Here is a 72,089-nt window from a genome sequence, read left to right as displayed (position 1 = left end):
CGAATCAGATACAAAAACATATCAAAAAAATTGTGCACCATGATCAAGTAGGATTCATCCCTGGCATGCAAGGCTGGTTCAATATACGGAAATCAATAAATGTTATTCACCACATCAATAGACTTAAAAATAAGAACCATATGATCATCTCAATAGATGCAGAAAAAGCATTTGACAAAGTATAGCATCCCTTTATGTTCAAAACTCTAGAAAAACTAGGGATAACAGGAACATACCTCAACATTGTAAAAGCAATCTATGCTAAGCCTCAGGCTAGCATCATTCTGAATGGAGAAAAATTGAAGGCATTCCCTCTAAAATCTGGAACAAGACAGGGATGCCCTCTCTCACCACTTCTGTTCAACATAGTTCTTGAAACACTGGCCAGAGAAATTAGACAGATGAAAGAAATTAAAGGCATAAAAATAGGAAAAGAAGAACTTAAATTATCACTATTTGCAGATGATATGATCCTATACCTAGCAGACCCAAAAAGGTCTACAAAGAAACTATTAGAGCTAATAAATGAATTCAGCAAAGTGGCAGGATATAAAATCAACACGCATAAATTAAAGGCATTCCTGTATATCAGCAACAAATCCTCTGAAATGGAAAAGAGGACAACCACTCCATTCACAATATCCTCAAAAAAATAAATAAATAAAATACTTGGGAATCAACCTAACAAAAGAGGTGAAAGACTTATACAATGAAAACTAGAGAACCCTAAAGAGAGAAATTGAAGAAGATCTTAGAAGATGGAAAAATATACCCTGTTCATGGATAGGCAGAACTAACATCATCAAAATGGTGATATTACCAAAAGTTCTCTATAGGTTTAATGCAATGCCAATCAAAATCCCAATGGCATTTCTTGTAGAAATAGAGAAAGCAATCATGCAATTCATATGGAAAAACAAAAGACCCAGAATAGCAAAAACAATGCTAAGCAGGAAGTGTGAATCAGGTGGTATAGCGATACCAGACTTCAAACTATACTACAGAGCAATAGTAACAAAAACAGGATGGTACTCGTACCAAAACATGCGGGTGGACCAATGGTACAGAATTGAGGACACAGAAACCAACCCACAAAACTACAACTTTCTTATATTTGATAAAGGGGCTAAAAGCATGCAATGGAGGAAGGATAGCATCTTCAACAAATGGTGCTGGGAAAACTGGAAATCCATATGCAACAAAATGAAACCGAATCCCTTTCTCTCGCCATGCAGAAAAATTAACTCAAAATAGATCAAGGAGCTTGATATCAAATCAGAGACTCTGCATCTGATAGAAGAAAAAGTTGGCTACGACCTACATACTGTGGGGTCGGGCTCCAAATTCCTCAATAGGATACCCATAGCACAAGAGTTAATATCTAGAATCAACAAATGGGACTTACTCAAACTAAAAAGTTTTTTCTCAGGAAAGAAACAATAAGAGAGGTAAATAGGGAGCCTACATCATGGGAACAAATCTTTACTCCTCACACTTCAGATAGAGCCCTAATATCCAGAGTATACAAAGAACTCAAAAAATTAGACAATAAGATAACAAATAACCCAGTCAACAAATGGGCCAAGGACCTGAACAGACACTTCTCAGAGGAGGACATACAATTAATCAACAAGTACATGTAAAAATGATCACCATCTCTAGCAGTCAGAGAAATGCAAATCAAAACCACCCTAAGATACCATTTCACTCCAGTAAGATTGGCAGCCATTATGAAGTCAAACAACAACAAGTGCTGGCGAGGATGTGGGGAAAAGGGTACACTTGTACATTGTTGGTGGGACTGCAAATTGGTGCAGCCAATTTGGAAAGCAGTATGGAGATTTCTTGGAAAGCTGGGAATGGAACCACCATTTGACCCAGCTATTCCCCTTCTGGGTCTATTCCCTAAAGACCTAAAAAGAGCATGCTACAGGGACACTGCTACATCGATGTTCATTGCAGCACAATTCACAATAGCAAGACTGTGGAAGCAATCTAGATGCCCTTCAATAGACGAATGGATAAAAAAAAAATGTGGCATTTATACACAATGGAGTATTACTCTGCATTAAAAAATGACAAAATCATAGAATTTGGAGGGAAATGGATGGCATTAGAGCAGATTATGCTAAGTGAAGCTAGCCAATCCCTAAAAAACAAATGCCAAATGTCTTCTTTGATATAAGGAGAGTAACTAAGAACAGAGTAGGGAAGAAGAGCCTGAGAAGAAGACTAACATTAAACAGGGATGAGAAGTGGGAGGAAAAGGGAGAGAGAAGGGAAATTGCATGGAAATGGAAGGAGACCCTCAGGGTTATACAAAATTACATACAAGAGGAAGTGAGGGGAAAGGGTAAAATAATGCAAGGGGGAGAAATGAATTACAGTAGAGGGGGTAGAGAGAAAAGAGGGGAGGGGAGGGGACGGGAGGGGAGGGGAGGGGAGGGGGGATAGTAGAGGATAGGAAAGGCAGAAGAATACAACAGACATGAGTATGGCAATATGTAAATCAATGGAAGTGTAACTGATGTGATTCTGCACGGGGTAAAAATGGGAGTTCATAACCCACTTGAATAAAAGTGTGAATTATGATATATCAAGAATTATGTAATGTTTTGAAGAACCAACAATAAAAAAAAAGAAAAAAAAGAAAAAATGATCCTAAATAAAACAAAAAGCAAATATGAACAAAGTGGCAGCAGGCTCTATTTGTTGGTCACTTTCTCTGCACCAGCCATCAGGTGAGAACTACACAGTATGTTCTCATTTACTCTTTGACTCATGCCTGTGAGAGAGGTTTTATAAATGCATCCTGTCGATTCAGCTCCAAAATTGCTTTGGTCCCAATTTGTATGTCTGTTATGGCCCACATGCTTCATCTCTTTGTTTTGTCCCCCAACTCTACAAAGCTGCCTCCTCATTATCTTGTTGGAAATTAAACACTTTGGAAAGTAGGGTCTTACCTTTTCTCTTCCTGATCTTTAATTCTAGGGGAAGGATTTAAATTTAGGATTGTTACTCCATTGTAGAAAATTTCTTTACTTTTTATTTCACTCTGTACTGTTTAGACCTGGGTTATATTAGGCACTGATGAACAACAACAGGTTAAGTGTATATCAAGTTATTGGCTCAAAAACAAAGTTTGTTAAGTGAAATGTAAGTGCAATTTTTGAGCACTTAAATAAAAACTTCAATCAGCACTTACCAGGACCATATAATATTAAAATGAACTCAAAAATTTATACATTAAGAGCAAAAATTTATTTTTGAAAAGGGTGAAGATGGTTCTTTATTGACATTTAATCCATATTATAATTTGAATTCTGAGAATCATTAAGAATTTGTGATGGTAAATTTTATATGTTAACTCATCTGGGCTATGATGCCCAGATATTTGGCCAACTTTTATTCTGGGTGTATCTGTGCTGGTGTTATGTGGTGAGATTTACTTTTGAATTAGGGGACTTTTAGTTAAAGATTGCATTCTGTATTGGAGCAAGACCTTGTCAACTGAATGCAACTTAATGCAACAAGAAGCCCACCTCTCCCAGACAAGAGGGAACTGTCCAGTGAACTACCTTTGGATTTCATCTACAACATTGATTCTTCCTGGCTCCACAGCACACTGCCTTGGGACTCAAACTAGGACACTTTCCTGGATCTCTAGCTCCTCCCAGCCACCCCTGCCCAATCCCGTGAGCCAATAGCTGACAGGCAAGTGCAGGGAAGAAGCAGAGGCCCTGCAGGGGGTGAGTGTGCTACTGGCTGCCAGTCCCTGGTCAAAGTCCAGGAAAGGCTTCTACCTTTACAGGAAAGAAGGGATGGTTGGTGTTGGCAGAGCCCCAGGAACCTTGCGCTGTGAGGAATTCTGAGCGCTTGGGTCATAATTGACCCCAGCAATGCTGGAGAACGTTCGGAGCAGAGAAGTGGATGGTGATGGATGCGGTTTTCTGAGCTGGTCCAATGGATCACTGAAGTGGCAGTTATGTGGTCTTGGTTTGGAGGCCTGGGCTCAGGCTTAGGCCACTTCTTGGGTCAGTTGGGGAGCAGCTTGGCTTCCCTCACTGGCATTATCTCCAGCTTCACCAGGGAAATGCTTCTGGATGACTTAGGAGACCTAGAAGCAGCTTTTCCTCATTGTTGGAGAAAGAAAATCGAAGCTACTGATTTCACACTAAGATGTGAAAATGAAAGACTGAAAAAGTATTGTACTGTTCTGGAAGAAAAGCATGAAGCATCAGAGCTGCAAATAAAGCATCAGTCTGTAAGTTACCAAGATCAACTGCAACAGAAAGAGGTAGAGATCAGCCATCTTAAAGCAAGACAGATTGTACTGCAAGATCAAGTGTTCCAACTACAGGCAGCTGCTCAATCTGTACCTTCAGGAGCTTGTGGTGTACCAACAACAACTCACCTGCTCCATTCGGTTCCTGGACCAGTAGTCATTTTTCAGCCTTTCCTGATGATGACATGGACTTTAGTGACATAATTTTATCACAACAAGAATCAAACAGATTGTCAATTGAAGTTGCAAGGCATGAATCTGAAGTTGGCCACTCAAAGCAGATTGTTGGAGGCTCAGGGAACAAATCATTCTGACACAAGTGAAACCTGCAAAGTACAAAATACTATCAAGATTCTTCAACCAAACCAAAGTCCAGACATAGATGATCACCAGCATAAAATGTCAGTTTTGGAGCAGAGTTCTACTGTGGCAGAAAAGGAAAAAAATCCTTTCACAGAGTTCAGCAGTGGAAGAAGTGTTCAGGCTACAACAAGCCCTGGCTAATGCAGAGAAGGAAATCATGAGACTAAATGGTTTAAACAAGGATAACCGTCTTGCTGAAGACAATCTGAAGCTTAAAATGCGTGTTGAAGCTTTAGAAAAAGAGAAGTCATCATTGAGTCAAGAAAAAGAGGAACTTCAGATGTCACTGTCAAAATTGAGCTGTGACTATCAAGTCATGAAAAACAGAGCTTCAACAGACATGAATTTGGATGTACAATTACAAGACTTAAAACTTCACTTGAAGGCAAAGGAGGAAGAACTGAATCAGACTATCAATGAAAAGAAAATGCTGATAGCTGAGTTAGCAGAACTGGATCATCAGAATCAGGAAACAACAAAGAATATGATTTTGATACAAGACGAGCTATCCAAACAACAAAATGAAGGAGACCTTGTCATCAAGAAGTTGGAACAAGATCTAGATGATGAAAAAAAGAGAGTTCATCAACTTGAGGATGAGCAAATGAATATATCCCAAGAGTTGCATGTGCAGAAGGAGAAGTTAACTGAGAATGCACAGAGCCTCAGGGATTTGCATTTAACTAAGCAGAAGCTTGAAGGTAAAGTAGAAGCTTTAGTAGGTCAGCTAAATCAGTCACAAAAAAATAGTTTAAACATCCAGCAGGAAAACCTTGGGCTTAATGAACACATTAGACAAATTGAAGATGAGCTGTCTGGATTTAAGAGTAAGATCCAAAGTTCTTTGAATGAAGACTCTAACAGTCATTGTAAGGATGACTTGTTTAAAGAATGGGAAGCTGAAGTTAGCAATTTAAGGCAAAATGTTTCTGAAGTAGAACAGCTCAATGAAAATTTAAAGAAAGTTGCTGTTGATCTCAAAACGGAAAATGAAATGTTGATTTTAGCACGTGAAGATGTAAGGCGTAAGTTGGAAGAATCTGTTGCTGCTAACAATCAAATCTCTCAAGAAAAAGACACTATCACAGAGACCCTAAAAAGATACAAAGAAGAGATTGAAGCCAAACTGCACCAGGCAGAAAAAAGACTGTTGGAAGAAGCAAATAATCACAAGCAGACTATTCAGAAACTCTCCAATGCACATAATTTGAATACCTCTGCCTTAAAGCTGAAACATGAATGTGTAGTGCAACTCAATCAAAAGAAGGACTTTTAAATAGCAGGACTCAAAAAGAATATTGAGCAAATGACTGCTGTTCAAAAAGAAACTGAGGAAATTTTGGCATCTCATATAGAAGAACAGAAGCAATTGCTACAAGTTATAAATGAGAAACAAGTTTTTATTGAAAAACTCAAAGAAAAAAGTTCAGAACTCCAAAAGGATTTAGATAAGTGTTCTCAGGCCTTAGGAGAAAATTAAACTTTAAGGCAAACCATTGAAGGAAAGGACAGAAGTCTTGGCTCCATGAAAGCAGAAAACAACCATCTGCAAGAAGAACTGGAAAGACTCAGGGAACAGCACAATCAAGCTGTACCTGTGGCTGAGCCTAAAACCCTTGTTGCTATCACAGAACTAGAATTGGAGGTATGTCAAGTGAATATAGTAAAAAAAATCATCTGGAAGATGAAATTAAACACTATCAAAAGATAATTACAAATAAAAACAAGCGTAAAATGCGACTACTTCAATCTTTACAGGAGCAGAAAAAAGAAATGGATGAATTTAAATACCAATATGAGCAGATGAATGCTGCACATAGCCAGTTAATTTTAGAAAAAGAGGAGGAGATTAAGAACTTGCAGAAAACTATTGACCAAATAAAAGCCCAGTTGCCTGGAAAAAGATGCGATGCTTCAACAGAGAAATCTGATATTTTTCCAGAGACCAAAGTTGAAAGCCTTAATGTAGAAAGTGGCAGTGAAAAACATGACCTGTGGAAAGTAAAGGAGTTGTTGAAGCAAGCAGTAAGAGAGCTGAAGGAGAGAATACTGATTTTAGAAGTGGACACTTGTACACTCAAAAAGAAAATGAAAACATAAGAGAAACATGCAAAGAAAAGGAAAGGGAGTATCAATCATTGCAAGAGACAAACTTGAAGTTATCAGAGATGCTGCGAGAAAAAGAATTGGAATGTCAGTCAATGAAAGAGAAAGCTCTTGCCTTTGAGCAGCTGTTGGAAGCAAAAGAAGAGGGAGAAGCGGGGGAATTCAGCCAGCTTTCCAATACAGTTGAGTCAATGCAGGAGAAGACAGCTACGTTTCAGCAAGAACGAAACCAAGTCATCCTAGCACTAAAACAAGAGCAGATGGAAAACAGTGCCCTCCAGGAGGAGGTTCAACGCTTACAGGACCAAGAATTACTCCTAAACCGGGAGCTAGAAAGGCTACGCAGCCATCTCTTGGAATCAGAAGAGTCTTACACCCAGGAAATTTTGGCTGCAGAAGACAAAGAGATTCAACTGAGACACAAAGTCACACTCTTGGAGGAGAAGCTAGTTGCATCTTCTAAGGCAAGTCACCAAGCCAGTGTGCACACAGAGTCAGTGCAGGAACAGTTGAGTCTGGTCTCTCAACAGAGGGATGAGAATGCACTGCAGCTTTCGCTCTCCCAAGAACGAGTCAGGCAGTGTGCCCTGTCATCAAGTAACATGAAAAGGGTTCTAGAGCACTTCCAAGAAGAAGAGAAAGCTCTGCATTCTGCTGAATTAGCCAAAGGAAAACAGTCAATAGCTGAATGGAAGAACAAGGCCGAAAAGCTAGAAGGAGAAGTATCATCACTGCAGGAACATTTGGATCAAGTGAATGCTCTGTTGGATTCTGCTTCCAGACTGAGAGAAGACTTAGATCTCAAGGAAGAACAGATGGAAGAACTGAAAAAACAAAAGGAGCCCCGAAAAGAAATGTTGGACCATGCACAACAGAAATTGTCGACTTTGGTCAACAGCGCAGAAGGAAAAGTGGACAAAGTCCTCATGCAAAACCTTTTTATTGGTCATTTCCAGATACCAAAAGGCAAACGTCGTGAAGTGTTACAGTTGATGGGGAGCATCCTGGACATTCCAAAAGAGGAAATGGAGCAGTTGTTGAATGAAGATTATGGTGGTGTTACCAAGTGGATGAGTAGTTGGCTAGGAGGGACATCAAAAAGTGTCCCCAACATAACTTTGAGACCAAATCAATAACCTCAACAACCTGTGCTTAACAGTTCTTTTTCAGAACTCTTTCTCAAATTTCTGGAAATGGAATCTCATCCCTCTGTCCCACCACCAAAGCTTTCTCCCATTTCTCCATGGACTGTCTAGACTCACCAGGAAGGAAAGAGCAAGGTGTAAATGTACCAGGAAATATTAAAGATGCACCCGAATTCAGAGCTGGCAGAAGCACCAACAGGAATCCACATTCTGCAGCTGTGCCTCTTAGTAACCTAGAAGAAGTTGGACTTGATGGACCTGGGCATCCTCTTTTTAAACCCATCGCAGATTTCATGCCCACCTTTACACCATTGCCAGTGTTCCCAGACATTAGTGCCAGAGTTGTACTCCAGGATCTTCTAAATATTTAGCATTTTAAAGAAGCTATAAGACTTTTTGATGTTTTACATCATGGCCTTTTGGAAAAGAACTCTGTATTTGTAGACAAAAAGAGAAAGAAAATAAGCTGGTATATATAGGTATATAGCTAATAGGTAATTTGTTGTTGTTCTTGTTGTGTTTTTTTGCTATAGTACTTTTTAATAAATCTGTTTTGTTTGCTGTAGCACTTTGTGCTTAAAAATTTTGTTCCAATGTAGCAGTTAGTCATCACCAGTCATCAATTCTGTTGTACATTTGTGACAACTGTACAGAGCAGTATTAGTAAACAATTAGCTCCAAACTCTTTTTTTTAAAAAATGATTATATTTGTTAAATTTAATGTCATTAAGATTAAAATGATATATTTAAATAACAAGAAAGAAGAAAAATCCAACCTAGATGAAGAAGATCTCAGATTTAGAGTATATGAGATACAACTGTGATGTTGCAAAAAGTTGTGAAATCTTTAGTTTTATCCAAGAAAACGCTGTACAACTACCAGAAGAATATTTCATTGGGGAGGGCCTGAACAGGAAGCTTAGTGGATAAATTCTAAGATGCTTTGAATCCAAATTCTATGACCCCTATCCATTTTGCTGATTTCCATTTCTCTACGAAAGTCACTTCACATTAATTCAGTTTTTTAGATGTTAAATATGTCCAGAAGGAAGAGTATTTTTATTAGTCAACCCCGAAGTGGAATCACAAGATCCATTGCCAATGGAAAAGTTAATTAGTAAGAATGTATCATTAAATACCTGGACTGTTTATGTACATGCTTTTGGGGGCTCTACAATAATTCTTATCAACACATTTTTTAAAACACTTGATCAAAAAAAGTTGGGGAGAGAAATAAGCTAACATCAATTTTTGAAAGATGAAAAGCTTTCAAACAAAGAGTAGTTACAACCTTTTGATAAATTAAGGTAAAAGATGAATCAGAAGTTTTTAGCTTAAGTAGGTGAAATCAGAGAAGAAAAAAACAGATTGCATAGCACATAATTCTCTGACACCTGTCATTTCTAAAACCATTCAGAACATTATTATTAAAATTAAGTTAAATACAATTTAATAGATTTTTAAATATAAATGATATTATCATTTAATATAAATTAATCTAATTTAAATTTATTTTATTAATTAATATTATTTAAATTTATTTTATTAATATTGTTTGATTTTAATTTGTTTTATTAATTGATATTGTTTATTAAAGTATGATTCATATTAAAAATACATTAAATTTTATTTAACTAATACAATTCAATAAAGTCAATTTAAATAACATTTAATATCGATCAAATTATTTAATATAAACTACATAATTTAATATAAATGTTTTAAAATTAATTTTAATAAAAATGCTCTTAGTGGTTTTAGAAATTACAGGTGGCAGAGAAGTATTAGCTATATAATCTACATTTGTCTCCTCTCTGATTTTACCTAACTTAAGCTAGAAACTTTTGGTTTATCTTTTCTCTTAATTTACAAAGATAACAAAGGGAAATACAAAACACCCAGTAGCTACACATATCAGCTTTTCCTTTCTTTCATGTAAACATTTACATTATTTTACCAAAACTAAGATGCCATCAGTTGTTAGGCATGAACAAAATCACTGAGACAACAACTGGAAGATGCATCCCAATCTCAGATTGGCTAAGTATTCAAAACATATAAATGTCTGAGAACTGATAAGCTCTGATAGTAAAGTTCCCAACCTATGGAAAGTTTCCAAATGCTATGGAAAATGATGACATTTCTCTTTTTGCATTTTTAAGTTGATAACCTTCTAAGTACTAAGGTACATTATCAGAAACTTTATGTAACTCAAGTCTTGAAATTTCTTATTTTTCCTGTACTGTAGACCAAGGGACTCACAATTCCTTGAGCTCTATTAGCACTTTAGTGACAGGAAAAAATTCAATGATGCATAGTTGTTTATTTGCATTCAATGTCTATCAATTTTATATACTTTGGGGAAGGGTCACAAACCATAGAACTTTGCCTTCTGCTTTATTTCAAAGCTTCCAGCATGAGTTGCAACAATTCTAAGAAACTCTGGGAATATTCTAGGATTCAAAATGTGCACTTACTTTTTTTTGAAACCATCCCTAAGACATGAGTCATTAGGTGAATTTCTAGTTCTATTTAAATTTACTGAATTATTATTAAGTGATAACATATTAAGCCAAAATGAAAAATGAAAGTCCATGCTTCACATCAGAGCAAGGAAGAAATAAGAAGGTATGATGTGTGGTAAAAATGCATGAACATGAAATATTATGCAGCCTTCTTAAGTCTAAATTTCTTTCTTTTTTATTTATTTTTTGGAGGTTACATTCCTGCATGATATTCATGGGATAACTTTTGGGAGGATACAATCAGAAATTCAGCATTAAAATCTGCCTTCCTGCAACATCACATGGCTTACTCCTATCAAATCATATATTTTGCTTTGGTTTGCCAAATTGCTTGGGATCTTCTTACAATAGGCTTCATATGGTTGGGAAAAGCAGAGTTCAGATTTGTCATGAGAGATTTTTATATGATCTTCTCATTCCTTTGTGAGCCTTTGGGTTTCAATGCTGGGAAAAACACTTCTTATATTTCAGAATTGAAGAGTTCTTGGAAAGAGCAACCTCACTGCATTCTTGAGAAAAATGTTATATAGGTACTCTGAAAATTACAAAGATTTATATAGATTCAAGATTTTTTTAAGATAAGGGGTTTAATGGAGAAAACACCAAGAGAGCCTTAGAAGATTTCATATGCCCCGCATTCTTATAAAAACCTTCTATATTGTAAACAAGATAAAGCCAAACAGAAGAATTCCTAAGGAAATATTGTGCTTTCAGTTTCCTTGTCTCATAAATTTTATTAAAGTTTCATTAAAGACCCTGAATTTGCTAGCCTTTTTATTAAATATTTATTGGAGATATGCTATTAATGTCTATCACTGGATTTTATTTGGTCTCACATTAAAATGTGTATACTTTTTATGAGCACAGATGAAATATTATTTGAGAAAATTTATTGCAAACCTTTAGCAATTTATGGACATGAAGAGAGTATCAAATGATATAAAAAGTGGAGTTTTCTTTCATGTTTATCATAAATCCTTGTTTCTTCAATTGCTGGGGAGGAACATTAGGATGATTTGCTCAGAGTAAGAAATACTAGACCGGACAGAAGGGACAGGAGCAGCTTTGCTGGTAAGCTTGTCCATTTGAAAAACTTTTATTTAGGACAGGCAAAATATACCAAGTCCAAAATCCATTGAGCTGATCAAACTCTGCAACAGTTAACCAAAGTAGCTTCATCTTCTCTGCCCCCAATTTTGGAGCAATGCTCTGTAGGTGATACCTTGAACGATCCTTGGCATTGAAGAACTGCCATCCAACAATTTATTTCCTTTTTTCTTGTCCTTCTCAGGAATCATAATAAGTGATTTCCAGAGGCATTGAGAGGTTGGGTAAGGGAAGGTAGTGGGAAATCTAATTGACCCAAATTAGTTTATGTGAATGTACCAATGTGTAACAATGAAGGCCAATATTATGTACAGTTATGATGCACCAAAAATGATCTTAAGAAAGAAAGAAAAAGAATAATATGATTTCCATAACCTCAAAATAATCTGATCTTCAGGAAAAGCATTTTGAAAATGGTTTATGCCTACCTATCAGACTTTTTTCCTGTTCATCAAGGATTTGTCTTATGAGGACATGTATTTCTTTAAAAAGAAAAATCTTGTAAACCAAGCAGTGTGTGGTGACACATGCCTTTAATTCCAGGGGTTCCAGGACAGCTTCAGCAATCTAGAGAGACCCTGTCACAAAATAAAATAGATAGAACTAGGGATGTGGCTCAGTGGTTAAGCATCCCTGGGTTAAATTCCCATACCTAAGCAAATATCCAAAAAATCATGTAAACAATCTTTTTTTTTTTTAACCTATGCAATTGAGATTGATCACAAAGTCATTACTTCAAGTCACCAGTGGCACAAATTCATAATAAATTTGAAGTTGAGTTTTAAATACCAATGTATCATGCCCAAAATGACTGTCCTAACAAAGAATGTGTGGACTTTCATCTGTGTATTGCAGAAATTTATATATCTTCAGGTGTATAAAGAATTTCAGTAACCTCATGTGTCAGTTTTTCTACAATCTAATTTCAAAAGTGCTAATCACTTGCTGTAATATATGGGCTAAAAAAACATTTCTAACTCCATTTTCAACTTGTTATAACTTCCTAAAGATGCTGAGACTATGTAATTTTATTTATCCAACCTATTAACTACTTAAAAAAAAACAATTCTGAAGGGATTTCAATTAGGGAACTGGTTGGAAATAGTGCTGTATCCTTGGTATCCTAGCAGAGCAAGACAAAGAGGTTCAATTGTTGCTTTAAAAGATCTAAGTTGGATTCAGGCATAGGAAGCCCTTTGATTTACTTCACTGGCAGCCATGCTGAGTTTCCAAGTCATTCATAAGTATACAGAACAAAATCAGATCAAGATGAATAAGCAAATGAGGGTATGGAATCCTGGAGTGCCCATCCACCTGAGGATGTATGTGGGAGCCACAGAGAGTTCCTCTCATTGACAAGCTGAGGGAGTGCTTCATTGAATTCTTGGGTCCATCTGTGTTGACACACCTTGTGGGCTTCAGGCAAGGACAATGATAGAGTTGACAACTGAAAAACTAGTCAGGTGACTTTAACTAATGGGACTCAAGAACCAACTGGTAAGCTTTATGGCACTTTCACAGTTACTAGTCAAATATTGACCCATTCTATCTCATTTTTGGAGCCCTGGGCAACTTGCAGACAACAATATTTGAACATATATTCGCCACTGACATTTTAAGATGTACTGCAAAATGCCAAAGCAACAGGACTTCAAACCAATATTTCTATCTATTTCACAGTGCCAATCTCAGCTCTTAGCTAGGGCTGCTTATATAAGGACATGAGCTAATAGTCTTTGGAGGTAATGTGTGTGTGTGCATGAGGATTAAGAGTAGTGGTGGTGGAGAGATGTGGAATGTCCATTCAGTAGGTTAAATTCCTTTAAGATTTTTGAGTGATTACATGTACTTTACCTGGCAATAACCAGTAACCAGTAAGAAAGGGATGATATTCTCTTTCCCATTGAAAGGAAATCTGGGTCACTACGTTAAGAAATACATTTTTGTATTTTATGTAAGGCTTAGGGCAAAATGCAGCTATTATTTACTATAAAGAGTGGGCCAGTGCTGAGCACAGGGAGCTTATGAAGCTGGAGGTGGCACTTACAGTGAGCAAGGCTGAGCCACACTAAGGAAGGCTGAACCACAGTAGTCTTTTGACTACATGTAGAGTATTGTTACTCTACTTGGCAACAAGTAGAGTATTGTCACATGGCAACACATTTCCTCTCCTTTCATATTCTGGATTAAAGCTTCTAAAGGAATTTGATGGTTTGGGTACAGAATTAATACCAAAATCATCTTGAATATGCCCCATACAGGCCACTTCATCCTCAGGACTATGGACTCTGGAGCGTTGTTCTCATGGAGTTTATTAAGGGGCATATAATATCATGAAAAGAAAGACTAAGAAACAGCTCCAAGAACAATACAGCACTTTAAGATCCATGTAAAGCATACAATAAACTTGAAGCTGGAAGGAAAAGTATTTGTTGAAATAGTTTTGCTCAAATGTATACTTCTGGACATAGGAATAGCCAAGGAATGAAGAAGATAAATGTAACAACATAAAAATTGCTTTATTATATAGAAAAGGGCCTTAATAAGTTTTAAAAAGATTCTTACAGGGACACTTTTTATATCTTATCTCATTAAGGTATTTTATATATATATATATATATATATATATATATATAGAGAGAGAGAGAGAGAGAGAGAGAGAAGTATGAAAATATTTTTAGAGGAAATGATCATATGCAAAAATGTTTAACAAATTGGGAGTTCTATCAGAATTCTGAGGATGTTGAATTTTTTTTAGCTTTTGTGAATGACTAAAAGGATAATTTTGACAAATGAGGTGATCCATTAAGCCTTATAAGGAAAAATCATAAAGTAATTAGATTTCTTTTATACAGTTGTTAGTTTATTCTCTAAACTTGTGACCTAATCCAAGTATCTCTATGGAAAAATATCTCACTGTTTATTTCAAAAATTTCCCCAATCTTTCCTGGATAGTGCTTTCAAGGATCTTTAGCAGTAAAAATAGTAGTTAAAATGTATATCCTCTGCATCAAACTGAGAATAATTTATGGTTAGATATCCCAGATTTCAAGTCAAGTTACTTCCAGACACATCTGTGCAACAAATGAAAATGCAAAGCATTTCATGGTATAGTGTTTCACTTGATTGGGAATAAATTGAAAATGTATTCCTTACTGTTTATTTTTCTGTTCATATTTAAATATGTGATATAGAATATGAAAGGAAGTTCTAATTTGGTAGTGTCTTGATTATAACCAACTTGTGGAAAGCAAAGATTTATATTTCTAAAAATAGGTAGCTTTTACTACTTCAGCTAGTTTATACAATATTTTGAATGTTTATATTAAAAATAAATATTCCTTCTACCTAAGCATATTTGTTTCCTGAGTGAACATACTATGTTCTGTGTATTAATTGGCCTTATAGTTGAGTACAGAGATTGCAAAATTTTTTCTTCATATCATTATATTTACCATTACAAAAGTAGAAAACATTGCTGAGAAAGCTCAATTTAGTGAGTCTTGAAACCCACAAGAACAGAACAATGGTAACATAAAATAAAGAAAAATTGCTTTGAGGAAAGAAAGGGAAAATAGTGGATTGCCTGTTTTAAAACTTAATTCAAGATGGGAAGAAATCAATGAAGGTTTTTTGTTGTTTTGAAAAATATAGAATCACAGACAATGTTAAAGGAAGTATAGAACAGTAGTATGTATCTTCCACTTGGTTTTCCCCAATGGTTCTTTCTTATACAACTGTAGTGCAATATCAAAACCTATCAAAAATATCTATTCAGTTGTGTGTATGTGTTTGTTTGTGTGTGTGTGTGTAGTTTACATAGGGTAATCATAGCATTTAATATATGTACACAATGGTGTTTCAATATATAAATACAATGCATAGTGTTCACATCTTTGGCATATCTGTCACAGAAGACATGTCATTTTTTGTTTTGGGAACATTAAAAATTCTCCTTATTAACTATTTTGAAATATTAATTATTGTCTTCCATAGTTATCCTACATGTTATAAAAAGTTAGGAGTTATTCTAACACAGAAAGTGTTAAAGGAAGTATAGAACAGTAGTACTTTCCTTCCACTCTGGTTTCCCCAATGGTTTCTTCTTATACAGCTGTAGTGCAATATCAAAATCAGGAAGACCAACCAATGTTAGAACAATGTGTTGTAGTTCTATGACATTGTATCATCTGTGTAGTGACCAATACAAACCAGATAGAGAAATATTCCATTACCACTAAAATTTCCCTTTCCACTTTTCTTTTCAGTTGTGTGTATGTGTGTGTGAGTGTGTGTGCATGTATGTGTGCTTATAGTTTACATATGGAAATCATAGCATTTAATATATTTATAGAATAGCATTTCAATATATAAATACGATGTATATTGATCACATCATTGGCTTCTCACAGAAGACATGTCATTTCTTTGTTTTGGGAACACTCAAAATTTCATTATTAGCTATTTTGAAATATTAATTATTGTCAGCCATAGTTATCCTACATGTTGTAAAAAAATTAGAAGTCATTCCATCCATCTGCACTCCTGCACCTATTAATTATCCTCTCTCTACCCACCCACATACACCTCTCCCAGGCTCTGTTACCACTATTCTTTCATCTACTTCTTTAAGATCACCTTTGGTTTCCACATGTAAGTGTGAACGGGCAGTATTTGTCTTTCTGTGCCTGACTTGTTTTGCTTAATATAATGTCCTCCAGTTCTCTTCCCTCTTGCTACCCTTTTACAACATCACTGCCAACACCACCCCCATCACTATCTATTTCCTCTGGACCCACTAATTTTTTCTCCCTCTCGGTAATTTTGTCATATCAATAATGTTTCATAAATGGAATCATGCAATACATGACTTTTGGAGATTGGCCTTTTATCATGCAGCATGATGCCCCTGAGATTCACCTAATTTGCTGCATTGGTGGACATTTCATTCCTTTTTATTGGAATAAACATCCACCAGAGTCAGAGCTGAGCCCTGTGATAAGGGTAGGTTTACTTGTTTAAGAAGCTATTGACTGATTTCAGAGTGGCTGTACCATTCTCAAGATTCACCAGCAAGGTGTGAGAGATCCAGTTTCTCTGTGTCCTCATCTGTATCTGGTATTACCACTTTGGTTACCTTTGGTTAATCTATTAAGTGTGATGATGCCTCAAGATGGTCTCAGATTGCATCTCCCTAATGCTAATGAATCTTTTCAGGTACTTATTGTCATCTTTATATTGTCTTCAAAAAGACTATATGTCTTCTTATTTTAACTATATTCATAGGTAACAAGTGGTATTGCCAAACACCAAGTGATTTCTTCAAGTAGTAAGAGCATTTTTAAATTAAATATTAGTTTTCCTACAGAGGACCCTTTAGCAAGATACTCATAGGAAGTGTATAGAATAAAATTACAATGCATATACCATTCTATAGTTAAAGATTATGAGTAAAGTTTAAGAAACACTTTCAAATAGCCAAAGGTACAAATAATATAAACTTCTCAGACAAAATGAAACAAAAGAATACACCATTTTTTCAAATAATTTAAAACAGTAAGTAAGATTATAATTGTAATAGAATACAATGGAAATCCTTATAATATTTTTTTCTGGGAGAATCTGTATAGAATAATATCATGTAAGGAATATGGTTATAATAATCAGAAAGTGGCTGGGGATATAGCTCAGCTGGTAGAGTGCTTGACTAGCATGCACAAGACCCTGGGTTCAATGCCCAGCACCACCAATAATGATAATAATAATCATCAGAAAGTAAGAAAAGATAACTAAGCACATGTTTTTATATATAATTAATTGTTCTAGTGGCTTTTCTTTATTCTCCTTTCACTTTTTGTTCATAACACAAAACTACTGACTGAAAAATACAATGTAAGTAAACTTAGTTCAGGGGAATCAAATGTTGACCCGAAAGCAATCAAAATTGTGTTCTGAAATCTCCTGATAATTCTCCTGAATGACTGATTTTACTTACCTGAAATTAATTTATCCAACCAATATTCTCTAAGTACTCATGTGTCTTTACTGAGCTAGCACTGTATAAGATTCTTGGGATCCATGACACATAAAATATATTTGATATGCGAAGAGACTTAAAATATAGTAGACAGAGACAAAATTGTAAGAAGCTTAATGTTTCCTTGAAAATATTAAAGAAAAGAAATGATCTTTGTGGTTCAGGAGGGTTAACTCTCTGAACCATTCTAAATATTTTCTTGATGATAATTCAAATTCATGAATGGAAAGCAGAAATTAAGAGAAAGGTGAAGAGATAGTAGTTGAAAGCAATGGTCTATACATAACAGTTACTAACTACATTTTGTTCATTTTGCCCTATCATTTTCTCCAAATGAGGCTATGTGCTTTTGGCTAATGAAAATGGTTTTACTTGTTGTGTATTGTATGTATGCATTTGCATGTCTTTGTTACTTAGTAACTAACCATATTTATAGTTACTAGATTAGAGTGTGACATGAATGGCACATTCGAATTCAGAAAGGCATTATCTAATGTCTTTCTTAGGTCCCAGGGAAGAAAAAAAATGCCTGTGTAAAATAATAATGCTCCTAAAAAACCTAGAGGGATTTTTCAGGGAAGGAATGAAAAGAATTTTTCTGCATTTCACTCAGGACTAAATACAAGAACATGAAGAAAAGATGTGACTTGGATAGAGGATTTCATAAGTGTTTCAAATTTGAAAGGGGCAAATGAAGTGTGTTAAAAATATAGTTCCCTGAAAAACATCTAAAATAGAATTTTTCTTTTGAAGAGTCAGGAAAATGAACTGGATTTTTTTTTCTCAAGGTCAGTTTAACCTCAGAAATCCATGTGTTCTCCTCTGCAAAAACAAGCTGCCCTCTTTTCCTAACCCCATCCTGATCAGGTGAGGTAACTGGCAATTCTATGTGATGCTTCTCTAACCATAATAATACCATAATAAACAGTGCCATCTACTGACTAACTTACACTATCTGCTATATCTCAGAAGCAAATATCGATGTGATAGCAAATTCTACGTTGATATTTCTTACACGTTGACCGCAGTTCTGTGTCATGCTTACTCAAAGCCATAGGGAATATAGATATCATATGTTTTGATCTTCTTGATTTTTTAACAGATGAAGCAATTGAGAACGGAAAAGGTGGATCAATGTGCCCCAAATTTTGACATAGTATTTTTCAGTGAGTACCATTGTGAACTGAACCCTGGGAATGGAAGGAATTTAACACTTAGGAGATTGAAATCAATCTTCAAAGTTATCCAACCATTGGGGAAAAAGTTTGACAGAGATGATTAATGAAAAAAGTATGAAATTCATGTAGCACAGCAAGTTGGAAAACGGCTAACCGAAAGTTTGGGGGAAAGAAAATGCTCATAACAGGCTTAAGAAAAAAGAATGAAAGAGGAAACAATAAGTTAATGCGATTTTGCTCTTTCCTATTTAGCAACAGAGGATTACAACTATTTATCATTGCTATGGAAGCCAGCTTTGTCCCCACAAAAGCAAGAGTTATAAAATGAATTTATTCTGCTTTATGAGGCATCGTGTCAATACCAGTTTACAGCATGAAAACTGAAACAAGTATAACCATATTGTATAATCATCAAATTAATGCAATCAGGCTGAGCAAAGTAGTCTACTCATCAATATGTTCCTATATTTTAATTATCAAAAATTTTAAAAAATTAAGCCACGTTCACTTTCTATTTGTATCCAAGACATGACTTATTTGTCTGAATAGTAGACAATATCTAAATATTACATTCAAGTAGGTTCATAGTTGTATCATTATAGCATTTTAGTAACTGGGCCTTTTTTCTGTAAGTAGATTAACAAATATTTGTGGAATGGAATATTGGTAAAAGGCTACTGTACCTTCTCATTTAAAATAATAAATTGTTAAGCTGTTTATTCTAATAGGCCCAGGATTTTTATTTTGTTGTTGTTGCTGTGGTTGTTTTTAGGCCTTTGCAACTTTATGTAACATATATTGTCATATTAGAAAACATACACCAAACTGAGGAATTCGGGGTTAACTAAGAACAAAATGAATCATGTTAGAGAAATATTTCCAAGCACAATATTCAATTTTATCATATTTCCCATCTTTTCAATTTAGAAGAAATTAAAAACACTGAAAACCCAGGTTTAACCATAATTTGAGACCATGCAAGCATATAGGGTTTCAGAAGGCCACATTCTCTGCTTCCCATATCCCCAGTACCTTCCACTGAGTCAAACTAGAGTCTTCTGAAGAACCAGAATCCACCAGAACTAGGATGCCAATTGTAATAACAACAAAAGCACTGGGGAAACATGCTTCCATAAGGGTTACAGTGCCTTGCAGGAGGTACATGGCATTGAAAGTGGTTTTGAAACTAAAGACAGGAACTCAAGCTGAGGGCACACTGCAAGTTGTCACACAGATGTCCTCTTGGCACAGGATCATGACAGAGCTTAGAAATGTTGACTGCCACACTGGAGCAAATCCCCAACCCACAGGGCCATTCAACAGAACACACAGATACTTGTTCTCTATGCATGTATATTGGGGTTTGAATAGAATTTCAAAATAATTCACACTCAGCCTCTTCTGTTTCCAGGATCTAATTTGATGACTCCCTCTTTTTCCATTGTTTTGATCAGAAGATTTGGAAAGCATGTGTGAGTGTATATGTAAGTATAGAAGAGAAGAAGAAAGAGGAAATGAGACAGAAGCCTGTACACTTCTATAGATACAATTGTACAACTAATGAGGAATATTCATTGATTCATTGTGAGAAGGTATACAAACTTCAGCCTAATAATTTACTGTTTTCATTTTAAGCATAGACAGGTAGTAAGGGAATTTGAAGTGCAAAATGCTTTATAGACAAAGAGGAGCACCACGGCTTTGTTTACACATATGGTTTTCTATATAAGTCCATTTTTAAACTCAACTGAGAGATTCCTAATATATGAACAGAAAAGTGTTTCCACTACTGAAACCTAAAGTTGTTTTCTTTTAATTATGAATGAAAATCCTGATCCTTTAGTGAAATTCTTATTGAAGAGTGTACCTATGTCATTGTATGGAGAATAATAATACCACCTGTCCATTTCTGTAGGTCACGATTGCTTCAGTTTAAAATAACATTAAGGTAGAAAGAAAAATCTTATTTCCCCTATTTTATTCTATTATCCCTAAAAGGCGAATTCAAGGTCAAATCTATTGAGAAGTCTAGTTTAAATTCATATGTGTGAAAATTGTCTGATAATGAAAGAGAGGAATCTAAATATACTTCCTGTCCCTTATGAAATAACTCCTTTACTAAACAAATTCTCTATTATTGTCCAGGGTTATTCCTCAAGTTAGAAAATGCCCTTCATGAAATAATTCAAAGTGAAGTTCAAATATGTGCATCAATTATTTTTTGTGGGCCATATAATGAGACCTACCCAATTAGCAGATCTACCCAATTAGCTATGTAGACAACAGAATTCTAAAAACCATATTCTGTACTTGCTTCATATATTTTCTCATATTTTGAAGGAAATCTTAAAAGTTATTTAACATCACCAACAAGAACCTGCATGTAACTATGATCATAAACGAGGCCTGTGAATCTTTGATTCATTTTAATTCACATGGATTTGGGGCGGGGGGACCTATCCTGCCTACCAGCACGCTCTCCTAATTAATCACCTTTCTAACCTGTCCTTATCCTTCAGGACAAGAACAGTCCCTGATATAGCTACATAGCCACTCCAGTTGCTTAAAGTCCAATCCATGGTCCACCTGCCTCTGAACAGATCTCCACAAGGATAGGCAGATATTAATCAGCAGCTTCCTCAATCCTGCCAAGTAGAGCTTGGAAGTAAGTCAATTTTCAATCCATAGAATCCAGTGACCCGATCAAAATTGTGCTCCAACATGCCATGCCCATGTTACCCTTCATGAGGACACACCTGTGTTTCCAAGTACATCTGGGATAAAGAAAAAGCAGAGGCTAAGGAAACCCATGCAGGGGATATGGATGTGATGCCTTTCAGGATGGGACATCAGCTTAAGTTTTTATCTCCCTAATTCCTTAATTTTCCCACCTTAAAGAGTTGGGCTTGAAGACCTGCCCGAGTTCTGACATTTCCCCTTTTCAGAGGCTCTGCTTCATATATTTCTCATTACAACAGAAGGTCTTTTATAAATAGGATGGAAATATTATTTCATATCTTTCCAGACACCTTTTGAGAGTAAATGGGAAAGGTTTTAATAATGACATCAAGACAATAGGCATAAATCAGGACTGAAGGAGAAAATGAGGATATATGGACACATCAGTTATAAGCCTCTAGGATTTTAGGAAAGAAAAGAAGATAATAGTTGGGTCAAATGATCCTTGATAAACACTTTCCCAAGATCCCAGCCCCTTTTCTTTTTGATTTTTTCTTGTCTTTCACTTTAAATGCTCCTTGACAAAGGGATCATCTGCTTGATACACCTCTCAGTTTTGCAATCAATCCATCTAACATTGACCACAAGTACATTAACACACACTGTCTCACAAACAGGAGGAAGACCCAGTAGGGATGAATAAGAAATCGAGTAATAGTGCTGTTTTTTCAAAAACATGGGTGTATAAAATATCTGTATTCAGAAATATATTTACCTAAAGTTTATTTGCAAATAACTTATCAAAATCTGGCAGTATTCCTTGTGTTCACTCTGGTAAAATGTCTTATGCAAACTCAAGAACGGTTATCATATCATTTATTCAGAGAACCAGCATTATCATCACACAGTTTATTATAATTTTTTTTATTTTGTCATGAGTGTATTTCAAATATTAATTTTCAACTTCACAAAGTTTCCCATTCTAATTTTCTAAAAGAAGTTTTGGAAATATATGTGTATTTTCCTCTGTGATTTTTTTCTTCCCTTTAGTTTCTAATCCTTAGTTGCTGCATATCCTTTGTAGATATTTTGAACTTCTTTAATAAGCACTTTTACTATTTTTAGAAGCTATGTTAAGAAAAGAAATGCAAATCAAAACCACCATGATATGCCACTTCACACCCATTAAGATGGCCAAAATAAAAAAGATAATGAGTGTTGACCAGGATGTGGAGAAATCAGACCTGTCCCACACTGCTGCTTGCTGGTGGAAATAGAAAATGAGGCAGCAACTTTGGAAGATTATCTGGCAGTTTTTCAAATAGCTAAATATAGAGTTACTTTATGGTTTTCTAACTCTACTCCTAGGCATATAACCAAGAGAAATTAATTAAAAATGACACTTTAATTTATAAAAAAACATTCATAGCAGCATTATTTGTAAAAGACAAAAAAAACCCAAACAAATATTCATCAACCAATGAATGGATAAATCAAATGTGCTATATACATACAGAGGCATGTTATTCATAAAAAAAAGAAAGACTGGCATACATTATCACCTAGATGAACCTTGAGAACATTATGCTAAATTAAAGAAACCCGTCACCAAATACACACACACACACACACACACACACACACACACACACACACAAACACATTATTCCACTTATAATGACCAAATCAATGAGGACAGAAAGCAAAATCATGGCTGTTTAACCATAAGGTTTGGGGAAAGTTAGGGAGTTAGGAGAGGTCAGCTAAGGAGTACAGGTTATCTTTTGGGTTAATGAAATTGTTCTAAAATTTATTGTGCTGATGGGCTGATGGACGCTCAGTTCTGTGAATACACTAAAAGTTAGTGAGATATAATCTTTAAAGGAGTGGATTATATGCCAACTAAGTTGTATCTCAATGAAGCTGAAAGGTTGGTAGAATTTTTTTTCTTGCACAACAATAGATCAAAGACACATTCACATTTAAGAGATGGGTTCACACAAAAACAAAAACATAGAAATGCATAAGCAATGTAAGAAATTACTAGTTAAATCCTTCCATGAAACATAACTAACTCAGTGAAAGTTGATTTCTAAAAGACCTACACAGAAAGAAGGGTTCAAGTCCTTGGACATTAAAATCTCTTAGTTGTTTAGTGCTATACAGACAATTTTTCAGAGATACAGAGATGGATTATTACAACTGAGAAGATCCTACTGGATAAGATCTCTCCAATAAGCCAATAGGCATGAATAGTAGTTGGAAAAAAAAAACTGGTAAAGAGTATTCATTTGGAATTCAGAGCAGCTTGGCCTTGAATCATCTGTAATTTAATAGCCATGTGACCCAAAGCAATGTACTCCACCTCTCTAAGCATCACTCTCCACATTTCTAAAATTGTATGCACTGTATAAGTTGCTGTAGGATAAACAGAAATGCTCTCAGTATCCAACAATTTATAAATATTGTATACAAATTCTTTTATAAATATCCCAACTTTCTGGTTTTATTACTTCCTTTTTTCCTTCTACTTTTTAAAAATTAGATACAGTTGAAGCTTGAGGTTATCTCTTCACTAATAATAAATTTTAGGCAAACATAAGGAAAAAAGCACAATTTAATAATAAATTTTAGGCAAACATAAGTAACACTAAAGTTTACTCTCCTCTTATGAGAGTAAACTTTAGTGTTAAATTGCCTTATGACGCTATGAATGAGGTTGAAAATCTAAAAAGTACTTGTTAAGTTGCAAAGGTTACAGTGTCTCATTCAGTGGAAAATTATACCAGTTACTTTGACATTGGAGAGCCATGAAGCAGGGCCATGAAAACTTTTAAATTCTCTGTGGATTGAGTGAACATTTGTACATTCTTTCACTATTTGTTGTGCGTTTTAAATTTTATAGTGATTAATTTTATGTTCTTTTGTGCTTCAGTTTTATATCAGAAAGTACTGTTTAATTTTTGCTCCTTTCCCAAGTATTAGTTTTGGAAGAAAATCTGGGACAATCTCCATTATATCCTCAGAAATAACTGATTATAGTGCTTTCAAGTTCCTGAGATGACTAATAAAAACTATGCATAAGGCACACAGTGATACCATCAAGTTATAAATTACTTTAATGAAGAATATATTGCTTTTCATTTTACAAAACAGTTGAACTGAATATGGGCATAGAGAAATATTTATTGCTGCAAAATGAAGAGATTTTCACATATGTATACACAAATACACACACACACACACACACACACACACACACACACATACCTTATGAAGTCCTTGTAGGAAGGGAACTCTAAGAATAGTAAGGAGAAGTTTCAATGTAATACAACAGGTCAAGAATGTGAGATCTGACATTAGACTGTTGGGGTTTAATTTCTACCTCTCATCCTTGCTAACTGTGATGCTGGAAGATTACCTACTCTGTGCCTTGGTTTTAGATACTATTAGATTATAATAATAATAATAATAATAATAATAATAATAATAATAATAATAATAATAGCACCTGCCCTTATAGGATGTCTATTAGTATATGAAAATTGTTTAAAAGAAGATATGGCACATAGTAATTGCTCAGTAAAAGCATCAAATTTTGTAAACAGTCCTATCAGGGGGATAATCGCAATACCTAGATTCCCTTACAGTAAACATCCCAATTATTTATTACTGTAAGAAATGTTTTTTTTTCTTAGAGGCAAGAGTTGCATAAAACCAGTCTTTGAAACCCTATTATGTACTCCAATGCCTACGTATAATCTCCACTTGATAAACATACATGGACTACCCCTTCCAAGACTTAGGCATGGCTGGATCCTCTCACCATTTAATCTCAACTTAAAAAGTCCTTGCTTTAAAGCCCCTTGGGACCATACTGTTTAGAGCAGCCAATCAATCCCCATCTCAGGCCACTATGTAGTTCATTTTTCTCACATCTCTTATCCTGTCCATGGATTATCTTTCTTTTGTTTAGCTATTTGCTAATTTATTTTAGAATATAAGATTTAGGAAAATAGTTGGGGACTGGGGATATAGCTCAGTTGGTACTGCTTGCCTTGCTTGCACAAGGCTCTGGGTTCAATCCCCAGAACCACCAAAAAAAAAGTTGATGTTTAATTTTCAACACATCAGTACCCTAAACAGTCCCAGAAACATGCTAGATTCTCCCCAAGTACCTGCCAAGTAAGAAATTTATATTTGGAGGAAAATAATGTCTTATAAAATAGAGCAGTAAATTATAAAGAGGAAAAAACTCTCCCGTTTTTCATCCTCTGGGTTTGCCAGGAAGTAGTTTCATATGTCCTTGGAATCAGTACCTGTGGCAAGGGAGAGGAAATATAAGATCAATCAAGGGAGATAATGGGTTATAATGAGGTCTGGTAGCCTCTGTCCCCACCCTGCACCACTCTGGGAAACTCTGGAGCTGATATGGCTCATCAGAGTTTTCCTATGTTGAATCCAAATGGCTTCAACTGTACACCTCTGCCTCAGTCAGTCCTTGTCCAAGGAGCACCCACAAAAGGGTGTGAGCTTGGCCAGGGGGCTCTCTGCAGCTGAGGAAATCCTGGGGCGAATGACTGCAGGAAACGAGGCAAGAACTTCTCTGTCCCCATAGAAGGATCTTGTTGGTTCATCTTCATGTCCACCACACAGTCTCAAGTTCTGGGAATTTAACACTGAACACAACAAAGCCCTTGCCCTCATGGAGCTAATATTCCAGAATGGTAAGATAAGCAATGAGCACACACTCATACAAGTCAGGATATAGTAAGAGTTATGATGAAAAAATTCTTCTGGAAATAAATGAGGAAGTGATATTTTAGCTGACATCTGCAGAACATGAGGGAGAAAGCCATGTTTAATATGGACAAGGAACACAGGAGGCTGTAGGTCCAGCCAGTCAGAAGCCCCAGGGTATTCAGACAGCAGGAGGGGCCTATCCCAGAGGATGGATGGCTATGAGGTCAGTGAAGTAGTTGGGGGCTGATTTATGAGATTCTAAAGTTGAACTTTTGAAAACATGGGTTGTTCCTCACTCCCAGTAGTTTCCTGAATTTCTTTCCAAAAGTTACTCTTTTATCCTAAGAAGGGATATTTAGTTTGGGATTTGCTGATTCCTCCTATTTAAATACTTTTCCGTGGACTTATTTGACTGTTTACAAGCAAGGGGCAAGAAAAATCTCTGTAACCAATAATTGTAATTTTACTTCACAGCTGAAATTTCCCAGATGTTTGCTCTGTTTTTCACTATTCTGAGAGGGTTTTAAATGCATCTGCTTGAGGAATTAATATGTTACTTCTCATTTTCCTTTCCTTGGAGAATTTCTATTCTTTTGAGAATTTTCATTTGTAATTAGTTTTCCCTTACGTTGTGAGTATTGGTTATTTGAGATAGCTATCACATCTGTCCTGATGCCTATTTCCCCAGGTAGCAAGAGAAACAGATGCAAAATTGAAGCCTATGAAGCACTTCCTGATACAAGATTTGTCAAAATAGAACTTCTGCTAGACAGAAACAACAATTAAAAAGTAATGCAATGCACTCTAATCAAGGGAGAAAATGAGTCATTCCTCCTAGAATTCTTTAGGAGAACCAGGTGTTTTTATCATAAATGGTCTACTTAACATATGTAAGCCATTATGCATCACAAAGTAGACAGGCAAACAAGATCAAAGTTCAAATCTTCAACTGGTATCCATCAAGAGAAGCAAGGACAGAACATGAAGTGGAATCAGCATCCACAGAACCCAGAGGGAGCTAATTCACTGAATTGCAGAATTGAACACCTAGTCCCCTAAACTTACTGTTGCACAACAACAAAGAACAAACTTCAGCCAACCCCCCTTGGAGCAGCTTTTCCAGCATCTGAGTTTACAATTTATTGCATTCTCAATGTGTCCTCACGGTCCTCAGGAGGATGGTTCTGGGATCAAGGATGACTTCTCAGGCTCTGCTCAAAATTTGCAGTTATGCCAAGTGAATTTTAGAATTACTCTCCTTTAGCTAGAGATAAAGGAAAGTTCCCGAAAAGGAAGGGAAATATTGCACAGGATCGAATTGAAATTAAAATCCACAGAATCTTTTCTTACAAACCAGATTGATCTTCTTCTTTCAAGTTAGCAAAGGGTACACTGGGATTCTATGCCCTCTCATGGATCTTCCATAAAGGAAAGAATAGAAAACCCATCTTCCTTTGAGGACAGAGTAAGCACTTTTTGATACACCCTCGAGGGCCCGATATAGGCTGGGGAATAGTCAGGGTCCACATAAGGACAGGACATTCTTCAGCATCTACCCTGCAAGTGGCCTTCTAGCTGCTGACATTTGACACATTTTCTTTATTCTTTTACCAGGAAGAGGAATATAAGGTTGTACTAATATTCTCCATCCATCTAAGAAATGAATGATACCATGAAAGCATTAAAAGACACCCAAACTAAACTGAAAGCCCAGAGCCTGTAGCCAAGACAACAGTCCAATGAGGTCTCAGAAATCCCAAAGTTTTATTTCTCGTGCTTTCCATGTTTGTCTTTCTTTTTAACTTTGTACTTGAGGGTGACTCTTTTAAATCTTATCTTGCCTCTAGCATCTGATAAAATGTTAACAAGATGATACAAAGAAATGAGATACAGATACTATTATGACCTGCAAAATTAGGAGGAATGTTATTGAGAGGTAGGACCCAAAGCAGAAGTGAATTTGATAGGTAGAAAGGCAATGTGTATGGTGGCCAGAAATAAAGATAAGAGTGTGCAGTATACGTTGAATAGCTTTTGCTGAGAAAAAAATATGTATGTGGCAAAACTGAGAGCTGGTGAAAGAGTGTGGGGCCATACAGTTACTATGGCTATTGCCAGGAGCCCTAGATAGATGACTACGTTGTCTCTTTATATGTCCTTACCTCCATCTCTGCACATTTCCCTCTTTTCAACATTCAATGTAGTATAACCTATGCAGTTCTATTTGAGAGATCAGATAATTTCCACCTTCTCTGAAAGGTGTAAAAAGTTTGGAATGAGAATGGAGAAAAAAAATAAACAAGGATTTTCTTCTGGTTTCTGGACTACAAAAGGTAGAACTCATGCATCATTAAGAATTTTCTGAAACCACTGAGATAGTTCTATTAAGCAAAGATGTAATTTATTAGGATATAGAATATTGGAGACATAACAAAATCTTAGGAACAGATGAATCAACTTTGGGAAACACAAGAACCTGAATCAGAACCTCATATGAAGATTTCAGAGACCACCTCTGTAGAGTGCTGCAAATGGAATGCTTAGATTCGATCACCTCCGTTTTCCTTTTCTCTTTGCTTAGGATGTAAATTTCTCCAGAGACAGTATGATTGACAAGTTTATATCAATCTTAACCACTTGAAGTGAGACGAAGGATGGGGAGTGTAGGGGGATCCTATGATCGGCATCCCAACAAAACCATGTGAAATGGGAGAGGGTTGGACATTCTTCCAAAGGAAGGAATACCAAAGGAAGATCAAAACCAGACGGATTTATTATAATTTGGAAACTGACGATGTTCATGTTTTCTGTCATGATAAGACCACCACCACCACCACCAACAACAACAACAACAAAATTGCAGAAGACAGGAGAGGAGAAGATGAGAGAAAGAGAGAAAGAAAAATTAATCGAAAAGTCAAGAATTTCAAAAGATGTCAAGTTTGCAACCCAATAAATCACTGTAAATTCCTGGAACACATCTATGAAACAGAAAATGAATGATATATCCACTGCTCTTTGAAATAGAATACTGAGTATGGCTTTATGTTGTGGAAAACTCTCTTGAAACTTATCCGGGTAATACTGTTTAATCACGTAGTCTGCATGTCTTTTTCCCCTTTTGCATGTTTTACAATTCTAAATTTAATACTTCAACTGGATTAATGGCAAAAGACTAGTCATTTAGTAAAGATATTTTTTCCATTCCTACAGAGTTAATTGAAAAGGAAGCCCATCTTCAGTTCTCCTCAAAGGCAGAAAACACATGGAATACATTTGAAAATTCCTCATTGAAAGCCACTCATGAATTCTGGTGCCCACAGTTACTCTATCATGAACTTGAGATTTGTTTTATTTTACTTTTCCACTGAAGGACTTTTAAACTGCAATTATTAATGCATATTAATTGTACAAACTAATGGGCTAGACTGTGACATCTCCATTCATGCATGTAGCTTTGATCATATCTACCCTCCCTATGTCCCTCTCCACTATTCTCTCCCCCACTCTTTGATCACCATTCTACTTTCCACATATGAGAAAAAACACACAATACTGTGTCTGGCTTATTCCACTGAATGTGATGACCTCCAGTTCCACCCATTTTTTTCTGCAAATGATAGGATTTCATTTTTATTTGTGACTAAATGAATAGTACATTGCTATGTATACATAGAGCTTTTAAAAGTTTTATTTTTATTAGCTATATACCAGTTAAAATAATAGATTCATACAACTTTGGTAGAAGATTTATCCTATTTTAAGAGAAATAGTTTAATTCTGTTTTCATTTCACTTTTTTCCCATTATTACTTTTTATATGAAAAATGTAGTTACAGTTTTACCAGACTTATTACTAGTTTTTGCTGAGAATTATAATACAAAGGAAAAACAAATATGTTCATCAATTAGACAGTGTTTAAGTAAACTATGGCTTATGCATATGTGGAATACTATACAGCAGCTAAAAATGAGGCAGTTCCATACGTACTGTCAAGAAATGCTATTAAGGGAAAAAGAACAAGCTGAAGAACATATAGTATATTGCACAATTCATGTAAAAAATAAGCAAAAGCAAAATTACATATATATGAAGAAATTCTAGGAGAGCCTCTGAGGATATGCATCTAGAGAAGAAATTAGATTTGCCACAATAGAAATATGAGCAGTTGCTTCTTGTTATGTTATCATTTGACTTTTAAAAGGGATATATTATTAACACAATTAAAAATAAGTTTATACAGTTTTAAAGAGTCATTGTCTAAAAGGGTTTAAGAAACTAATAAAAACAATGTGGATAGTTGCCTTTATTATCATACTAAATTTAAACTCATTCTGATCAGGATAAGCATGCTGTCTTTCCAATTAGTAAGTTTTATCAACAGAATAGCAATAACCTCACTGTGCTTTTGTAGAGATTAAAAAAGATACATATGCAGCATGGTGGCAGCTCAATGTATGATAGTTTCTATGATGAATACTGAGACATCAGTTTTATTAACAAGCTCTGATAGCTAAATAGAAAAAAATTGTGCCTTGTCAGAATTTGCTTATTTCCTCCATGCCACGAATTGTTGCCCCCCACCCCACATGTATATTTCATTAGCAGAATATAGTGTTATAATTTGGGTGCTACTTATCCTAACCTGGAAGTTTAAATTTATGTCATTTAAGTATTAATTTGAAAGCATTAAACAAGAATATAATTTAGGCCAAGTCTTGCACTGCAAATGAGATAAACAGCCCACTCTGTGGAAAGCATCTTCAGGACAAATAACTTGTGTCTTGTGACACAAGTGCTACATCACCCACTGATGTAATCAGAATTTTCCTTGCTTTTATTAGTTTCAGTCTGAACTTTCATAAAATGAATCTCTTTTGCTTCCATTAATTTATTTGGAAGATAATGTGGTCTGAGTGCTAGACCTGGAGCCAAGAAATGTCGTGCTTCTAATCTCAATTCTATCGTTGACGCTCACTGTGGTCCTTGAAAACTAATAACTCTGAGATTTGCACCTACAAATTGAATCAAAGAACATTGCAGTCCTGGAAATATTCTTAGAAATAAGGGACAAAAAGGAGAGATCACGAATGAAGTATTTATATATTTACTTTCAGTGTCGTACTTCCAAGGTCAGTTCATCTTAGAAAAGCTCCTATTCAGAAAGAACTAACTAGTCTTCGTATCAATAAAAGAAGCTCTGAAAAAGAAAAAAAAAAAAAAACCACTGGATCTTAAGAAAAAAAAAATCACTTTAGATGTGTATGGGAATAGAGATGTATAATATGTGTAGCTTAGAATAATACACAATAGGAACAAACATAAAGAGAACAAAGGTTAGGTGAAGACATCCATCACCAGTCTTAATTTAACTGAAGCACTGATTCATTGAGTATTTTGGATGCTTTTAACTACACACATTCTGTTTAGTTTCAACAAAGTGAGGAAAAATCAAATGATAAAAATGATGTTCTTCGCTGTGCAGGCTGTATAAAAATATAACCACACGTATTGCTATTCCAATACCACGTCTCTGTGGTTGTTAGATAAATAGACATAACTGCTTATGAAGAGAGAAAAAAAATAGCCATCAATCTATCTCAATACCATAAACTAAATTTTATTGTTTCAAACCAAGATGCCTCTATCAAACATTTGAAAGTTATAAAATCTGATTTCTTCGATTATTCTAAGTATCTACTATTTTACTATAAATTTAAATTAGAAAAAAAGTGTTTAAAATATTTTTTTAAATTAACAAGTTTACATCCTATAAAATTAATTAGGTTGTAGTTAATGTCATTGATGACATTAACTACATTTATATACTAAAGACATTATATTAATAAATATACCAAATTATTATTATTATTTTGGTATTCATTGGTTAAAATGAGATCACATGTTATTTTTAAAATTGAAGAATCAAGTCATTCCTCTCATCCTTTCTTGTTTCCCTAAGCTTCTACTAAAATTGCTTCAAGGACATCATCTATCTTTGTAAAATAATGTTTTGCTGATACAGAAAACAGTAATTCAAACAAACTGAATTCCACTTTCAAATCTTAAGGACCTTTAAAAAAGTTGAAGTTTGTTTGGAAAGTAAGGGTTTGGTACTTACTGAATCTCAAACTTTCAGAAGGAATCTTCGAACTCCCTTTCTCTCATAAATCTCCCAGCAACAAACCATATTGCAGTAACATAAAAACCCAGGATTACAACCCTGCTCTTTACTGCTCAGAGAATTTTGTCTCTGTTAGGACTTTTTAAAAGATCATCTCTTCTAAAACTGTGCAACGTCTTCCTAGAGTTAAGTATCACAGTGCTTAAGCCTTCAGGATAAGCAAGAATATAAAAACGAGTCAGCAAAAGGGGTTTAAAAATGAAAGGAAAAAAAAAGATTTTTAAGATGGTTTTTCTGGTAGTTTTATTTAATAAAATCAATTCATTTTAGAAAGTAATTTCTCCTTCTCCTTCTCCTTCTCCTTCTCCTTCTCCTTCTCCTTCTCCTTCTCCTTCTCCTTCTCCCTCTTCTTTTTGGCGTGGGAGAGCCTGGTATGTAAGATTGACTAATTTTTTTCCGCTTATTTTTCTGCCATGAATCTGGGTTTTTCCTGTGCAGAACTAATGAAATACAATCAAATATTATTGCAATATTCCCTGATAATTTTGGAAAAAAGGCACACAAAACTAAACTATTCTGTAAGCTATGTTGGACAAACAACAGACGATATCACATGTATGCCTTTCTTTCTTTTGCCCTTTTGGGCAACTATGCCCTTTGTTTTCTTCTGAACAGCTCCTGACAGCACTCCCTGTCCCCACTGTGGCTGTGTCCCAGGGGCACATGCAGCACACCTGAGCAGGTCCACAGGCAGGGATTATTTCTAATGTGTGTGTATTTACCTATTTTCACAAGTTTTGAGTAAATAGATGTAAGAAATCAAATATTGATTTAGGTAGGAAACTGGAATAGTTTCTGAAAGCTTTTTTTTGTTTGTTTGTTTCTTCTCCTCCTCCTTTGTCAGTATCATCCTTCTTTTTTTTAATTTGGTTGCTTTCATAAGTGGTTGATTAAGTAATATCACAGCTATATACTTCCATCAGCTTTGGGGATTTATTTTATGATGTTTTTGAGGAACTCATAGCTATTATCTAAGAATTTTATTCATCATTTGCTTCGTGGTTAAAAGCAACTAACAATTAATTACTCGGATAAGAAGTAGGAATCAGTTGGAATCAACAATTTGTTCTTTGAAGGGGGTCGTGAGATATTTCATGTCCATGTTATAATGAAATGACGTCTCAGTGATTATTGTGAAAAAAATGTTACATCAGCACATCAAACATTGCATTTTAGAATGTCTCCCAAGCAAAGGAGGACCAACCAACCAAACAACCAAACAAAAACAAAACAAAAATGAGAAGGGTAAACATTTTTAAAATGGTATTGCTCTATTTCAGTATTTTTAAAATGCTCTATTTCATAGTTCATATATTATCGATTTCCTTTATTTGTAATATATCAGTGTCCCTATGTCCATTCCAGAAAAAAAAGTCAAAATCAAATGGAAGATATCTTTCCTTAGCTCTTTACAAAAAAAGTCAAATAGGGAAAGAGGTATAACAGGTTTTGCCTAAATAACACACGTGGCAAAGGAAACCAATCTGTGATGAAGCAAATTGTTTTCATGTGTGGCTTTATCTTTGTGGCCAAAATGACTTACTCAGTCCAATATGTAAGCCAAACCTGGCTCCTAGAGCCTGTGTTCTACTGCCCACTCTGCAAGAACAATTTAACTCTGTATGCTTCTATATGCTGTGCTAAATTCTCATTTAGACTCTGCAGATGATGCTGAGGTAAAACATATCTAGAGGGCTCACAGGACAGGCACCACAAGTAGTGATAAAATGAGATAGGGTAAAGCATAATTTATAAAGTTTATAGGGATGCAAAGATCAGAAAGATTCTACACCAATTTAAGGGGATAGGGGCACAATCAAAGAGTTCATGGAGGAACTTTTCAAGGAGATATAGGATTGCAAGTGATGGAGATAATGCAGAGAAGTTGAGAAGCCGGGAAACCCACGGAGTACGAATTTAATGGTTGGCTACGGATAAGAAGTAGGATTAGATTTGTTATACCCTCATTTTTCAAGCCAGACTTGAGTCAATTAAGCCATGAGTAAGACTGTCATGGTAAGAACCACTTGTTAACAATTAAAATTGAAAATCCCTTTCAGATGACTGGGTAAAGCTCTTTAACTCAGTTTAACGGAGCATTCAATGTCAATAGAATTTGGTGATATTACTGTGAAGTGATTTTATTGCTTTATGAACATTTTATTTTCTAAATATGAAATAATTTAAAGCATAAACTAATTGGTTAAGTGATATTCCAATAAGCCATTCAGTTTCACTTATGAAATGAAATAATTTGTGTTTTCAGAATAGTGACTTTCTAGAATTTTGTAGATTCACCAAATCCCTATTTTCTCATAATTTTCACTTTTCTATCAGAATTTTCTTTTGTCTAGGAATTCAAACTAATCTATAAATACTTAAAGTTTCATAGAAATAATATTTCATACGTATGGTTCCCCTGATCCAAAAGACATTGAGATTTTATCTGAACATATAGACAGAGTGAATTTTATCTATTTTTTAAAATTAAAAATTTAATTTTTACTACAGTTTTATAGAGTTATATTACCATTCTTATTAATTATGAGAAAACTGGTCATCATCAAAGTAAAGTAATTTGCCTATTAAATTCTAAGCCACATATTCTTTCCATATATAGTCTTTCTGAAAGACAGTATAAGATATTGCATGTCAAATTGAAGTATTTTGTTTACTATGTACAGCTAAAATTATTTCTCAAATTTGTTTATTGTTGGCGTTTTGTCTATTCTTTTTCAGTTGGACACAATAGTAGAATTTTAAGGCCTCAAATAAATATTGCCTATTTTATTTTTATTTTTTTAACAATGCCTATTTTATAAAGCAAAAAAAGCAGTTTGTGGACACACATTCTTTTTATTTGTATTCTGAAATTGATAAGCCACTAAGTGTTTCATACCAACAGAGACATAAATTCAGCGGTATTTGGGATTGGAATATCTACATTATTTCCCAAATTTGAAAAGTGTTATGCCAAAGAGGTTTTTCCACAATTTAAAAAAATTACTTTTTTGGGAAAATGGTAATAGGGAAATTTAATCCAAATATTTCTGAATCATTTAATCTCATAACATTTTTTGGTAAGGGCAGTGATTAATAAAACTATTTCTGAGGATTCAATACAGAAAGTTTTTTAATTTTTTTAATTCTTTTTTCCAAATAGGATGTTTAATGCAGTGGAGTATAAATTCAATACTAAGAGCATTTAGGGTTAATTTAAAACCCAAAGCTATGACACTAAACATACAGACAAGGAAGGAAAAGAGAAAAGAAAAACGGAATGAAAAAAAAATAGAGCAAGTTACAGAAAGGATGGGAAAGACAGGGAGGAAAGAAAGGAAGGGGAAAAAAGAGAAGGAATGAAGGTATTATTGACCTTGATATTTTCACATTGCTTTACAATTTCAAACATACTTTTTAGTATGTATTTCTCTGCATTTCCTAAACTTTTCAGTTATAATTACTCCACATTTCCTCACAACTCTGAATTTAATATCATGAATTCTATTTTATAGCTAAATAAAGAGATTCAGATTGTTTATGTAGAATGCCTAAGGTCACACAGGGAATTGGAAACACAGAAGCATCTTAAAGCCTTTCAGAAACAATGTGTAGTATCAATAGTGGTGTAGATATGATTTTAATCCTACCTTCCCATGCAAAGTCCAAGGCTTTAACTCTTCATTAGTGGTTCTTGAACTTGAGTAGATACAAGATGAACCTGGAGGTCTTGTTAGAACACAGATGGCTACGCCCTACCAGCAAAGATTCTGATTCAAGAGGACCAGGGTAGGACCAGATAATTTGCATTTTCTCTCTCTACTTCCCAGGTGCTGCTGGTGCTGCTGCTGATCTGAGGATCACTTTTAAGAATGGCCTTGGTTAAGTCAATGGTTTGGAGCTTTGCCCTCTCTAGGAGGTATGTTTCAGTCACTACTTTTCACATCATAAGTGAACTAGGACTAGAAAGAGGAGCCAAAATTTGGAATGAAATCCAATATATTTTTTTTTCTTTTTTGTTTTGTAAATGCCCCCATACCAGGAAGAGTTCTCTTTATAATTGACCAGGACAACACAGGCCAGAATATTCACAATTCAGTCATCAGCATGCACTGCCCATCTCCAGTTCTCTTGCTCACTAGGACCTTCCTGTACTTCTCTAGTCCCTCCCTCACCTCTCAAACTGCCTAATATTCTTTTAAGTAAGATTCATTCCTACACATCAAGAAATTCTTCACATTTCCCTTGCCCAATTGTAGAACATTAGTGCATTATTGTCTTTTTGGTTTAATGAGAGGGAGAGTCTGAAGGGGTGAAAATAGTCTAGATGACCAGAAGAAAGCAAGTCTAGAACCAGAGAGGGAAAGGGGAGGTTATACTGGAGGAAGTAGACAGATTAATACAGCTGCTGGGACTGGGAGCTGTGGAAGAAGGATTCTGGGAAGTCTGAGAGAAGATAGGAAGACAAGATAAAAGGAGGATCACCTGCTACCATGGTTGAATCTACCCTTACAGCTTTCTATGTTTATAGCTCTCCTACTCCTAACAGTAGAATGTGTGAATGGGTGAAGCTTGAAGGATCAGCATAAACCTTTCTCAGATCAAAGAGAAAACTTTGGTTAAAAAAAATGTGAAAGTTGTCAGAATCAAAATGGAGTCATTGTGGAGTCAAAGCCAAGAGGTTATGAAGGAAGTGTTCTTATGCAAGATTGCCTGATGATAACTATCACCGAAGAAGAGTTTGCCAAACCACAAGCTTGCATGAAGGCCAATGCAACCTTATACAAAAAATATTTCTGCAAGGACATCTGCCCAGCAACTGTCTGTTCAACCACAGGCTGTTGCCATTCTTGTTATTAATCACTGTGGTCAAAGATTATAGGTTCAAAATATCCAATGCAGTCCTCCTGGTTTTTGTCTTTAAAACTCTTCCCTTGTCTCAAACTCCTTGAATAAACCCAGAGTTTACTGTGAATGTGTATCTCCATGCAATGTTATGCTCTTCCCATAGCAATGCTAGTCCCAAATAAATTTTTTTTTGGAGATTTTCTTTCTTTTTCTTTTTAGGTTAACACTCTCAAAAAAAGAGTTTAGGGGCTGGGGATATGGCTCAGCGGAGGCACGCTTACCTGGCATGCGCCTGGCACTGGGTTCGATCATCAGCACCATATACAAATAAAGATGTTGTGACCACTGAAAACTAAAAAATAAATATTAAAAAACTTCTCTCTCTCTCTTAAAAAAAAAAAAGAATTTTGGGGCTGGGGATGTGGCTCAAGCGGTAGCGTGCTCGCCTGGCATGCGTGTGGCCCGGGTTCGATCCTTAGCACCACATACAAAACAAAGATGTTGTGTCCGCAGAAAACTAAAAAAATAAATATATTAAAAAATCTCTCTCTCTCTCTCTTTTTAAAAAAAAAACGACCAACAATAAAAAAAAAAAAAGAGTAAACAGAAACTGTAAAAAAAAAAAGAGTTTAGCTAATGCTCTTAGGACATCTTCAGAAAAGCATAGTTTGTAGGAAATGTTAGACTCTTGATAACATTAAAGTCATTTGAACAAAAAATAATAAGACTTTGTTAGTAACTATCTCTCTGATTCTTGGATCTGTTTGTGAATCTCTGTAATAAAGCATAACCTGTTTTACCTTTGTAAAACTCTTATACTATTTTCTTAGTATGTGACTTTAAGTAACAAAGACTCAAGTTTCTCCTGACTCAAAAAACCATGACCATGAATCTCACTGTCATTTATTTTTCTTCAATATCTCTCAGCGAGAAAATATTTGGATGAATGACAGGAAGCATCATGAACTGTGCACCTGCAAAAGATATTTCACACATTCCTTTTTGGACATCTTGTTATTTTTTTCCAAGCTGATATCCTTTCCACTTTAGGCAGGAAAGATCATTAAGCATTACAAAAGCATAAACATTTCATGTTCAAAACTTTTGGTACTTAAATTATAATATTGTTATTACAGGATATCTGCCTATAATGAAACCAATTTCTCTGCCCAGTATGGACCAGATGCAATTTGGGGGAAGTGCCTTTCTATTTATACCCTGTGGATCCAATCAGGTGAGAGAAGATTTATTCTTTATTTTGCACAATGTCCCCAAGTCTCTTAGCTCATAGATCACAGAAAGGCAATGTGGTTGCATTCTTTGGGGGATTCAGCAGATACAGCCTCAAAGTGCTTTTGCCAAATTCATTAAAGTAATCAATACTAAACATTCCTAGAATGTTGTTATTATAATTACATATGGTCAATATTTTTAATTGTTTTGTAAGTAATATGGCATTTGATGATCTGAATAAAGTTTTTCTATTCTGTTGGTCTAAAATTGAGGTTTTGGAACAGGAAGGGACTTGTTTCCATTAACTGGTCAGGAAGTGATGGCAGGGACTCTGGAGAAAATTCAGGCTCCACAGTTGAGCTTTTGCATTCCTCGACAATGCTTATCTTTTGGCAGGGCTTAGCTCTAGGATGCTCAGATCTTCCATCACCAGGATGGAGAGGAGGGTGGTCACCCTGAGAAAAAGAGAGCCAGCCCTGTTGCAAGTACTAATTTTCTGAATCCTCCTCACTTTCTCACCTCCACCATCTTCTCATTCTTTTCCTCAATTAAGCAGCTTAGCTGCTGCTCTTAGACAAATCCTTGGGCTCCTGTGCTACAAGGACCATTATTGAAATTGAGGGATGCTGTCATTTATCCCACCCACTGGAGTCCTGTCACTTTCTCCTTCAGGCAGGGCTGGATGAGAAAGTCTCAGCTCTGCATCACACCTGCAGTGCAGTGTTTTCAGCTTCCACTGGGGACATTCGCTGAGGGTGATTTATCCCTGATGGCCAAAAAATCCAGTTCTGGTTTTTTCAAGATACAGATGTGGGAACCTAGATACCATTATGAATCATTCGTAAAAGGGTCTGTTCTCTGAATAAAATTTTTCAACTATGCAAAAACAAGTCCAATGCCGTAAAAAGATGTGTTAAGGCTTTTGTGCCAACATTTTATCTAATTAACCACATGGGGACCAAGAGAAATGAGTTCTTTTTCACCTGCACTCTCGACCCCCTCACATCCCAGTGGTGCTGCCGTAAATGGAGTGTGTTGGCAGCATGATAGGAACAGGAGGTGGGGAGACTAGCACACAATCCAAGAAGGTGGCTTCCCCCTATTTGGGGCTGGATATTTGGATTAACTATCAGCCAGAGACATTTGTCTTTAAACAGAACATTTTGTCTCCTTCACATTTCATAAATAAAAGCCTCAGCCTTAGATTCTTTCTGATTTTACTGTTCCCTTTGAGCTTTATCTCATATAAAACCCTGGAGATGTTGAATCAAATCATGGTTTATCTCCCTCCCCACTGACCTCTCCCACCTCACCTCTCAAGACCGGGGCCCGGTTTCCTGTGTAGGAAAGATGGTGTCCACTTTCTGCAGAGCTCTTCTGGGGAAGACCTGCCTGTATCCTCACTGTTTTACTCTGAGTGGGAAGACACTATACTTTTTTCAGTGACAAAGGGAGAGAAAAATATATTGCAAAGCCCATTCCTGAAAAATAAGAGCTTAGTTTCATGGTAGAAAAGGAATCTACAGCAAGTCACATAGAATACATGTCTAAGTCAGTTGTGGAGTGTGTCTGGCAAGTAAACTAAAAGCCATCCTAGGGTAACCAAGTCTTATCTTTCTTTTAAACTGTTTTTGTGTTTACACAGCTCCCTTTTCTATGAAAAATATGCCATGATCTTTGTATTTGCTTCTTGATTAGCTCTGTTTCCTATCCAGCTGACAATATGGCCCCCTCCCCTGTGCTAGTGGCAAATAAAAAAATTAAAACAATCACTTATGTGGAGCTAAAATAACAATCAGACCCTGTTTCCCAGGCATGAAGCCCTAGACTGCCCCTGCTCTATGGTGATACCTTTGTAGTCACTGAGAATTTGCCAAGGTGAATCCAGGATGTTAATATCATATATAAGCCATGCAGTTATTGTAGCCAATTCCAAACCTGCTCAGGTGGTCATTCACACTGGGTGTCCTAGATGGGTGTAGAAGTTGAGAGAGTTTTTAGGGTTGTTAAAGAGAATTCAGTCCTTAGATGCCCAAATAATGACAGAATTGCTTTAGGAAAAAGAAAAGTCAGCAATAGGCAATCTGGACCTGGAAGACAGAAAATTCTTGAGACAAACATCTTAAATTTCCTTAGATGAAATCTCTGAACATTCTGAAGGAAATAAGGGCTGAACCAATAAATACCATTAACCCACGTGATAAAAGGACAACATTATGAAGATTTAAGAAGTCACATAATGATGTCATTGCTTAGCTGGATATGTTCACATTTAACATGTAGATCTAGAGTGGGACTTCTAATTTTGAGAAACTTTTACCAAATTATCAGAGTTAGAGACAAGTTTTTCTCCCACCCTCCCTTTGGATATCATCTTTAAAAATTTTTAAAGATGATATCCAAAGGGAGAGAAAATTGGCTTGGGAAAGAAAATAGTCACTCTCCCTTTAGGCAATTGGCTCAAAACACATATCACAAAGGAGAGGAAGGAAAGAAATGAAGATTTAGAAATCCTATGTTAGGCCACAGATGCTACTTGGAACATCTTATTTACCTATCATACAAAGAATGAAAGTATTGCTCAAGAAAGAAATGAAATTTCTCAGACAGTCAAACAGTCCTTTGGTGCATATTCACATATCTAATATGAACCACAACTATGTGATATTAAATCTTGCAATTCTTGTGAATCGATAAAATAACAAAAAATCCTATAATATCTCTTCCTGAACAATTTACATATATGTTACACTTCCCTTTAGATTAAGAATTGGTCCATCCATAATTTTTGTGTTTTTCAGAGCATTACAGCATTGCGATCTAATGGGGGCTATTGTGAAAACCACCAGATCATTCAGCTACTACAAAATGTAGTGGCAGCTTGCTTGCGTGAGGGTCTTAGGCAGATGGATCCTATTAACGTCTGTGCACTAAGGCTCGCACTGGCTACCAGGGTGTCTCTGGAGGCTGTTCAAAGGGTTGACTTTGATCTATGAAGCTGTGTACATTTCAAGTCAGAAACTATTTATCCTGAAATCACCCACTGTGGGCAAATGAAACAGAGAACCATTGTTGAAGCTGCTAGCATATAATTCAAAGTTAGTACCTTTCTTGGTTGTGACCACCAAGAAATTACCTGGAAATTCAGATGCATTTTTGCTCCACTTCTGACTGGATGGTCTAATGTAGAAGATAAAAGTATAACTCTTCTATAGCATAACATAGCAAGTGTTATAAGAGTAAAGTTAAATACATTGGTATATTTAATTTGTATTCTAGTGTCTTACACAACTTGGTTAAGGCATGTAAACTTTAAAAAAAAACAGAACTTTTTTCTTAATTTCAGATAATATTTTATATGAATAAAAATGTTATTTTTTACAACTCCAAAATTTTTTTTAAAAATCTAAATAATCCATAGTAGGCTTTTTTTTCGCTAAGAAGAATCAAAATTGTATGCAAATAAACCAAAACAACAACAAAAGTAAATAAAGTAAATAAAAATCACCTGTTATTATACCATAAAGTTTTTCTGAAAGCTTATACAGACTTACAATTTAGTGGATGTCTAAGTATCCACCATCAACTAAAATGAAGATATGTTCATTTAACTCTTTATTAATTTATTCATTAAATAAAACAGTACTGTGGGCTGAGTTAAAAAGATAAATAAGACTTGGAATCTAGTCTGAATTAAAGAGATCATGTAAATGTTTAATTGCAACCTATATACTATGCAGAATTAGAAGAATATTTAAAGGACAATAGTGGCCCACAAGACTTAGTAAGCTCAGTCTGAGGAAGTGAAATTTAAGGAAACTTTGAAACATAAGCTAGATCTCAAATGTATTCAACTGGTTCAGACAGACAGGAGTAGAAGGAAAACCTGAACCCTGGGGCTAGGGGCCTATATTTGAATCCTGAGCTCTAGCCAACACCTACTATCCGAATGATTTGCTGCAAGTTACTCAATTTCTCTGTGCTTCAGTTTCCTCATTTCCAAAGGATAACTATAAGAATATTTACTCAAAGAGTTGCTTGGGGCTCAAATGAATTAATGTACACAAAGTACATAAAACAACATTAGCAATTGTTTTAGAAATACATGGAATATCAGGACACATTTGAGAAATCATAAATATTTGGGCCCTTGAAATATGGAGAAAGAACTGGAGATTTGTAGAAAATGAGGCTACTGAGTGAGTGGGGGTCAGTAAGGAACATGGCAATTGTTTGCAATCCTTAAGAATTTGGACTTTGTCCTGGAGGCAACAGAGAGCTAATTGAAATCTGCAAGGAGAGGAGTGAGGTGAGAAAATTTGCATCTGAACAAATAAAATTTAGTGGTAATGGAGAGAATTGATATCAGAAGAAAAGAGATGGGATTTCAGATAGTACAAATTGCTACCCTGTGGGGGAGCACTTAAGAAAGATCTGCCTGAGAGTCCCACATTTTTTTTTTGAGGTTGTAATATACATTTTATTTTGATTTTTCATTTTACTTCCTATTTGTTTTTTTCTTTTTATTATTATTTTTATTTATATATGACAGTGGAATGCATTACAATTCTTATTCCACATATACAACACAATTTTTCATATCTGTGGTTGTATACGAAGTACATTCACACCAATTTATGTTTTTATACATGTGCTTTGGATAATAATGTCCATCATATTCCACAATCATTTCTAACCTCATACCCAATTCCTTACCCTCCTACCCCTCTGCCCTATCTAGAGTTCTCTATTCCTCCCATGCTCCCTCTCCCTAACCCACTATGAATTAGCCTCCTTATATGGGAGAAAACATTCTGGCATTTGGTTTTTTGGACTGGCTAACTTCACTTAGCATTATCTTCTCCAAAGCCATCCATTCACCTGAAAATGCCATTATTTTATTCTCTTTTATTACTGAGAAATGTTCCATTGTGTATATATACCACATTTTTTTTGTATCCATTCATCTATTGAAGGGCATCTAGGTTGGTTCCATAATTTAGTTATTGGAAATTCCAAAATTTTTTAATGAAAAGATTAAAAAACTGTAAGATGATGCTACTAAAATAAAAAAGAAATAATAAAATGGAAGACGGAGGGAGGGAAAGAAGGAAGGAAGGAAAGTAGGAAAGAAAGAAGGAAAGAAGACAAGAAGGGGAAAAAAACATTAAGATATCCTTATGTTAATACCATTTTTATTCTTGCTTTCTATAAATACTCCTTGGATTTTTACAGTCCTATCTGCATCCCATCTCCTTGGGTACTCCTCTACAGACTCTAAACCGAGAGTCAGAGATATGCTTCTTCCAAGCCTCCAGAGAACTAAGTACATTTGTAGATCTAAATATGTTTAGAAAGTGACAGAAATAGTTTTCAATTGACTAATATCAGGAAAGAGAGTTAGGACAAGTTGCACTGAAAATAGCAAGGAGGCATCTGGAATGGAGGAACCAGCAGAAGGAAGTGCAGGAGAAGTGTGATAATAAAACCAGTTTTACCAAAATCAAAAGCTATGTTAGGGTCTCCTGGGAACACATGTGAGCATAACTTAAATATGAAAGATAACATTGCTAGGTAATATTTTCTTTCTCTAGTTCAGGGGTAGGAAAAACACCACTTGTGCTTTGACTAGCTTTTGATTTACTGTGTAGTTACACCTTTGTCATTCTACCTCATCTAAATTATTTCATGAAATATTGGTCTGAAAAAATTAAAAACATTTTGCTATAGTACTGTATACTCAGATGATAAGACAAGCAACCCATATATTTTTTTAAATTCTTCTCTATGGCAATAATTGCAGAGATGAGGGCCATTTCATATGTAAAATACATGTGACATTATTCTTTTACAATATGAAATATCTTTCTCAGATCCAATAAACATAAAAGTTAACTCAAGGGCTCAGTATTTTCAAACACTTCCAGTCTATATTAAAAAACAGCTAGAAACTTTCTCTAAAGGAAATTCTACACCAGGGCAATGTAGAAAGGAAAATCTCTGGTGAGTAGCAAGGGGTGGGAATAAGTAAATGGTGATATGTCTCTGAATTAGAAGTTATAATAAACCAGCTGCCTGATCTGGTGTAGGATTTTTTCATGCTAAGGCTGGGTAGTGGAAAATGTTAAGGAGAAATTTTCCATTCATCTCGCATACTTCACCACTCAGAAATATGAACCACCTGTAATGGGAGCCCCAGGGGATTAACAAAAGTCGTGCAGATTACCCATTAATGGCTCAGACCCCCTCCTGTTTGAAATTCAGCCCCCTTTTTTTTTCCCCTCTTAACATTTCATGATCTCCTCCACTAATTATTTGGAATTCGTTTGTAATAAATGCCTTATGTTTCTCCTACTGAAGCACACTTGTTCACTAACATTTCACTTTTTCTGTGTGATGTGAGCCCCAAAATAGAATTCCAAATAAGAAAAGATAAACTTTTAGTTAAGTTGTGTTTGTTTTAGAAAAAGAGAGGAAATAAAAGTGTTTATTTGGGCTGGGCTGAATGGTCAGGTCATTGCATTTTCTCTGGCGATTCTTTTCTTTCCTACTTCTCTACAGACAGGAAATACATTTTTTTTTTTCATTTTGGGGAGAAATCTAACTTGTCCTTAGACTGAGCATACAAAGCTTTTAAAAACTTTTATGAAAGATGCTATTCTATTCTTTAGTAGCATAGACCCATGTTTGGACCCAGGACTCCAGCGAAGTTATTGAGCATCAACAGTTGGGCTACAGTATGATGCCACCAGTATTTTCAGAGATCTACATCAAAGGGATGTTTCTAAGAAATTCCTAGTCCCAATACTTGTATGTTTAAATGTCAAAATTTCTTTTATTTCATGATCAAGAAACGGTATTATAAGAGATTCGGTTTTAACTAGTAAAACAGCTAAAAGTTCATTTTGGTCCTGGTTCCATCATCTTTTATACCAGTGATCTCAACTAGGGGCAATTTTCCCTTTTTCCTGCAGAAGATATTAGGCAATGACGGACATATTTTGGTTTGTCACAAACAGGAGAGATGTGTATTATTGAGATGTAGTGGGTAGTGACCAGGGAAAGGGATACAGTTCCCACAATGCACAGAAAAACCCCCAGCAAAAAATTGCCCTGTCTCAAATACCAATAGTGCTGAGATTGAGGAAGGCTGATCTGGACAACTGACTATCTCCCAGCCCCACTTTCACCACCTCTGAAAAGGATATTGTTATGAAAATTCATGATGACCTTCAAGTAAATATGAGTGTGTTTTCTTCTATGTTAGGAGTTATGAACTACTAATTGTACTAAAAATTCTTTTACATCTTTGGAGAACACAGCTTCTGGAACTAAGACACGGAGAGCTGTCTCACAGCTAATGCTTTCAGAAGGGGTTGCAGAGCAGCATGTCTGGGAGCTTTAGCAAATGACCTTGAGGAGCTCCCCCAGTGGACTTTGCAGTTGGCATCCACCAAACCCTGGCCCTGGTACCCAAGATGAGAGGCACTGAAGAAATTACCATCATACTTACATACATGGCCAAAAATTAAAGTGGAGATAACCCTGGGAAGAATGGCAGGGAAAGAGGAGCTAAAAATCATTGGGATACAAATTCACTAAACCCTGGGGCTGGGACTATGGCTCAGAGGTAGCGCACTTACCTGGCATGTATGAAGCACTGGTTTTGATTCTCAGCACCACATATAAATAAATAAAGGTCAATCAACAATTTATATATATATAAATTGTTGTTTATATATATATATATATATAGTTGTTTATATATATATATATATATCACTAGACCTAAAAATCATATCGTCCTATCCAGGCATTAGTAGATGGCAGCAATAATGAGGGGTGATGGGTTTGTAATCATAATTACAATTGCATGCATTTGTATCACTATCCTAATGTTTTCATAGTCATTTGTCTATTTCAAGAGGTGTGCAGGGTTTTGTTTTGTTTTGTCTCCACTTGTTTACTGTGGTGAATACTTTCTTGTCTGTCCCAGGCAAACCATTCAGTTGCACCATTCCTGGAAATATTCCTTTCTCGTTGACGAAAATCACTAGAATCCTGCCAGCTTTCCTTTCGTCTCTAAAACAAATCAAGTTTGTTCTTTATTTGGTTGGTTTCACTCACTAGTCCAATTGAAATAATCTTCCCCAGGAGACTGACATAATTGTTTCTTCTTGACCTTCAGATCTCAGCTCAAATGACTTCTGCCCAAAAGACTTCTGCCCCTGGACCCTTACATTGGGAGATTCCCTCCCAGTCGTTCTGTTCTGTTCCTGGAAATATTTTATTTACTTATTTATTTATATTTAACATTTTTACTCTTTTCCTCACTGGAAGGTAGGAGGGCTCATCTTAATCACAGTTATTTTTATTTTTTATTTTTTGTTACTCCTAAAATATTGCCTGGCAAATAATGGTTACTTGACAATTATTCATTGAGTAAATATATGAAGTAAGAAATGAAGAAACAAACGGAGGAAGGGAGGAGTAGGTTTTGAAAATTTTACCACATCCCAGAGACTCAAAAACTGTTAGAGATCCTGAGGATGCAGCATGACTAAGACATATTGTGGATTTGTCATCTCGTACTAGTGAATACTTTGGGAATGGAAATTAAGTGTAAGTGTTACAATAGAGGCACAGAGGACTTTGAAAATATCATAGAGAACAACAACTAATTCTTACCTTGCATGTGTATGGGAGAGGGACTAGAGAAATCTTCATAGAGAAGATGACAATAGTATTGGGACCTTTAGGTATTTACACAGTTTTGCCAAAAGACATGCCGGAAACAGCAGCCTGAGCAAATGTTGGAGGCAAACATATATATAGCATGTTTTGGACAATCAAAAGTGCTCAATTTTCCTCTAAAAGCTTCCTAATTAAAGTAAATCTAAATTCATCAAACAAGTCCTGAGTTATGACTAATATAATCTGTAGAAATTTAATAAATGGCTACTGAATATGTTTAATGCTTCTGGACATTTACATATACTTAAGCCTTTAAGGCCCATAATAAAAAAAAAATGCTCCTTGATTCCTAGATTTTCAGAATATGACTTTATTTTTTAAAAATCAGCATAAAAGAAAATCACTTGAGAGCTATTGTCACTGATATTAATGACTATTATTATACAACCTTGGATTTATAGGTCAATTTTAATGGTTTATTGAAAAAAGATTTTAATACGTTGGTTTTGTGAGAAATAAAGCAAAGTTTCCAATCCCCTGTGCCTACACACCACTCCTCCTCATCACTACTATTTCCACTTTTTCTTCTTGTTTGTGTGCCAAATGTGATACACCCTGGAATTACAAAAGTACTGTCAGGATGTGTGATGGTGCAGTCCTTCTCCCTGTGCCTTTATTTTAATTCATACTCCGACTTCATTGATAGAAGATGTGCTTTCTAAAAATTCTACCCATCCTTTCTCTCCCTTCTTTTTTTTTCTTTTCTTTTTTTTAACATATCCAAAGTTTCTCATTCTTCCCCATCCCTCACCCCACTATGGATCAGTATCTGCTTACCAGAGAAAACATTCAGCCTACAATGGCTACTCTTAAAATTTCTATTATAGTTCTTTTAAAAAATCAGGACTTTTCCCCTTAATGTCTTGCTTTCTTCACATATTTTTTTCTTTCATTCTTTTACTTAATTAGATAATTGTTCTATTTTTTTCCTGGTTGTATACAAGGTATATTCACACCATTTATGTCTTCATACATGTACTTAGGTAATGATGTTCCCTCTTCGCCTTCTTTCTAATATAGCTAGGATCTAAGTAAATGTGTTTCTTCTTATTCTTTTTTTTTTTTTTACTTTTAGAAGAAATACTTCTTATTTTAGTTTGCTTATTTTGCAATCAGACAATTATTTCATTGGTTTAGCTGGTATTCAACCTAGTCAACTTGAACCAGATTGGGGGGATCTAGCAATGAAACATTTTATACAAATATTTTTACTAAAAATACTAATGTATATAATAAACATATGAGAGTTTTAATTAAATATATGAGAGGTGAACAAAATAATGCAGACTGAAGAAACAACAACTGGGATAAGGCAATAGTTGAAGAAGAGATAAGAGAAGCCATATTTGAAAAAGAGATATTTGAACTGAGATGTTAATAAAAGATGGAAGCAGTTGCACAAAGATATGTCACAGTTGCCCTCCGGAAAGAAGTAAGTTTGGTAATATATAGGAACTCAAGAAAACCCAGTGAGGCTATAACAGAGTGATAGAGGAGAAATGCAATGTAGAGGGAGAAAAACAAATGAGTTGCAGGAATCAAGAATCAAGAAGACAACCTTTTTTTTTTAAGTACCAGGGATTGAACCCACTGAGCCACATCCCCAGTCCATTTTTTTTTTTTTTTTTAATTTTGAGACAGTGTCTCATTAAGTTGCTCACGACCTCACTAAGTTGCTGAGGCAGGTCTCAAAGTTGCAATCCTCCTGGCCCATAACAATGTGTTTACCATATATGCTAGTGTTCTGATCAGCCCTTGGAAGGAATTGAACTGGAGAAATACTATAATCTGATTTAGGATTTTAAAATTCCAGTTTGGTAATTCTGTAAAGAATTGGCCATATGGGGACAATGAAGGAAATAGAAGGGACAGGAAGTTATCACAGGAACAGAGAGGATGGCACTAGGGTTGGAATAGTGTATAGAGATGAAAGGGGAGATTGAAAGTGAGATGGAGATGGAGAAGAACAGTAAATCCTACTAGGATTGAGGGTGGGGGCTGAAGCAGAGAAGGGTCAAGGTTAGACTTGGGATTACGTTTGCTGAACTCACATTGAAAACCTGGTCCTGAGTCTCAATAGATTTGAAATCTCTAATGAATATTTTACCACTCTGAAATTCTATTTTCTCATCTTTAAAGTCAGTATAATCATGATTAGAATTGATAGTTTTCAAAAAGGTAAATTGTGTCGCATTTCTAGTAGACTATCTGGGACTCCTTAGTTGTTTATTTGATTTAATACTTTTAAGGAATTTAATAAATAGGTATTCAAAAAGTATAATTTATTCTGTATCACACTGTGACTTTTACAAGACATTTAAAGAAATCTATCCTGATTTTTGTTGAAAATGAAAAATGAAAAATGACTGAACCTGGTAATAATTGTGAACTCGTATCTGATTGACTGACTATATCAAATAAGCATTGGTGACTGGACTTCTGCCATCGGGAAGGCTGTCCCTCTGCTCTCATGTCCACGGCTCAACCTTTGACCAGGCAAATGTTCAACACTTGATTAACACCTGGGTGAAGAAAGAGAAGACATGACTATTGAAAGTTTAGATGACGCAAGACTAGAAGAGAGAACTAATAAGAGAGAAATTGGAATCAAAATATTCTCAATAGACTGACCGCATGAGCCAGAAAAAACAAGGAGAAATTTAAGAGCTAGAAACATAAAGTTCTACATTTCTGTTAAAAAAAAAATTAACCTCACATGTACAGGATTAACAGCAATTCATGTGAAAGGGTTTGGCAGAGTTGACGGGGAGGTCAGAATGAACTTGCAGCATGACTTAGCTGGTAAAATAGAAGACCAGTTTGAGCTACATTAATAGAAATTAAGTGTTAAGGACAAGAGAAGGTTAGTTCTATTTTTCTGTGTTCTGATCCAAGTCACCTGGAGCACATCCATTTTTGAGATCATGATTTATCATTTATTATTGAATAGCTACAGCATATCATGTGAGATTGAAATTGCAGACATACAAAATTATATCAAGCAAAGATCCTGCTTCCAAAGTATCATAGCAGAGCAAGAGAAAACTGATGTATATTAAATAACAAATTGGAGAAAGAGAGAAATGCCTCAGGAAAGATAGAAATAAAAAATAATGTAGACATTTTGGATAGATATTGGTCACAACTGATTTTAAAGATCAATGTTAGACATCATTTTGTAAGCAATGGGACAGCCATCGAACGTGTCTGAATGGGGAATGATGTAATCAAAACTGTATTTCAAGAGAGAAAGAAAATAGGAACAATACCCAGCAATTTACAAATTGCTCCCTATGATCCTCAAAGGCATTTTTTTGTGATGTGGGATTTAGTCAATGAGGGCAGGGCCAGGAAAAATTGATGGAAATTACAAGGAGATAGAGTTTGATTCAATGTAATCAAGAAATTTCTATCTATCATTCTGTTCCAAGATGAAAGATCAGTTGGCAAGCAACTGACTGACCTTTTCACTGGAAGAGTTCAAGAAGAAAGTGGATGGCCACGTCCCAAGCCAGTGTGAACTGACGCACTTGAGCTCTGCTGCTTATGGTCCTAGGAACCTCACCATATTCATGGTTTATCAACATGCTGACCATAATGAACATGGTGAACATATTGATTGTATGTATTTTGTAAGATAGTACCATGTACTTTTAAAACTCATTACTACTTTTTATTACAAGATAGTATTGAGTTTTTTTCTATTTTAGTCATATTTTGTTTTAACTTAAAATTTTCAAATCTTCATCATTTTGATTAATTTGATCAAATAACATTAATTTTCTTTTTCTTTTTTTTCAAAAAAGATTTCACTGCATTTAAATTTCAGAATATTTATTTTAAAACATAAAACCCATAAGTAAAAGTATTAACCACAGTATATGCTTTGTGATTATTAATTAATACAATGAACAGGAAAAATCTACATCGTATGTTCCTTCACACATATAATAGAAGTATAGAAATGGTTACTTACCTGTCTAATTCATGAGTTTAATTTCAAAGCAATAGTGAAATATATTCATAATTTTATCACAAATTATTATTATGATTTTTTTTTTACCATTTTTAACAAAACAATGCTTTTTCAAGCTTTTGGTAACTTTATGTTTATTCTCAACATTACCCATGGAATATCAAAGCATATGCAACAAAAAATATGTGTTTACCTTCTTCACACTAGAGAAAGTAAAAATCAATCATCATGCTGTCACAGACAAGGAAACATCCAGGAAATGACAGGAAAGGGGACTGCAGCACAGGCTTGCATTGATAAATTACACCACAGCCAGTGCATGCAACTAAATCAACAGTGCTCTGATTAATAGCTTCTCCACATAACATTGCTGAATGAAAAAGAAAACTTTGCAAGTTTTCATTAGGGAGTGCTTTTAGTACACCCAGAGGCACAGTGAGAAAAGTAATGTGTATGAGAAGTTTCTTTTTTTAAAAAAAATTGTTGACTAAACTTGGATTAATATTTATTAACAGAAAATTTACTCTTAGAAAATTAGACTTCTACTCACGCTTTATTTATTAAAAAAGAATCACCAGTTTATGTAAAATTTTTATGCTCTTCCAGAATCACGTAATACAGGAATATCTCATCTGATAGAAAAACCAAGAACATAGCTAGCAACATTTGTGAAATTCAAAGATATATTTATAACTTTAAAAAAACTGTGCTGAAGATTAAACCAAGGACATTGCATGTGCTAGGCAAGTGCTCTGCCACTGAACTACAATTTCTAAAGATTTTTTTTTATTGAAAAATCCTGAAAAATTAGGATCAGATAATGTCAGATAACAAAATGTAAACACAGCTCTACAACTGCTAGAAATTTCTTCGTTATGAAATTGATTCCAAGATGGATTTTTTTTAACTTTTTTTTTTTTTGCATTTTCTCAAAATTTAATTTTAATCTGCTGTCCCTATTGCCTCTCATTTTTAGCACTAGGACTGCTAATCTGATGTGATGGGAGACTCCCGGATCTACTGCTTCTGGTTTCAGGAGTGGGGCATTGCAATACAAGACAATCCATCCAACAAGATCTAAATTTCCATCTCTCAAAGCTCCTCTTATTTTTTACATAATCCATATACCTTTCCTCTCTGCTATTATTATTCATTAAGAGCTGTGTTTACATTTTGTTATCTGACATTTTCATTTATAGGTCCTTAGTTTTTACCCAAGGTGGTATTTTGGTTCTGCAATCTCATCCAAGAAACCTTGTTACCCTTAATCATCAAACTCTTCTTGGTTGTTGTGACTGTGTTTCAGATTTTTTTAAATGACATTGACAGTTTTGAGGAGTTCTGGCCAGATACTTTGTAACAGGTCCCTCAAATGCGATTTGTCTAATGTTTTACCCATGGTTAAACTGGGATTAGGAGTTTTGGAGAGGAAGAACACTGAAGATAAGTGCCATTTTCATCAGAAAACATCAAGGATACATACTGTCCACATGACTTGTCCCTGTTGGTGTTGACATTCCTTAAAAGCAAAGGTAGGGTTTTTCAAGTTTCTCCCTCATATAATTGCTCTTTTCTCTCCCTTTTTATACTGCTTTGAAAGGAACTCAAAATGTTCAGGCAATACTGAGTTAGACATTGTTTCCTAAATTGCTTTAAAATCTAATCACAAATTTTCTAGGCAAGTTGCAGCAGCATAGCACTGGAGCCTCAGCACTAGACGTCGCCTTTGACATAGAGATAATAACACATCAGCCAGCCAGTGTGGTCATATTTTGGGTGCTCTCCCAGCTCCCACCCACATAGCTACTAAGAACAGCTGTGACCCCAAGATCTTAGGCCCACAGAGACATGAACCTGTGGATTGTGTCTATATAGCAGAATAGATGCCAAAATTGAACAAGTTGTTATTTATACTTACTCATCCTTAGGTTTTTATTTTTGGTTTAATTTGCTACCATTTTCCACATTTTTAAATGAAATTTTAGTCATTCTCTCTCTTCCCACTATTCTTATTATTCCTTACCTCATAACTTTTTCATTCCTAAGTATCTTTTACAGGTCATTTATAATAAATGAGCAAAAAGATCTAATCATATAAACCCTAAGCGACATCATTCTCTACTTCCATATCTTGCTGGTTACGCCTTCATGACTCATGTGCCAAAGTTGAAATGTGAAATTTCCTTTGACAAAGAGGAAAACAGCAGCTATTTCCATGGTGACATCATTACACATTAATTTTATAAAGTGCACACTTTGTATAATAATTGTTAAAAGAAAAATTCCAAAAGAAAGAATGACACCAGTTTTCTGCATTTTCTTTCATGTACTGGACATACATTTTTCCCATTCTATGGATCAGATACTAAACACTGAAAGAAATTGATATCAGGGAATTAGTAGACTAGTAGGCAGCAGTAATTGCCCCCATGAGTCAAAAGGTTATTACCAACTAATAGTTTCTTTGCATTTATTTTGAAATTACATTTACTAGTACAACTCATTTTGTAAAGACTATATGAAAATCTTCACTAATACTAAAATTAAAAAGATTAAAAATTAAATAATAACATTTTTCTAATTGATGCTGATTTAAAAGAGAAAATATGCAATGTTGTGAGGAAATGATTTCAATTGATTACCTATATTCTTTGCTCATTTCTACTTAGGATTTTTTTTTTACTTCCTTTCTTTGTAGGAGGTCTTTAGCTGTTTGGGTTATAATTCCTTTATGTATTATACATTTATGATGTTTTCTGATGTTGACTTTTCTATTTATGCATTTATAACAATTTTTGCCAGAGAATTTTAATTTTACAAGAACAAATTTTTTGATATTTCTATATAGGGTCCTTCCTTTCATATCATTTTTTCCCTCTCAAAAAAAAATTAAGCTGGAATACTAAAGTTTAACAGTTTGAAAACAATATTATCTCAATTTTGAAAAAATAAAATAAAAAGAAGGCAGGGAATTGTAGTTCTCGCTTTTTCCAAGTGTTCTTTAGTTAAATGCAATATTCTTGTAATCAGATTAAGTTATAATTGTAGCATCATTTCAGCCTGGAAAGGTCAGTCTCATATAAATAGAGCTCAGAGTAGGTGAAATTTAAGCGGATGTCAGGGAGAGTTCAGTTTTTTTCTTGGCACAGACATCCTCTGCTTCTAAAGCTGGCAAGTCTGGTGTCATCAGGAGATAAGGAAACAGATACTGAAAAGCAGGAAAGCAGAAAGAACCAAAAAGTAAAAATAAAATGTTATGTAAATAATATATCACTCCTTTTGTTCTTATTTGAATGAAGCATTTTAATTTCAGTTAGCAACTGAAATCTGGAAATAATTTTGGAAAGGCAGAGGAGATTTAGAGATTATTCTCTTTTTTATTAAAATACAATGCCTCTACATCTATAAAATGCAGCCATTTGAATTGGAGGAATCAAAGAATATATGAGAGTGTTAAAGCTATGTCATTCAACCAAAGACTAGAACTAGCCAAGTGGAAAGAAAAGTGTTGCTTGGCTAGAGAAAGTCAGGATTCAAAAGGTTTTGATCAAGAAGAGATTACACTAGGAGGTTAAGGAGCAATCTTCAGATCACTGTGTACTAAACATGACTGTCACAGTATTGTTATATAGAGCAGATGAAGAGTTGGATGGTAGGATCACCTCCTTAGGAGTACTGGGGCTTGGAAGCCAGTCTAAACTCCTCCACTTATTGACTCACCTTGTGACCATTAGTTTTCCCAAGCCACCTTATGCTTTGTTTTGAACTGGAAATGATGATGGAGGAAGCAGCTGTAAAGAGCATGGCACATCTCTTGCCCTACTGTTAGACTGGTGCCAATACCTGGAATATTCAGTTAGTTGCTGAATCAATGAAAAGAAAGTACTCCACTATATCCTATGATGAGTTATTATTTTAGAAAGGAAAATGGTAGGTAAAGGTGGCACAGATGTAAGTATTAATTTTCTGGGCAGAGAGATGACTGCTCTGACCAGGTATGACATAGGATGCTATAATGGAAGAGTCAGGAATTGATGCCACTCTTGATGAGTGAGATAGATTTGAAGAGATAAAGAACAAGAAAATGAAGAGATCAAAATAAATAAAAAAGTAAAGTGAGTAGAAGAATTTAAAGGAGGGGACATACAAATCTTTTGTGAACCAAACAAATGGAGAATGACAGAAACAAGGTGGGAAAGCAGGGAGGTTAAGTGGGTATGGAGATCTAACACAGAATAAATAATATTCTTTCATTCAAAGTCAGGTGGGAAGCTGGGCATAGTGGCACACGCCTGTAATCCCAGCAGCTCAGGAGGCTGAGGCAGGAGGATCACAAGTTCAAAGCCAGCCTCAGCAAAATTGAGGCACTAAGCAACTCAGTGAGACCCTGTGTCTAAATGAAATACAAAATAGGGCTGGGGATGTAGCTCAGTGTTCAGTGCCCCTGAAATCAATCCCTGGTACCAAGGAAAAAAAAGTTGGGTGGGGGATTCACAATTGTTATATTATTATGCTGCTGATGATGATTCATAACTTATGTATACATTATGTATGTTGTATATATCAAATATTAATACTTTTCAAGTGAGGTAGAGCTAGAGAGAAAGGATTGTTGTGTCAAATCACCAGACAGAAGGAAGATTCCTAAATTTATGTTCATTGGGAAAAACTTTTATCACATATTTCTGGTGTAGTTATTTCCACTGTTTACTGACAAATTGCAATCATCCTTGTGGAATAAATTAATTTTCAAATAAAGTATCAATCAAACTGTGAAAGAAGTGTGGCAATTTGCTTGCAATTTTCTTTATCTCAGAATTGAAGGCTTTTTTTCATAATCAATTCCTAAGTAGACTTCTTTGCTTCCAGGCTTAGGGTAAGATCCAGCTCTCAATTAAAGTACCTCAAATTAATTCAGCATATAACTATATCTTTGATTTCCTATTCTTTTCCTGACATAATAAATTTTGGGAGAGAAATTGCCTTACATCTTAGTTTGTTTACTAGCATTTCCTTTGTGTAGTTTTAACATTCTAATAAATTAAAATATGACAATATTTAACATCTAATTTTCAAATAACTTTGCTTAGAGTTTTCCAAAAGAATTAAGAGTGTGTTCAAAATGGAATGAGAGCTATATTGGTCCCAAAGGACAGATAGGAAATACATAAATTGGACTGGAAGGGAGAAGGTCTCCGAGTAGGGAGAGGTGAAAAGAAGTAAGAACTTCAGAGACAGATGCTGAGACTAGCAGTTCTGGATAAAAGTGAAGACAGAAACTTTGGAGTGGGCCTAGAGCCAATGTTTGGGGAGGGGAAAGAAAAGCACCGGAAAGGCAGTTACAGGAAAAGCCAGAAGAATTTTAAACAAGGAGAAGATTCACACTCAGGCAAAATGTGAAAATTTATGCCAATTAAGTGAAGGAAATTTTGATGCAGAGAGCTAACACAGGTCTGCTCTTCCTAGGTGCTGACCAATTCATAGTAGGGCTACCAGAGCCTGGCCATTAAAATGTGGCAATATTGGAAACATCAATAAAAATGCTAGTAGTGGTTATTTGTTGAAAGGTTTCTATGGATCAAGGCTGTGCTAGTGACATAGGTTAATTTCCTTCTTCCAATAATTCATGAGGTGGATGTTGTTATCTCTACTTTATAAATGAGGATGGTGAGGCAGGAACAAGTTAGGTAACTTGCCCAAATTCACAGAATTATTTAGTCCTCAGGGAAGGGAGCTGCCAGAGACTGCAGAGTTTTCTGTGTATATTCAGGGCACTTCCCACCATATTCTACCACTTTTACAAAATTGTCATTAAACTGTTGGCTCATATATCTCCCAAAGGAATTCAGAAAAAGCTTCTATTCCTTGGAACATTTGTAAGTTAGCATCTGTATTTTTCAAAGTTTATAATAGTTATAAATGCTATGATTTCTTATGAAGTTTAAATATAGACATTTTAAAATAAAATCATTTCATCACTTTTAATTTATCCAATTGAATTTACATCTTATAGTATTTTAATACCAATCATTATTCATTTTAAAAATGCACAAGCAATTTTTTAAGTTACTGTTTGACCTCTTCCCCTTTTCTCCTTAAATCATATTTTTATTCCACTTTCTCTTACATTTTTTATCCTACTATATTTATGTTTAAAATAATTCTAGCATACTTTGCTATAATAAAAACATAAAGCAAATTCAAAAATATTTTAAATGCTTTTTTATTGAACTTTGTCATTTCAGGCTCTTTTAGTTAAAAAAAAATTCTTCAGACTTCAGTCATTATTTCGAATATTATTTGCATAAAATTGATGAAAATAATATTGACAAGGGAATCTAAATGTTGACAATTATTACACATAAGGAAAATATATTTTTGGTTTTGTTTTGTTTTTGTTTTTTGGTGGGAGGTACCAGAGATTGAACTCGGGGGCACTCAACCACTGAGCTATATCCCCAGCCCTATTTTGTATTTCATTTAGAGACAGGGTCTCACTGAATTTCTTAGTGCCTCGCTTTTGTCTTTGAACTTGTAATCCTCCTATTTTACCCTCCTGAGCCATTGGGATTACATGAGTGTGCCACCAAGTCCAGCAGTAAATATAGTTTAATGAAATGGATTAAACTAAATATAGTTTAATGCTATGGATGTCACTTTTTGTTAAACTGGTTCAAAAATATATGAATAAATATTAGTTTTTGCTATCATGATTCAGAACATGGCAGAAAGAACGAAAGGTCTTTAGCCACTGTAGGGTGTGATTTACCAAATGTATACTAATCATTGTCATTAAGTCATACAAACAAATGAAAACAAAAGTGGTCAGAAGTGACAGTGGGCTGGACACTTGGGTCCATGTTAAGAAAAATATGGTAAAGAAATTGTTTTCCCTACCAGTAAGAAAAATCACTGAAGAAAATATAGAACATTCGTCTACATTATAAATTTTAACTTTTATAAATTTCTAATTTAAACTAAATGATTTTTCTTATAATAGAACCTTAACACAAATTCATCTGAATCTAATGTGAAACATTTTAGCTTCTCTTCCATGAAAAATATATAACTGAGATACAATTAGCACCTTGGCTACATTAGACTTCCCAGACACTGATGTTTTTAAAACGTTCTCTGACACTATGATATCCTAGGGACAGGGATCTGAAGTGGGCCACTGTCCTGTGGTACTGGGCCCTCAAATTACTGGGCCTTTAAATTATAGTACTCAGATGGTATCTTCTGGAGAATTACTTGGTAAGTAAGGAAAAAAAATACATGTCAGAATGGTTATGTTGACTGGTATGTGAAAGAAGGATTAAACATTAATTATTTTCTGGTAAGAGGCCTCTGACACCCCTGAGCAGAAATAAGTCCTGAAAACTCTTCATGCCATTGAGCCTCTTAGAAAGTCTTCAGACGGCCCCATGACGGATACCCAAGTAAGAAGGCCATTCACATGTGATACCAAGTAGTTTTTAAAAGAAGAATGAGTTCATGCATTTGCCAGTAAATGGATGGACCTGGAGACTATCTTGCTAAGTGAAATAAACCAGTCCCAACAAATCGAAGGTCGAATGTTTTCACTAGTATGTGGAAACTAACCCAAAATAAAGGGGAAAGGGGGAAGAGTAGATATTCAGTAGATTAGACAAAGCGGAATAAAGAGAAGGGAGGGAGGGTAAGAAAAGGAATGACAGTGGAATGAATCAGAAATAATTTTCCTGTGTACTTATAAGAATCCTACCATCATGCACTTCCATAAGAATGGGGTCCTACCCAGAATAAGATATATTCCACGCCTGTTTGATTATATCAAAATGAATTCTATTGTCATGTATAACTAAAAAGAATCAATTTTTTAAAAGTGCAGTAGAAAAAAATCATGTCTATTACAATCAGTCAGATATGGTTTTGAAAACCATGGCTGCAGCTCACAGCCTGAATGATCTTGACCATTTTACTTAAGCTCTGAATCTCAGATTTCTAATCTCCAAAGTGAAAATCTTAATGCTGGGAACAATGCAGAATTGTTGAGAGGACAAATGAGGCAATGTATGAAAATCTTATAGTTTAGTGCCTGGACAAATATACTCAAGATCTATTAAATTACTCTTAATAAGTTTCATCGCTTCCTAACAAATAATAGTACTTATTCCACAAAATGTGTTGAATATTTAAAACAGTAATTGCTCTTTCACTTTTATTCCCCATAGAGAATCAGAATTTCTCATTTGTTAAAAAAAATTTGAATATGTGATTCTGCAAATATTTATTGAGCAATTATTATGATCAGATACAATGTTCTAGGTGTCTGGGATGCAAAAATAAATAAGACACAGTTTCTGGTCCCAAGTAGCTCATAATTTGACCACAGACATGAATGTATCCATTAACAATGCTATAATTTGTTAACTATTTATTGGATTTTGGATATTTTATTTGTCTCTGAAAGAGCAATCTCAGTAAAAAAAATGAGTAGATAACTAAACTCTGGTTGTGTGAAGAGTTAATGGGCCATAAGAAAGTGGAAATGGTGACTATAGAATATTTCATAAAGAAGTTCAAATCAAAATGGAAGAGAATAGAGAAGGCAGTTGAGCAGAAGGCAGAATTAAGACTTGAGGCACGTTAGTCATTTATTGACCCAACAAGAGTGACTTACTTGAAACAGAGCATGCACATTCCAGAGGCTTGTGGATCCTGAGGTGATTTCCGTGTTGTCAGAACAGGGTTGGAAGATAGGAAATGAAGGTAGGTAAAGAGGTGAATGGACAAAGTAAATTTTAGTTACTGGGTCTGGATACTTAATATTATATCACAGCTAATATCCACATTTCAAGAAAGAGGCATCCTACTTTCTTCATTCTTATTCCATGTCCATCTGTAACATCATTACTATTACTATATGCACGAAGCTTGCAAATGAAACTTTAATGATTAAGACAGATAAGTGACGAAATAAGAATTGAATCAGAAGAAAAAATTTTAAAGGACTTCATATTGATTTCATTTAGACTTTCAAATAAATAAGATTCTTTTTGTTGTTGTTGTTAGGAATGGCAAGCAAAAAAGGAGAAAGTTTGAAGTATATGCATTAGAAGATTGCTGGAAGAGGAATTGAGCAGGTATCACCCGCAGAGTTGCAGAACCTTTGAACATATACTCCAGCCAACCCCATTTCTACTACATCTGGATTCTTGGGGCTCTGACCTCACAATAAATATTTTAAGGCACTACACTCCCTCCCTAGGTGATTGTGGTTAATATTTGTGAACTAATGTACTGAAACAGACTGAAATCCATTGAAGCCATGGTTGTCAAATAATTTACCCCAAACTAGGAATGAGTCAATTTGTTCCATTTCACATGATTCCAATCACACAAGAGAATTTCTTGAGAAGGTTCCATCTTCCACTAAGCTCTTCACCAGCATTTCCTACTAACTCCCTTTTCCACTCAATTCACAAACCAGAGTTTTGTAGGTTCCAATCCCAGAAATATCCTTTAGTAGAAACACTTCTTTACAGATCATACATATGTTCCTCACCCATAACTCCTTCTATTTTATCTCATGCAACCATAGCCAAAGATATATAATCCCCCAATCTGAAACCCTTATCTTTATGATTTTATAAGAGAAGAAAAGAGTGAATCTGTTTGGGCATGGGATTACTAAAGAAAAAGAGAAAAAAAAGCCTCAGATGGGACGTAACCCTGGATTTTAAGAAAAATATGTGGTTTTTTCACTTATTCTGTTAGTAAAATATATTTTAAGATAGCTACAATATATTACACATGAAAAATGGGAGGATTAAGGATGTTTGGCAATTTTATAGCTCCCTTTAGAAAAAAATGTTTAAATTATGTGTTTGTAGGCTTAGAATTTTACCAGATGTCCAAACACTATTGTGTTTCTTTTTCATGAGAAATACTTCAGAAATCCACCAAAAGTACACTTGGTCAAACACTTTTTTTTTTAACTGAAATATGTGACTTATAACTGGAATAAAAGATAAATAGGAACTAAGTGTATATCAAAGTGAAGCTAAATAGTTTAAAATTATAGCAACATATATTTAACAATAATAACCAAGATAAACTCTGTTTAGACAGTGATGTCTAGATCTCAAGACTATTAGCAATAGGATAGTTTATCATTGAGTTTTCAATTGAATGTGGTACATTAAGTATATAAAGTTCAGTTAAGTAAAGCAAATTAACTTTTCATTTTTATTAATAAAACAATACTCTGATATTAATTGTTGATTACTCTCTTGTACTGTGCTAAATATTCAACATAAACTATATATTTTTTAAATTCTTCCAACTCTTCTGCCCTTATCTGTACTTCATATATAGGAAAATGGATTCTTAGAAAATAGAGTGTTTTGTTTGAGATTTTAAAATATAGCACGTAGGGCTGGAGGTATAGCTCAGTGGTACAGTTCTTGCCTAGCATGTGCTAAGCCCTGGATTTGACTCTCTCCCCGGCACCACAGAAACACACACACAAAAACTAGTGAGTGACAGTTGTATTTAACCCACACAGTCTGGATTTAGAGCCCAAGCACCATCACTACATGCATTATTTTATTTTAATGTCTGGGAGTAAAGAATAAGAGTTTATGTTTAGAACACACCCACGTCGTGCATAGAAACAAACAAATAAGAAAACAAGAGCATGAAGGTAGCTGTTAACCTCTTGATGAACTCATGGGACCTATTATATGGCCTTTGTTGTACAAGAATTCAGTAAAAACATTCTGAATGTGAGCTATAAAAACACTTTAGGTCCAACTCTGAAGCCAAATGGATTAAAATGAGCCAGTTTACAAAAAGCAGCCTCAGATGTGATGTAGCCCTATTAGGTTTCAGTAAATAAAGAGGTCATAGGAGATAGTTTCCATATGAGCAAAGAGGGTTTGTTTTCTAGATCATGCTGTTAATGCCTTTCTTGGGAGCCTACAGGGCTTTGAAGGAAGAAAATGTATTAAATGCCAAAGTACAAATAAGAAAAAAAAATCCCTCAATTTGAGTATTCATTGCTAGGATCCCTCATATATGTCAAGCATTGTGCTGTGTCTCCGGTTCTTGTGACCTTATTAACCAGTGGGTACAAATTACATAGATTAGAAGATTAAGGTTCCACGTTAATACTACAGGTTGTATTCTATTCTCACCTGCTCCTTCACCACACCAATTATAACTTGTAAGGAACCATGGGGACACTTCTAGGAAGGATGCTCTGGGTAGGATACAAAGGCCAGTAAGAAAACAGTAGATGAAACAGTGACCAGGCAAAGCAAAAAAAAAAAAAAGAGTTAAAAAGAATGACTTGCTCAGACACACAAAAAGTGTAGAAGCACAAACACTGAGAATTGTGGAAAATAAGAAAGTTAGATTAAAGACAAGAACCTGGTTCTCATGGGCCTTTTGTGTTGTTGTATGAGTAGAAATTTGTTCTAATGAGCAATGAGAAGCCACCAAAAGGCTTTAAATTATATGAGTGGCATTATCAGACTTGTATTTTTGGAAAAAAAAATTGCTCTAAAAGTAAGTTTCCATAGGCTTTTAGAGATGGAAGACATTGAAGTGCACTTCCAAGTGACTATATTCCTCCTTCCCCAAAGTGTTAGAAATGCATTGTAATCATTTACAGAACTGATTTTCAGACACTTTTCCTCATGTTCTTTTACAGTGAGAGATTGCAATCATCACAAATTGTTCTCCAAGGCAGAAGTAACAGCTATGGATATTTTTGCCCACCATTTTATGCCGAAGCACTAACACCATCCTGTTAGAACGTGGTCTTCTGTTCCCAGGGCTCTGCCTGAGAATGTGACAGGGAGATATTATATACATAGTCCCCATCTTGCAATGGCTTGAATAAAGATTCTTTGAATAAAGACTTTTTAACTTTATGGTGGTGCAGCATTTTCATTCAATAGAAACTTTTCTTTGAATTTTGATCTTAATCGGAGTTAGCTATATGCAACCTGAGACTCTCTCAATGTTGGGCATGGGCATTAAGCCACAGCTCCCAGCTACTTGTATCATCACAAGGGCAAACAACCAATACTCTGTAGTGTATTATGTTGCTAAGCTTGACTGTTGGTAGATGCATTGTATTAAATACTTTGTCTTATGATGGGAAGATTTTCAACTTATGATGGCTTTCTCAGGAAGTGATTTCATTGTAAATCAGGGGGCCTTTGTACGTGGAAAATTATATGAGGAATGGGGAAGTGGAAGGGAAGGTACCAAATGATATATCCTGATGGTACACTACAGTGTAAAGATTTGAGGAAGGAGAAACTGAAGGAAGGAGATCAACAAGGAATCTGATAAAGAAATTCAGTAAGAAAAAAATGAGGATTTGAACCAAGTCAGTGGAAATGAACATTAAGATGTTGCCAATGAGATGAGAGGACAATGAGAAAGGAAGGAATCTTAGGCTTCTTGTTTGAATATCAAGGGAAACACAGAACACAGCAGGAAGAACAGACTGTGAGAATGAGGGTATTGGAGGAGCTCAAGAGATATCTTTGGACAGTGTAGTTTCATGTGTCTATGGCATAGCCAACTGGAATTATTTGTAGGAAATGAAATGTATGACATTGGAATTTAGGGAAGTGATAGGATATGGCCGAAAAGAAATGCATGCCTCTTTTAATTGATCATCAGGTAATTAAGAAGGAAATGGCTTGTTAAGGATATTTACATTCTTAGGAAATATAAAATCCCTACTATTAGAGCCCGAGCATCATATATGGAATGAGCTAGTAAAGAGGAGACTGGGGAAAATGTCAGGGAAGGAGAATCTTAAGGTGAAGCCAATTTCAGAGAAGATGGGAAGACATCTGTTTTATATCAAGAAACAGGAGGTCATCCAAAAGATCTGCTAAGAACAATACAATTTTTTTTCTTTGATGAGCAAGGAGATCAATTGTCAGTGTAAGATCTATGTCATGCTTTCATTCAATGAACTTCCCAGACTAGTAGTTATAATTCCAAACTTCCCATTTCAAACCTGTTCATTCCAGGAACATAAATAAGAAGTGTGTTAAAAAAGAATGTAAGAGACTAGGGAAGCTTAGTGGCGCACACCTGTAATCCCAGCAGCTCAGCAGGCTAAGGCAGGAGGATGGTGAGTTCAAAGCCAGCCTCAGCAAAAGTAAAGTGCTAAGCAATTCAGTAAGACTCCCTCTCTAAATAAAATAAAAAATAGGGCTGGGAATGTGACTCAGTGTTTGAGTGTCCCTGAATTCAATCCCTGGTACCAAGGCGGGGCAGGGGGGCATTATTGCCTTAAGATTAAATAAATAGCATTAAAGAGATTCCGTGTGTGTGTGTGTGTGTGTGTGTGTGTGTGTAGACAAAGAAAATATTATATATTAGACAAAGATTATTCAACAAATATCCTAAGAAAATTTACTAGCAGCGTAGAAAAAAAACCATTTTTAACTCTTAACCTTATATATTATGTCCACATTAATTCTAGATGATTAGAAACCTTAAATTTCTTTTAAAGTATAGAAATTAGAAAAAAGTGTAAAGGTAAATAAAAGATTGGCTAATTTTAGAATTTTTAAGTATATCCCAAAATCAAAATCAGTGAAAGAAGCCAAAATGAAAAAATACTTTTAAACAAATAACTTTATGAAATGTATATCAAAAAGTCTTAGTTAACATTTTCAAACAAATTTTGAAAAAATAACACATTAGAAAAAAATCTAAGAAATAGTACAAATGGAGTTAAAACGTCATCAATAGAAGAGGATTTGGAGAAGGTGGTGGAATAAGACATCTGAATTATATCACCTTCTAAATTCATACACTGAGGCCCTAAGCCCCAGTGTGATACATTGGAGATATATTTGGATATATAGTTTAGATAAGATCATTATGAGATTAGTATTCTTATTTAAAAAAAATAGACACTAGAGAGCTTGCTCTTTTCCTTCATCACATGAGAGAATAATCTGTGAGCCAGAAAGAGCCCTCAAAAGTGCCTGACTGTACTGGCACCCTTATCTCAAACTTGCAGTCTCCAGACTACAGGAAAATTTGTTTATTAAGTCATACAGTTTAGGCATTTTAGTATAGCAGACCAAGTAGCTAATACAGAAGAAATTTAAAACAGCCCTCTGTGCTGTATTAGTGAAATCATGAATTTGTTTGTCATTGTGCAACATAGGAATACATTTTAAAACAATTTATTGAACACTTTATTTTATATTTTCTTCAAAAAGCAAAGCAGAGTATGTCACCAGGGTATTCTGGAGACCATCCACTCTAAGGAGATTGTTTCCATGTTATATTTATAAAGGTTTTAAAAACCACAAATTGTTATTTTGAAAGATTTTCACTCCTCAACTTTCTAAATTGTACCTGATGTGAAGATAAACAATTACTCCCAGGATTGCTTCAAAAAGAAAAATATTGGAAAGTAGTGAAAACAGCCACTATATTTGGGTTTTCTATTTCTTGATCATTTTAGCATGGTATATGTTAAAATAAAAATATTTCATTTATCTATAGAGCATGTTCAGTAGAAGGCCAAACTATTTTAATCTGAGATTCTTGTGGTGATAGTCTCACTTGTAGTGTGTCACAAAGAATTACTTTAAATAATTCTAATAACTATATTACTTATTTTTAGACATGACAAAATAGATACTTCAAACGAGACTTCATTTGTATGAAAATGTAAAATACATAAGGTATTTACCATTAAATAAAGTCAAGTATAATGTGAGGAGGGAAATGAACATCCATTTTTTTTTTAAGTTTGCAAAGTTGATTCAGAAGAAATTCTTGTCCTTCTAAGAGATGTTTTTGGTAAGAAAACTGGGTTATCACCAAACATTGAAATAATATTATGAAACGGGTTGACACCTCTGATAATTCAGAAAAAGATAAAAATCCCCCCAATATATTCAGCAGTCTGTTGAGATGCTGGATCTTGTTAATGAGAATCCTGGGTTACTCAAGTGTGGCACCCTAGCCTATCAGTGCTCATTCATCTCTTCAACCAATATGTAATTTTTGTATGATTAATAGGTGTTTTGGTACTACTAAGACAGAAGAAGTAGGCTGGGCAAAGTAAAAAAGCCCCAGGTAGCTTAAAAGAAGGCCTTGAAATAGACAGAGGAGACTAGAATTTTATTCCCTACCCTGGTAGAAAACTATTATCTCTTTGGGGGCTGTGTGGTTTGAATGATCATTGTGTAATTGAATTCAAGTGTATTAACTGATTTCTTATTTATAATACTGAAATAAAATAACTGTTTAATAGATAAATATATTCAAAGTACACTGAAAATGCCATTTGCTGATTTTATTTTTTAATGACATTGTTCCCTAAATATTCTGCACTTGGTCTGCTTTATAAAATTTCTCCTAAAAAAAAAAAGGTAATCTCAGATTTACCTCTGAGTCACCCTACCTTTTACATAAAATTTATCCTAAATTTTGGTAGAAGAGGTTTTGAATTATGCATCCTACCCATAAAAATGGATCTCAAAGTCCTCTTTTACTTTTGTATTCTCCCAGCTTCTTTTAGTCCAAGCTGGTATTGTTCTTTTAGAAACCTTCAGAAAGTTTTATATGTCAGTTTGTAATAGAATCCTTTATAATCCACCCAGAAGACTCTTTAAAATAAACTCTTGTTTCTTGCAATCTTTGTAAGCTTGCAGAAGGAACATCATCTCTAAGATTCTCAGATATCCTACTGTGTAGTCATAGAGGTAGGATAGACATGACCTTAAGATCCTTACAGGGGCTTTTGCCTCTGAAAGGATCTGTGAGATGCCCTTTCTAGTTATTTGGGAGTCTTTTCATGAACTTCATCTTTTTTTATTTAATTATTTATTTATTCTAATTTGTTATACATGATGGCAGAATGCAATTCATTTCATATTACACATACAGAGCACAATTTTTCAAGTCATTGATTGTACACAAAGTATTTTCACACCATTCGTGTCTTCATACATGTGTTTCAGGTAATGATGTCTAACTCATTCCACCATCATTCCTACTATCTTCTTCCCTCCATTTCCCTTTCTCCCCTTTGCCTTATGTAAAGTTCCTCCATTTCTCCCATGCTCCCCCCACATCGCCATTATGAGTTTCATGTCAAATAAATCAAAGTCTCATACCAAAGAAATCATTAGGCTTTTGGTTTGGGGGATTGGCTTGCTTCACTTTGCATTATGTTTTTTAACTTCATCCATTTATTGGCAAATGCCATTATTTTATTCTCTGTCAATGTTGAGTAATGTTTAATTGTGTGTATATAAACCAATGTTTTCATATCCATTAATCTACTGAAGGGCATCTAGGTTGATTCCAGAGCTATTGTGAATTGTGCTGCTATAAATATTGATGTGGCTGTGTCCCTGTAGTATTTTGTTTTTAAGTCCTTTGGCTATAAACCAAGGAGTGGGATAGCTGGGTTGAATGGTGCACATAAACTTAATCTTTAAACTATGTTTTCCTTCACTATTTGAATTTGATCTTTGTCCAAAGCCATTTCTTAATTTTAGAATCATTTGCTCTCAGAGAAAAAACCTGAAAAAATTAAAAGTTTTTAATAAGACTTGGCATCTTTAGATTAAATGGCTTATTTCTTCTTTTTTTTCTACAACATAATTATTGTAGACAGCAAGAAGACAGATGATATTTTTCAATACTCCTCCTGTTACTATGATAGTCTCCTTTATAATGTTAATTTGAATAAGTATGATTCATTTTTTTATAATGATCTTTTTGAAAGCACAAAATTTTGATGTTGTTGAATAAGCCTACTTTGTTTTGATTTTCTAACATTAATAACCATTTTACTTTTAATTTATCTTGAACTATATTTTTAACTAATTTATCTTGAACTATATTTTTAACTAAATGCTCCGAGGGAGTTATCTCCCTCAGAGCATTTAGTTAAAAAATTTCAGTGGGAAACAATTTGTCACACTACTTATTTATTTTAAATAGTTTATAAATATAATTCTCCAATTTTGAGATTACCAAAAGAAATTTGTAACTTTTAACTTTTAATTTTTATTGCACTGTTGAGAATGTTATATTTATCAAATACACAGAAAACTTTTAGGTACATAAAATACATTTAATAAATTGACAAATTTGCAGATAAATTACACTGTAATATATTCTAGTCCATATCTTTTTTTTAAAGCATTCAAATTTGATAGCTCGGCCAATAATGTTTAATTCTCATTTGAAAATTTTAAAATTAATTTTTAATTTATATATAACAACAGAATGCATTACAATTCATATTACACATATAGAGCATAAATTTTTCATATCTCTGGTTGTATACAAAGTTTATTCACTCCAATTCATGTTTTCATACATGTACTTTGAATAATGATTACCATCACCTTCCACTATCATTTCTAACCCCATGCCCCCTCGCTTACTTCCTACCCCTCTGCCCTATCTAGGGTTTGTCTGTTCTTCTCATGCTCCCCTTCCCTACCCCACTATGAATTACCCTCCTTATATCAAAGAAAACATTTGGCATTTGTTTCTTTTGGGATTGGTTAACTTTAATTAGCATTATCTTCTCTACCTCCATCCATTTACCTGCAGATGCCAAAATTTTATTCTCTTTTATTGCTGAGTAAAATTCCATTGTGTATATTCATCTACTAAAGGGCATCAATGTTGTTTCCACAGTTACTTATTGTAAACTGTGCTGCTATAAACATTGATGTGGCTGTGTCCCTGTAGTATGCTGTTTTTAAGTCCTTTGGGTGTAGACTAACCAGAAGGATAGCCAGGTCAAATGGTGGTTCTATTTCCAATTTTCCAAGGAGTCTCCATACTGCTTTCCACACTGGCTGCACCAATTTGCAGTCCCATCAGTAGTGTATGAGTGTACTTTTTTTCCCCACATCCTCACCAACACTTATTGTTGTTTGTCTTCATGATAGCTGCCATTTTCATAATCGCTGCCATTCTGACTGGAGTAAGATAAAATTAAACCCCTATCTCTCACCATGCACAAAACTCCACTCAAATGAATCAAGGACCTAGGAATAAAACCAGAGTCCTTGCATCTAATAGAAGAAAAAGTAGGCCCTAATCTCCATCTTGCGGGACTAAGCCCCAACTTTCTTAATAAGAATCCTATAGCACAAGAATTAAAATCAAGAATCAATAAATGGGGATGGATTCAAACTAAAAAAGTTTCTTCTCGGCAAAAGAAATACAATCTGTGAGGGGAATAGAGATCCTACATCTTGGGAGCAAATGTTTTCCCCTCACACATCAGACAGAGCACTAATCTCTAGGGTATATAAAGAATTCAAAAAGCTAAACACACACACACACACACACACACACACAAATAACCCAATCAATAAATGGGCCAAGGTCCTGAACAGACACTTCTCAGAAGATGATATACAATTAATCAATAAATATATGAAAAAATATTCATCATCACTAGCACTTAGAGAAGTGAAAATCAAAACAATTTTGAGATTTCAAGTTCAATATTAAAGGCTGGAAATGAGCATGTTTCACCTCTCTTTCTCCTTCTACTAACAAATAGAAATTAGAAAAGGACATTTGAAATGCTCAGTGTTCAAAAATAAGAATGAGAATTCTCAAAGACTGAACACAAAAATAGATTATGAAACAGTAGATCAATTTGAAAAGACAAAAGCAAATATAGAACGTGCAAGAAAACAGTTCACTTGCAGAAGCTGAGAGGTAACAGGCTGCTTCATGCTTTCAGTTTTAGATATCAAGGATCACAGAGCCCAGGAAAACAATAAGATAGTTAACTGGGGTACCACACAGTGGAGTATATAGAGCAGGAACATAGAAACCCTGCAGAATAAAATGCATAAACTGAACATCCCTCTCTCAGAACCCAAACAAGGAACCACCAACAAGCAGGGAGGGATAGAGAAGAGCTGGGTAATACACTTAAGAAGCCTGACTGAGTAGCTATACCAAGAAGTTGTACCATGCACACAAAACTACATATCATGTTCAAACACACAGGCTACAGCCACCAAAATTTACCATGCCCTAGACCACAATGAAAATGCCAGTAATTCTGTAAAGGTGATATTGCTCAGGCTGCAATTCCTTATGCATAAAAATTACAAGAAATTTGACTCCTCAAAAAACAAAATTCTATATACAATGAAAATACCACCATAGAAACAATCCCAAATAATTGTTATTTTAAAGCAAAAATCAAGATTGAATTAAATTAAAATACTTTAATAGTCAACTAGTAGGTATAGCGGAAGCAACAGGAATTTAGATATATGTATTTGAAAAGAGATTGAAACCAAATGGCTCAGGCTTTTAACATAAAAACATAAGAAAATACCTGGGTATTGGCACACACATGCAATCTCAGCAGCTAGGAAGTCTGAGACAGGATAGCAAGTTTGAGGATAACCTCAGCAATTTGTGAGAATCTGTTTCAAAATATAAAATGAAAAGGACCATGGATGTAGCTCAGTTTTGGATTCAATCCCCAATACCACAAACAACAACAAGAAAACAGGAATAGAGAATAGAAGAAATAAGTAAGAAAGAGTTAATATAAAGTTTAAATAAGAAATGAAACCCAGGAAAAAGCATCAGGGGGCTAGCAAATAAAAGCAAAACCTGTACTTAACATATTAATAAGATACTTTAGCAAGTATGATCAAAATAAAAAGGTTCAAATAATTGCCAGAAATGAAATGGGAAGCATGAACAATGAGGAGGAGTCTAAAGAATTATAGGAAACTCAGCTTCAGAGCAATGCATTGCTTTGGTAAATCTAGATTAACTCAATTGTTAACTTTAAAAAAATAAGGTATGAATGTGTATACTTTCCTGATGACTACACTAGCTCACAAAGGGTTAAAAGTTAATAATAATTGAAATGTATCCCTCAGGAGAATTTTTAAAAGGAGAAAAAAGTAATTCAGGTGATCCTGGTGCATAAAGAAAGTGTCTGATAATTGTTTCCTCCTTAGGCATGTTAGTGAGCTGTCATGCTCTGTGCCATGGACAGAGAAGGCAGAGGCTGGCATCCCTGCCGAGGTAGAGGCAAGAGAAGGAGTAGTTGTTTATGGAGAAAAAGGTACTCAATGCAGAAAAAACAAGTAACTTAATATCATTTATCTGTATTTGTCACCATTGATACCTCTAAAACTCAGACGGTCATTTGGCCCTTTCTGTTCAGACTTGAATTTCTAGATCTAAGCTATGAGAATTTTTTACTCAAAAAATTATCATAGCTTAGATCTGTCAGATCTGCATGAGTAAAAAGAAAGCAAGAGTAACTTCTAGTTGTTCTCTTTCCCAACTTTTGAGATGATACACACTTTATGAAAGTATTAATGTCCCTGGACCAGGCTACACTTACATCTAATATTAATTCTTCCAAAAATATCATACAGCCTCAAAAACTGTATCAATAATCATTTACAATTAAGAATGAGAAAAGAGTAAAAGACATTGGCTTCCACAGATGCAGTGGTGCATACCTGTAATCCCAGTGACTGAGGCAGAAGGATCACAGGCTCAAAGCCAGTCTCAGCAAAAGCGAGGTGCTAAGCAATAGTGTTAGTAGTCAAAGTTTTCAGAGAAGTAAAATTAATAGTGAGATCCTGTCTCTAAATAAAATACAAAACAGGGTTGGGCATGTGGGTCCAGAGTCCTTGATTCAATCCCTAGTAGCCACACACACACCCACATCTGCTCTCTTATCTATTATATAAATGTTTAGTATAATGATGTAAATGTTATCTGTTGTTGTTTAAACAGTATAAAGGATACATAAATTTTGGCTTCTATCTCAGAGCTGAGAGTGTTAATTTGTAGTCCAAATAGAGAGGTGGACAAAAGACAGGTGAAGGGCACTTGCAGTTGGTGG

General features: G+C 34.9%; 1 long non-coding RNA gene and 1 pseudogene across 1 annotated transcript; both read left to right on the top strand.

Moving 5' to 3' along the window:
* The first annotated feature begins 4,667 nt into the window (after positions 1-4,667).
* Positions 4,668-8,270, top strand: LOC144365754 (thyroid receptor-interacting protein 11 pseudogene; annotated as a pseudogene).
* A 30,013-nt stretch (positions 8,271-38,283) lies between these two features.
* Positions 38,284-63,042, top strand: LOC120889313 (uncharacterized). Its single transcript, XR_005733226.2, has 3 exons — positions 38,284-38,434; positions 60,221-60,291; positions 62,865-63,042. It is a non-coding gene; the product is annotated as an uncharacterized LOC120889313 (long non-coding RNA).
* The last annotated feature ends 9,047 nt before the right edge of the window (positions 63,043-72,089 follow it).

Source organism: Ictidomys tridecemlineatus, chromosome 8 (assembly GCF_052094955.1).
Source record: "Ictidomys tridecemlineatus isolate mIctTri1 chromosome 8, mIctTri1.hap1, whole genome shotgun sequence".
Classification (NCBI taxonomy): Eukaryota; Metazoa; Chordata; class Mammalia; order Rodentia; family Sciuridae; genus Ictidomys; species Ictidomys tridecemlineatus.
The sequence above is the reverse complement of the archived record's forward strand: the minus strand, read 5'-3'. Positions and strand labels throughout refer to the sequence as shown.